Source organism: Prunus avium, chromosome 8 (assembly GCF_965620075.1).
Source record: "Prunus avium chromosome 8, drPruAviu1.hap1.1, whole genome shotgun sequence".
NCBI lineage: Eukaryota > Viridiplantae > Streptophyta > Magnoliopsida > Rosales > Rosaceae > Prunus > Prunus avium.
The window spans coordinates 6,690,159-6,762,247 of NC_142291.1; the positions used below are offsets into that span (position 1 = coordinate 6,690,159).

Sequence of the window (72,089 nt, forward strand, 5' to 3'; positions counted from 1 at the left end):
GAGATGCCTGGGTTGCCGAGAAGTTTGGTCGAACACGAATTAAGAATCAAGGACGGGTTCAAGCCATTCCAGCAGCCGCCAAGGCGTTTCTCCACCGAGGTACAGCTCAGGGTCAAGGAGGAAATTGAACGGCTCCTTAAGGCCGGCTTCATCCGAACAGCACGGTACGTTGAGTGGCTAGCCAACATTGTACCAGTTTTGAAAAGGACTGGGGCTTTGAGGGTTTGCACCGATTACCGAAATCTGAACCTCGCAACCCCCAAGGATGAATACCCCATGCTAGTGTCAGATCTCCTGGTGGATGGGGCCGCCAAGCACGAATTCTTGTCTTTCACGGACGGCCATGCGGGTTACAACCAGATTTTCGTAGCCGAGGAGGATGTCCACAAAACGGCGTTTAGGTGTCCAGGAGCAATCGGGACCTATGAGTGGGTAGTCATGCCTTTCGGCCTAAAGAATGCCGGCTCAACATATCAGCGAGCTATGAACCTAATTTTCCACGACCTCATAGGCCGGACCGTTGAAGTCTACATCGATGACGTGGTTGTAAAGTCCCCATCCAAAGCCGACCACGTAGAACATCTCCGGCAAGCTTTTGACCGAATGCGGGCGCATGGCCTAAAGATGAACACAAAGAAATGTGCTTTCGGCGTCACCGCCGGGAATTTCCTCGGTTTCTTGGTTCACCAACGAGGAATCGAGGTAGATAAAAATAAAGCTACGGCCATTATGGCGGCTCCTCCGCCAAGAACCAAGAAGGAGCTCCAGTCCTTCCTCGGTAAGGTGAACTTTTTACGGCGTTTCATATCCAATCTGGCAGGGAAAATCCGGCCGTTGTCTCCCTTGCTCAAACTGAAAGACACTGAACGGTTCGTATGGGGGACAGAGCATCAGGCGGCCCTCGACGACATCAAGAAATATTTATCCCAACCGCCGGTCCTTATGCCGCCAAAAAGAGGGAAACCATTGAGGCTTTACATTTCGGTTTCGGAGGGCTCTATCGGCTGTCTGCTGGCTCAGAACAACGAGTCTGGGCGCGAACAAGCGGTGCACTAGATAAGTCGCACCCTCAACACGGCCGAATTAAACTATTCGCCGATCGAGAAATTATGCCTAGCGCTTCATTTCGCGGCCACCAAGTTGCGACATTACATGCTTCCTTCAGTCGTTCAAATCATCTCCAGGACCGATCTCATCAAATATATGCTTACTCGGCCGATCATACGCGGCCGAATTGGGAAGTGGACGATGGCATTGTCCGAATTTACCTTTCAATACGTAGCTCAGAAATCGGTCAAGGGTCAGGCATTGGCCGATTTCCTAGCTCATCACCCCTCCCAAGGACAAGAAGAGGAGTTGGAGGTCGAGATCGGTCTCGGCATGGGTAGGGGCCGAATGGATTCCAAGGGATGGACCCTTTGCATTCCTTTCTGAAGTGACTGACAACTGGGGCATTAAATGCGCAGGCCAGACGGGGCATTAAATGCGCAGGCCAGACGGCGCATTCCGCGCATTTAATGCCTCAAGCACGTCGCGCAGGCCATCATTGCCCAGGGCGTCGCTGCGCCTGTTGAGCGTGCTGACAGAATCGTTACGTCTCTTGAGGGAAACACGCCCTTTCGTTTTGAAATCTAGCGCCAATATAAAAACCCAGACTTCCTTGCTTTCTCTTTACGCTTTCAAAATCTTCAGACGCCCAAGCTTTGTCAAAGACCTACTTCTCCAAACTTCAAAAACCCATCAAACCTTCGCACCTCCAAATTTACCAGAGAACCCCTCGTGAGCTCGCGATTTTCCCAGAAACTATCGACCTTTTTCCCCCTTTTTCAAAACACTCACTTTAAACCCTCTCTAATGGCCTCCAATACCTCCACCTCTACTGAAGTTAGGTCCCAAGCCTTCCAAACTGAATTTGAGGCTATTTGCCGAGATATTCAGGGTTTGATCCTTCCTGACATCATCGCGCCCTGGACCGACGATGATGGCGTCTCCACTGACTCCTCCGTTCTCGGCCCCTCCATTAATGGCGGAATGCCAGAGAGACTCGTAGCCCATATGAAGAACAACCTGGTGGATCACTCGGCCTTTGATGGGGGAGACTTCCAGGACTGGAACGTCCTCAGGCCGCAGCAACAGTGGCCAACTGCGACCCCAGACTGGGAGAAATGGCTGCCGAGGATGGAGCATTTCTTCGGTCAACAATGGAAGGATCAAGGCATCTACCACTTGATCAAGCTATTTGATCGGCCGCTCATCATGGATCGGTCACTCTTGGCCGCGGCCCTGTGCTTCTGGTCGTCGGCCACCAACACCATGAACTTTCGGTTCGGCATGATGACGCCGACCGTTCTAGATATGGCCGCCCTGTTCGGCCTGTCCCCCCTCGGCGTGGAAGTGAACGCCGCCCTCTTTGCTCCCGAGGTGGAAGGGAGTTTTAAGGCTACGTGGCCTACTCTTGCGAGAGTCGCTGGGAGCAAGGCGAAGAACATGCTCAACTACTCCAGCTTCTACAGCAACTTCGGCGTGGAAGATAGTGATGGAGACAACGCCGTTGCCCCTCTCGGCGAGGTTGAACACGCCGCGTTCTTGCTATACTGGTTGTGCAAGTTCGTGTTTTGCACCCAGGCGAACAAGGTCACCCTGGAGTTCGCCCACCTGGCCGATTACCTAGCGCAGGGCGGTAGGTTAGCGCTCGGCCCGTTCCTACTCGGCCATATATACCGCACGCTTCATGACATCGTCACCGACGGGATGAAGCCGAAGCACGGTGGTCCACTGTGGGCCTTCCAGTTCTGGGTGCAAGCCTACTTCCCAGAACTGAGGGGGGTGGCCACCCCTCAAGACAATGAGCCGCTGGCCAATGCATTCGCTCGCGCCCCTAAGAAGCATAACGCCACGGCCTTCTGCTACAAATTCTTCTACAGCCTGGCCGAGAGAACTGGTACGAAGTTCCGAGTCTGCCTTGCTCGGCCGTTCCCTCGGTTCTTGACCCACGACCTCTCCGTCGTTCCTGATGTTGAGACGGAGAAGGATCTGAAGGAGATCTGGGGCTCCTTCTTGGTCACACGCGACCTCCACTGCGGCCTGTCCAAAGCCGGGGCCGAGGTGTATCTACCGAACCTCGTGGCTCGACAGTTTGGCCTAATCCAGACGGCCCCACTCCTTCCTCTGTCAATGAACCGGCTATCGTCCTGAAGGGCCGACGTCTCCCAGCAGCACGGCGTGGCTGCGATCACCTTCCAGCTTCAAAAGGGAATGACCTTCCTGACTCTGACGCGGCCAGATTTCTGGTATGAAGAGTGCATCTCGGCCAGATTTCTTCGGCCTGTTGAAGAAGCCGTGAGGGCGGCCTTGACGAATGCAGATTGGGACCCTCTCACCCCCAAAGGCAGCAAAATGAAGAAGGTATCAGCTGGGCCGCCTCGGCCGAGTGCCCCCAGGGTACCGGCCCCTCCCTTGGCCAGATCAACGGCCGTGGCCTCTACCGCGGCCCCATCATTGACCGTGGCCCCAGCTCCCAGGGCGACGCCTGTGGTGGGGGGTCGCAAGACGCTGGCGCATAGGACCGTGCCGGGCTCCCCAACATCTCGACCATCCATTGCTGTTGGTAGGCCTTGCTTCTTTTTATTATTTATTTTTCATTGGCCTCTCTAAACCACTTCTGTCTCTGGTCACCTCATTCTTGTCCCTTTCCTTTGTATACGCAGTCTCGGGTCGCAAAAGGAGCCGAGAGGCGTCGGGTGCTGAGGTCGCACCGGCCCAGAGTGCCGCAGCCGTGCAACGGCCGAGGAAGAGGACCCTCTTTACCGCCTTGGAGGGCAGAAGTGAAAAGGAGGCTCCCTCTGCGACCGTGAGTGAGGTCCCCCCTGCGATCGTAAGTACCACTCCCTGGCACCCCCTTTTTCATTATTTTTCTTATTTTTATGCACTCTGGTAATCTGGTTCCTTCCTCAGGACGTGGTAATAGTCGAGGAGGAGGCCACGGTCGAGGTACCGTCCATGACGGAAACGGCTGCTGCCCACACGGTCGAAGAAATGGGAGGGGCAACGGTTGAGGAGGCGGCCGCTGCCGACGAAGGGGCTGAGGCGCAAGATGCTGAGATGGCGCCCGCAGAGGTGCCGTCCGCCGAGGAGGCTGCAGAGGGGGCGACCGAAGAGATCGCCGAGGAAGTCGCCGACGAGGCCGCTAAGGAAGCTGCCGAAGAGGCTGCCGTCGGGGGCGGCGAGGAGGCCAATGAAGAGGCCGCTGAGGAAGTAACCGGCGAGGCCGCCGAAGAACCTGCTGTGGACGTGCCAAGTGGGTCACTGGTGCCCACCCCTCGTCGTCCAAGCGGCATCTCCTTTCGCTCGGTAAGAATCCACTTTCAACATACTTGGCTTTATTGTCTTCTTTTGATATGTTCCACACTTCTGACCGAACCGTTTGTCTTTAGCCTACCCAATCGTCGCCGCCGCTGGCAATGGTTGCCGCGACCATGCCGCCTGTGCCGTCGTTCCAGGACTCGACGGTCGTGGCCGAGCCGGTGGTGACTGAAGCCGCGGTCGTGAGTGTGCCGAGCCTCCTGCAAACCACTTCGGCGTTGATGACCGACCTTTCACTCCCCGTGAGTATTCGACCTCCTTTTCATTTATTCCTTTACATCCTAGTTAACCATACCGTACCCTCGCTCCCTCCTATGTTCAGGAAGCCACCTCCTCTGATGATCTCGAGGAGCTATACGCCAGCCTCTATGAGGAAGGGGGAAGCTCGGCCTCGGCTCCGTTGGACGAGGATTCCAAGACCGTTATTGAACGGCTCCGGGAGTTTCTTCTCCTTGATGTTCGGCAGATGACCAACACCGGGGCGATCACGGAGTTTAGGTCCTGCCTGGATACGGCCATGGCGCTTGGTCTGCTTGACTCGGCACAACTGGACGAACTGCAAGCTCGTCTGACCGAAGGCGAAGAGATGCTCGGCCGGTATACCGAAGCTGTCATGCGAATGGCCGAGGGGAGCTCGCTCAAACAGGATCTGGAGGTGATAAAAGAAAAAGTTCACCCTGCAATGGCCCGGCTGAAAGAAAACGACCTCGTCGTCCAACGAGAAAATGAAGAGCTTGCGCAGGTTGAGGCCCAGATTACCGAGCTCCAGGCTCGCCGAGATCTTATCCTCCAACGCCGAGATGGCGCGGTCGCGGCCGGGAGCGAGCTGAAATCCTCGGCCAAGCGAATCCTCAAAGCAGCTACTGAGACGAAGAAGGCCCTGGCCGAACGAAAACTGATTCGAGCGAGATGGCAGGCGGACATCAATGGTGGGGACATCGCTTGGAGAAGGATCACCTGCCTGATCTGGGGGATGTTCAGCGAAGGGGTCTAAGTGGGCGAAAAAGCGGCCTCCTCAACTATTTTTCTTTTTTCTGGGATGTAAATAAATAACTACATACAATTTTAAATTATTTACACATAGTTTTATCTTTTGTTTTATTTCGGCCGTGGCTGGCCGTTTTCTGTTTTGTAAGTAATGCCCCCTTTTTTTTTTTTTTTTTTTTTTAAATACAAGGGCCTTCTTTTCTGAAAAGCTAGATGTATGCTGTCGTTTTATTTTGACCTCCTACCTTCCTCTTTTCTTCTTTTTGACTTTTTTGTCATAGGTCCTCGGCGCCATCTTCTTTTGAATTTGCGTCGAGTTGTAGGTGTCGAGTTCCGACTGTTCTGAATTCTCTGAACTCCTGGGCCTCATCTGCGAGTGGCCCTTCTTTTCTTGGCCACGCTGCCCGATACTTTGAGGAAATAGAAACCTCTGCTTTGGTATTTTACCAGGGTCATGGCCGTCGACCAAGACATAAGGGGTTATACCCCTGGCCAAAATTTTTGAGATACGGCGTGCCCAAAAAACCTTAGGAAATAAATCGTGCGCATTGCTAAGTTTTTTGGACAAATGCGGCCTTGGGTAATCTGGTGCCCCCAGCTCTCCCTTTATTAAATCGTCTTTCACAATAGGCCAGATGTCCTTAAACCGAAACCCTTGACACGGCCTGCTTCGCTGCGCATTGCTTCGCGACCAATCTTGCCGGGCTGTCTGAGCAACGGTCTCGGCCATTATGGCCGAACCGGATAGTTTTAGTGGAACGTCGTGGGTTTGGCCGAGAAAATCTCGGTCGGTTAGCCATCGAGGTATGGTCACCTGATCCTGCTGATCTGCATCATAAAGGGGACCTAGGCGCGTTTGCATTGTCGTCTGAATGACTGGATCGGGTATTTGTACTGGTAGTGGAACGACCGAGCCTTTCTGGTCACACTGTTGTGGCGATGCTTCGGTTACGTTGCTCTGGCCGATCTGTACCTGGTCGGCCAACGCGTGAGCTGGGCCGGGATGCTGGACCGCAGATACCGCAGGGCTGCTCTGCCCTAATGCTTTGGCTAACGCGCGTTGTTTTGGCGGGATGGGTTGGTCTAGAATCCGTCCTCGTGGGCTGGCTCTGCCCCCAGCTATCGGCCGGCCGTAGAGAGTGCTGGACGTAACCTAATGCCTCGGCATGGTCAGAGACGCCGAGACTGCTGTTTTCGTCGCAAGGTTCGGCCCTTTCATGCTCTCGGCCTCTTTGTCTAGCTCCAGGAGACAACGCGGGCGAGGCCGTCGGCATCTCCTCTTGGAAAAGTGTCCGCAACTCGGAGGAGAATCTGTCCATCGCGGCCGTGAAGGATGTTTCTATCCTGTAGGCCTGCTTGGACATCAGTTCTTCCATCACTGCTGGTCTCTGTATGGACCTGGCCATGCGGTCCGTCATGATTGGAATGCTGGCTTCCATCATAAGTTTTTGACAAGGATCCCACCGGGCGTGCCAAAAGTGTCTGCCGCGCAAATCTCACGGCCTGGAGTTCGGGGCCGAGGGGATGTGCGTTAACACGGGGTTTCCTGCTTTTGGGTGCGGTGCGGTTGTGCGCGAGCGTGCCAGCACGGTTTACCGTGCGTTGATGTTTCGATGAGTTTTGGATGGATGAATGGTGCGCCTGTTTGATCTGTCTTCCTAGTCAAACGATTGTAGCCGAGAGAGGAACTGGTCTCGGCTGTTAGGTTCACGGCCTGAACTACAAGGCCGTCGAGTGATGGTGTTGCATCAAATCTTTCAAGCTTTTTCTCCATTTTTTCAATTTGTGCCGACATATATGGAGAACCATTAGATATCTCAAAAACAGACCTTGATTGTGGCTGCTCAACTGCCCATTGCTGTGTATCTGCTGCCATTTTTTCAAATAATAAACAAGCCTCTTGTGCATTTTTATCCTTGTACGAACCTCCGCATGAAGCGTTGACAAGAGTTTTTGTTGTCATATTTAACCCTCTGAAAAATATATGCACTTGATCCGTACTGCTAATACCAGAATGTGGGCATTTTCTATTCAACTCTTTAAACCGTTCCCACGCCTCATGAAACTCTTCATTTGGTTTTTGGGCAAAAGATAAAATTTGAGTTCTCATGTCGAGAGTCTTAGAAGCTGGATAATACTTGTTTAAAAATTTCTCACTGAGTTGGTTCCAAGTGCTAATGCTTCCAGATGGAAGTGTGAGGAGCCATCTCCTTGCTTGATCTTTCAATGTGTATGGAAATAAACGAAGCTTAATAGATTCAGCTGAAAATCCTTTCACCAAAATATTCTTGCATCCCATTAAAAATTCTGCAATGTGCATGTTAGGATCATCGGTTGATAACCCATGAAATGTAGGTAGAATACTCAACATGTGATGCTTGATTTCGAATGTAGACCCTTCTTCCACTGCTGGATATGTAATGCAACCTGGTATGTTAGTTGCATGAGCTGTTAAAGAATTACCCAAAGGATCACCAGCCTCTGGAATAACAAAAGCCATTGTTTCTTTACTGTGCAGGTCCTCAGAATATAAAGACTGCAGAAAAGTCCCTTGGAGTGAAGGAACCCACAGAAAATTTTGCTCCCTGCGTCTCCTCCTTAAAGATTGCTCAGGTTCTGGATCAAACGGAAACAATTGCTGAACTGCTGAACGTGTGCTGACCATGCACTGATTGTAATCTGCACTGCCCTGCTGTGATCTGTAGAAATAAAATTAAAACGAAAATTAGTTTTTTTTTTTTTTTTTTTTTATGTATGTACAGCAATAATTAATGCAGAATCTGATTAGAACGAATTATTTTAAATAATCCCCGGCAACGGCGCCAAATTCTTGATAGGCTTTTCAGTACCTGCGCAAACAGGGTTAAAACTCCTACAAAACTTGCAAGAATGACAAGGTTATTGTAGTATAAATGATTCTCGCAAGGTCGTTCTCCGCAGGGATTATTAAATAACTCGTAGCAACCAAATTCTAATTAATTATTGTAAAAGAGAAAGTTGAGATGTTTGATTTTAAGACCTTAACTTAAAACGAATTTAACTAATAAAAATAAGGCAATATGCAAACTTAAAGCTAAGGGCAAGAGAAACAGTTGTGTTTTTAGAAATTAAATTAAGAAAGCACTAGGGATCCGCCGTCACCTTAACAATTCTATATAGTTCTCCCAATTACTTATGACCTATACATGCATATTTCGAAGGTTAGGTATTCCTAATATATGCCTACTTGGACCCCCAACATAGAGCGTATATCACACATGCAATCCGTCTGTGGTATTCAGATCAAATCTAAACATACATGACTCATTAAGTTCTGTGAAACCTTTTGAAAAACCATGCAACCCTTAAGACGTGGTATTCATCCTAAGTGAACTTGCACATATTAATCACAAGAAGCCTTCGTCAATTTCAGGGACCGACCTCCGACCGAAACTGCATCAAATTACTTTTCTAAACATCCTAATGGTGATCAAGCATTAAGACACTTAGATAGTTTAACCCAGTGATGAATAATTCGAAAACCTGCATGCATATAATCATAAGCAAATTGGACAGAAACTACATATTCTTGCTAAGGCTCGTGGCCTCACCCTAGCAAAAGAGAGTTAGTTACGCATGTTCATAATAAAAATAATCAAGTTCTTCATTAAAATAATAAAGATCGAAAACACCTTGAAGTAGAAGTTCTTCTAAAAATCCTAGCAAAGTCGCGTTCAAACGCCAAAAGAGAAGTCCCAAAATTCTGTGAAATAGAACTTAAATACTCCCTAAAACCTAGCTGCCAAGAACCTGCTTTTCTATCCCCACAAGGAAACTAAATAAAATAAAATAATGACATGACATAAAATCCAAATTGGACTAGGAGAATCTGCCCCCAATCTGCCCAGCCACGTTTTGGCCTCAAATCTGATCCAAATCCGGCCCAATACAGCTCATTTTAAAGATAAAAACGTTCTGAACACTTCTCCAGAAGGCCACGAATCCATCAGAGGTCATCTCGGGCTCCAAAAACGCCATAAAAGCCCAACACGTCACTTTCCAGCACTGCACACTGCTCCTTTATTTTATCGCCAGAAAATAACCGCTTGGTAGAAAAGTCTGAAATTTTGATACGATCAAGCCAAGTGACTCACGAACATCCTCCAACTGGAATTACTCCAAAATTCGTCCATTTGATTATGTTTTGCTCCAGAGAAAGTCGAAAGTCCTATATTGAGAATACAATTCAAAGTATCAAAATTCTTCCAAAATATTAACCAAAATATATTAAGAATGGGGCTAAATATATAATATAAAATATGCCCATCAGTGGTGGATTTTGGGCGGTGCTCCGGCGCGCTGCTCAGGGAGCGACGGTCGTGTGATATATGGGGTGAGTGAACGAACAACAAGGATGGTGCTCTGGCGCCTTGAAAATCAACATCTCAAGCTGTCAGAATCCTTGTGAGAATGTCCACGTCTAATCACTCTGATCTTCATCACCAAATCCTGACTTCAGTCACTTCCCACCTTCCCTCGTGCATTAAATGCTACTTTGTGGCCAATGCGTTTTGCTGCATTAAACATGCACTACTTCATTAAATGCAGCCTGGGACCCTGCTGTCACGTGATGATTTGCCTTTAAACCCTTTGGCCGTGACCTTGCTCTACCTCGGCCTCGGCCTATGCTTGAGGCCGAGATGATCATGCCTTAGCATTTCTTCTTTTACTCTTTAAGGAAGGAGAAAATGCCCTGGCGAAACGCTGCGTTCCAGCCTCTGCAAACAAGTGCCAGGGCCGAAAGAAAGGGCTCCTTCGGCCAGCTCGTGGCCGTGATTTATCGGGCACAAACACTGTTATGCAATCCCGGTAGTTGAAGGTGGCTGTAAAGTGCTAGGAGGCGGCCGCAAGGTCTTACTCTTCGTCCGTCTTGTATCGACCATGGTTGATTGGAAAAAAGTGTGGAAAATGGATTTGGAGCACGCTTTGAGTATTAGTTCGCACTCTCAATGAAAGCACCAATTTGTGGGAGCGATTTTCGTCCCACAAGAATATTCGCCTAAGGATTCCTTCGTCTTCTTCGCTTCTCTTTCTCCCTGCAAAACATATCAGAGTAAAAGGACCACACCCGGGAGGTGTTAGCCAAAGGCCCTCCGATGCCTAAGTTAGGTTGAGTGTTTGTAGGAAAATCGGGTGACCGGAGCCGTCTGTGGTGGACGGAGCCTTGTGTGAGGGAGAAAGGGTTTTGGTGGCTAGGGTTTGTGAGAGAGAATTTCTGCAGAGTTTCAGTAGGAACTTAGACGTCCCTCAACCCTTATGCGTAGTCATCTATTTATAGGAGCCTCGGAGGCTAGGGTTTCAGAAGAATAATTTCATAGATAGAAAGGAATTATTCTTCCCTGATTTGGTGAGGTTGGTATAATTAGGGATTTAAATCAAATCCCTAATTAAGGCAAGAATCAAATAAATCCCCAAATAAATCAGGTAACTCCCAATTAAATCAAGTTGTTTGTGCCTGATAAGATCACGGCCATGAGCTGGCCGATGGAGCCCTTTCTCTCGGCCCTGGCACTTGTTCGCAGAGGCTGAAACGCAGCGTTTCGCCAGGGCATTTCGCCTTCCTTAAAAATAAAAGAAGAAATGCTAAGGCATGATCATCTCGGCCTCAAGCGTAGGCCGAGGCCGAGGCCGAACAAAATTGCGGCCAAGGCATTAAAAGCAAATCATCACGTGACAGCAGGGTCCCAGGCTTCATTTAATGAAGTAGTGCCTGTTTAATGCAGCGAACCCATTGGCCACAAAGTAGCATTTAATGCATGAGGAAAGGTGGGAAGTGACTGAAGTCAGGATTTGGTGATGAAGATCAGAGTGATTAGACGTGGACATTCTCACAAGAATTCTGACAGCTTGAGATGTTGGTTCACCAGCTATCCAGGCCATAAATGCGTCTCCATGGCCAGAGGTTCAGAACCCACGATCGAGAACGGCGGCCGAGATTCACCGGGATTTCTGGAGTCTCACCACCATACTTCACGATCCCAAATGTCGATTGGACTGCCCACTTGCGCTAATCAGACTCCACTATGCGTAAATTCAGCCTCGATTACTCATCCAGGGACTCTTCCTATAAATACAAGACTCGAGCTACATTCAAAAGGTTCAACACCAAAACAAGCCTCCCACGGAGCAACTTATTTTTTCCTGTAATGCACTTTCAATATCTTTACTTGCTTTCCTAGGAGTAGTGTTAGATTGTAAGCAGAATCCATTCATCAATATATCATACGACCCTTGATTTTCAAGGCGCCGGAGCACCATCCTTGTTGTTCGTTCACTCACCCCATATATCACACGACCGTCGCTCCCTGAGCAGCGCGCCGGAGCACCGCCCAAAATCCACCACCAACACCATCACTCGACGGCCTTGTAGTTCAGGCCGTGAACCTAACAGCCGAGACCAGTTCCTCTCTCGGCTACAATCGTTTGACTAGGAAGACGGATCAAACAGGCGCACCATTCATCCATCCAACACTCATCGAAACATCAACGCACGGTAAACCGTGCTGGCACGCCCGCGCACAGACACTTTTGGCACGCCCAGTGGGACTTCTATCAAAAACTTATGGTGGAAACTAGGGCACAGGCAAAGCTTAAAAACAAAGCAGTCGAAATCACTTCTGAGACTCCTGAGTCGACCTCACCAATCACAAGTATCGAGACCGAACATACGGTCGGGATCTCGGCCGGCGCTCCAGTAACGACGGATCGCACGGCCGAATCCATGCAGGAACAAGCAGTGGTGGAGGAACTGATGTCCAAGCAGGCCTACATGATAGAAACATCCTTCATGGCCGCGATGGACAGGTTCTCCTCAGAACTGCAAACGCTCTTTCAAGAGAGGATGCCGGTGGCCTCGCCCGCCACACCTCCCAGAGCCGGACCGAGGAGCCAAGAACGCGACAGAATCGAGCCTTACGGTGAAAGCAGCAGCCTCGGCGTCTCGGCCCATACCCAAGCATCAGGCTACGGCCAGCATTCTCTGCCACCAACAAACAGCTGGGGGCAATCCCAGCCCGTTTGGACGAATTCTGGACCAACCTACTCGGCGGAGACAGCGCGCGGACCGCTCCATGCTTTGGCCGTATCACTAGGGCACGGCAGCTTCACGCATCCCGCGATCCACCCGCTCGGCTCAGTTCATACTGCCGCCGTCCACACCCATCCTGGCCCAAGCAACGCGTCTGCCGTATCGTCACAACAGTAAGGTCAGGGCAACCTGACCGTCTCACCACCTTTGCAGGCGTCGTCGTGTTCGTTGGGCTCTCACCTTCACTATGGGTCGGCCGTTCCAGCAACAACGCATATGCACCTTGGCCAAACCCACGGTGCTCATCTGGAATCAACCAGCTCGGTTATCCCGGCCGAGCCCTTTGTTCAAATGGCCCAGCAGGCAAGGCCTCAGAACGAGGTACTACAGGCCACGTGGCCATATGCAGCCCAACAGGAGGCACCACCTCAAGGGATCCGGCTCGAAGATGTCCGGCGGATGATCGAAGACGGCCTAGCTCAGAGGCGGCCGGACATGCCAAGATATACGAGGCCGTACCCGACAGAAATTGACCGGATCCCCCTTCCCCGGAACTATCGATTGCCAGAGTTCATGCTTTTTTCTGGGGATGGGCAGACCTCGTCCATTGAACACATCGGCCGTTTCACGGCCCAGTGTGGAGAGGCCGATTCGGACGCTCAGAGACTCCGACTTTTTGTTCATTCGTTGACCGGCGCGGCGTTCTCATGGTTTATAAACCTTCCGCCGAACTCAATAAGGGATTGGTCTGATATGGAAAGGGTGTTCCACGAGCATTTCTACCAGACCAACCGAGAAATAACGGTCGCCGAGTTGGCGAGAATGAGCCAAGCATCGGACGAATCACCTCGCGATTACCTACAGCGGTTCAAGACATGTAGGAATTGGTGCCGCACGAACCTACCTGAGAGGGAGTTCGTCAAGATGGCCGAGGAAGGATTGGAATTCGAATACCGGAAGAAATTCCAGGGGATCGAATTTCGAGACATGCATGACTTGACCAACAAGGTGGACAGATATGCGTCCTTGTTGAAAGAGGAGATGCAGAAGAAGACGGCCTCAAAGGGAACCTACTATAGGAATCCCATCGTCAGCTACGCCGAAGCAGACGGCTCCGCAGAGGCTGAGGGCGATGAGGTCGAGATGAGCTCGGCCGAAGTCAGCATAGACAAACCCTTCGTTTGCAGAGGGCTTGTTAAAACTGACAATAGCCGCACAAAGATCCCCGACGCCAAGTTCGCGACCCGGGAAACGAAGGCATACACTTTTGATTTAACAAGGGCCGAAGCTATCTTCGACCTGCTGGTGGCCGAGAAGAAGGTAAAATTGTCCTTCGGCCATAAGACTCCGAAGCCCGAAGAGCTCAAAGGGAAAACGTTTTGCAAGTACCACAGTTCTTGGTCTCATAACACCAACAACTGCGTTGTCTTGCGAGACGTTATCCAGAAATTGATAGACGAGAAGAAGCTCCAGTTTCCGGAGAAGGCGGCCATGCAGGTCGACTCCAAGCCGTTCCCTCCACCTGTCGTGAACATGGTCGACGCCCAACTCCCGGCCGAGGATAGAGGAGTTCGCAGTTCGGCAAAAGGAAAGGAGCCTTTGGCCGAATTTGAGCCGGCCCTTTGCGAACGATGCAAGTGTAAGATCGGCCAGCCCGGGCCGTAGGAGAACAAGAGGAAGGCCGCCGAGCCTAGAACGACCGCGAGAAGATTCGGTGGTCAGTACGGTCGACAGCCGACCAACAGAGGTGTTTTCAGTCGACTAGGGCCACAAAACCCCAGCGCCTCGGCCAGTCACGAAGAAGAGGCCGCCCCAAAATCGATAAAAACGTTCAAACCACCAGTCATAAAGGATGACCGTTGGTACCATGCACGCCCTGGAGGCAGGGCCGAACCACTGACGAAAACCCAGCTGAGGAGAATGCAGAGGCAGGTTCAGCAGGCCAGGATGCAGACAAACGAGGTCGAGGGCTTCAAACGCCAAAAGAAAGTGGCAACTGCTGACGGGTTGTCATCCAAACCGGTTGTCTCCCCGGCCGTGAGAGCAGCCAGCACCAAGCCTTTGAGGGCGTGGCGCCCTAGGCAAGACGGAAGTCCCCGTGGTTCGTCGACCAATTCAGCCCTGCCAAAGGCCGTGGTCACGGAAGGGACGGACGAGGGTGTCGTTGACATCTACCACGGGAGGGATCCCCCTTTTTCGGCCAACGGTCTATCCTTCCTCAGAGAATTCCATAAAGATCATTCGGCCTTGGATCTGTACGGTATGACCCCTGAGAGCCGAGAAATCGTAGAGTTGGCCCTCAAGAACACAAAGGCAGAAGCGCTCCTCATCACCAGCGGTTCTGACTCGGCCATTAAGGCCGTATACCAGGCGAACAGGGAGTCCAGGGCAAGAGGCCTGCAGAGTTACCAGCCCAACCTCGGCGGATTAGAGGCTAAAATCCCCTTCAGCAGGGGCGATTTGGATTATCTCCGCCGGTACTTTGCTGTGACGCCGACGGACACGTTCTTTGGTTTGACGACTGAGGAAAAGGGCCGAGTGAGCCGCCTAGACGATTACCTAGCAGCGAGGGACGTGTTGGCAGAGGCCAGACGGACCCTCAAAATGGAGGTCGAAACCTCAGAACCGCCTGAGGTCAAAACATCCACAACCGATAGCCCGGGGGCCGTGAGGCTTATGGACGAGGGTTTCGGAGATCCTCTCTTCGGACACGAGGCCGAGGACGACCCTACAATAGGAATCTCCGATGAAGAATATGAGGGAATCCTCGGGATGGTCGAGGAAACGGCTCTCACCAAAGACGGCTCTAAGACCGAAGAGGAAGCCGGTAGGGGAAACCCGCAGGAGCCGGAGGAAGTCGGCATCAACATGGTCCTGGTGCTGCCATTCGAATTTTCAGCCCCAGGGGGGCAGACTAGCGGCTTAGAGGATGACATGCCCGAGGAGCAATTTGATCAGAGGCCAAAGACTAAGGAGGAATTGCTGGCCGTAGCATTTAACGAAGTAATACCAAGAGACGAGCCGAACAAATACCGGCACTTGAAGCCGTTGTATATCTCGGCTCACATAGTGGGTGTGCCCATATCCAAGGTCTTCGTTGACTGTGGGGCGACGGTCAACATCCTTCCCTATTCCTTAATGAGAAAGCTGGACAAGTCGAAGGAGGACCTCATCCCCAGCGACGTGGTCATGAGTAGTTTTGTCAGCGATAAGTCAAAAACCATTGGCGTATTGCCCCTAAAGATTACCGTGGCTGATCAGACGAGGGTCGCGGCCTTCTACGTGGTCGAATCAAGCGTCGACTACAACGTGTTACTCGGCCGTGATTGGATCCATCAATCTGGGTGTATACCGTCTTCCCTTTTCCAATTGTTATTCTTCTGGGACGGCCAAAAGGTGTCCATACACCCGGCCGACGAAAAACCATTCGAGGCCAACGCCGTGCAAGCTCGGATTTACGACGACGATGTTGGATGGGTTGTCCTCACCGGCCACGATGCAAACGGCCGACCAACCAGAACGACGGCCCAGAAAGTGCTGGAGTTAGGCGCCGAGAATATCCGACAGGATTCGGCGCGCGAAGTGTTGATCGACCTCACCAGTCTTTAAATGATAGATAAGGCCACTAAAGAAGAGGGGGCAGCGGCTGTGAGGGATTTGGTAGAGCGTCTGCTGGAACACTGGGCGGCGGAATCCTTACGGCCAAATTCACCAATCAACCTGATCGAATTCCTCCATGAAGCGGACGAAACGGACGCATTGACGTTGGACGACCTAGAAATGGCGCCCGCTGAAATGGAGGACGACTACCCTGAAGTCCAGGACCCTTTGTTAGAAATTAATGTAGGGACCGAGGCCGAACCACGGCCTCTTTTTGTAGGCCATCTTTTGGATCCTGAGTTAGTGGCCGAGGTTATCGGCTTGCTCCATGAATATAAGGACTGTTTTGCTTGGGATTATCATGAGATGCCTGGTTTGCCAAGAAGTTTGGTCGAGCATGAATTAAGAATCAAGGAGGGGTTCAAGCCTTTCCAACAGCCGCCAAGGCGTTTCTCGACCGAGGTACAGCTTAGGGTCAAGGAGGAGATTGAACGGCTCCTTAAAGCCGGCTTCATACGAACGGCCCGGTACGTTGAATGGCTGGCCAACATTGTACCAGTTTTGAAGAGGTCTGGGGCTTTGAGGGTTTGCACCGATTACCGAAATCTGAACCTCGCGACCCCCAAAGACGAATATCCCATGCCTATGTCAGATCTCCTGGTGGACGGAGCCGCAAAGCACGAACTCCTGTCTTTCATGGACGGCCATGCGGGTTACAACCAGATTTTTGTGGCCGAGGAAGATGTTCATAAAACGGCGTTCAGGTGTCCAGGAGCAATCGGAACCTATGAGTGGGTGGTCATGCCATTCGGCCTGAAAAATGTCGGCGCAACATATCAGAGAGCCATGAACCTTATTTTTCACGACCTTATAGGCCGAACCATTGAAGTCTATATCGACGATGTGGTCGTGAAGTCCCCGTCCAGAGCCGACCACGTAGGACATCTTCGACAGGCTTTTGACCGGATGCGAGCTCACGGCCTAAAAATGAACCCGAAGAAATGTGCTTTTGGTGTCACCGCCGGGAATTTCCTCGGTTTCTTGGTCCACCAACGAGGAATCGAGGTAGATAAAAATAAGGCTACGGCCATTATGGCGGCCCCTCCGCCGAGGACTAAGAAGGAGCTGCAGTCCTTCCTCGGTAAGGTGAACTTTTTACGGCGTTTCATATCCAATCTGGCGGGAAAAATTCGGCCGTTGTCTCCCTTGCTCAAACTCAAAGACACCGAGCGGTTCGTATGGGGAGCAGAGCATCAGGCGGCCCTCGACGACATCAAAAATATTTGTCCCAACCGCCGGTCCTGATGCCGCTGAAAAGGGGGAAACCATTGAGGCTTTACATTTCGGCTTCAGAGGGTTCTATCGGCTGTCTGCTGGCTCAGAACAACGAGTCTGGGCGCGAACAAGCAGTGCACTATCTGAGCCGCACCCTCAACACGGCCGAATTGAACTATTCGCAGATCGAAAAACTATGCCTAGCCCTCTATTTCGCGGCCACCAAGTTGCGGCATTATATGCTTCCTTCGGTTGTTCAGATCATTTCTAAGACCGATCTCATCAAATATATGCTTACCCGGCCGATCATCCGCGGCCGAATTGGGAAATGGACGATGGCATTGTCCGAATTTACCTTTCAATACGTGGCTCAAAAATTGGTCAAGGGTCAGGCTTTGGCTGATTTTCTGGCTCATCACCCGGCCCAGGGACAAGAAGAGGAGTTGGAGGTCGAGATCGGTATGGCCCGCATGGAAAAGAATTTTGGACTATGTTCTTTGACAGTTCCAGCACCGAGGCCAGGTCAGGAGCCGGAGTTGTGATTGAATCTCCTCAAAGCGGTTGGCCACGGGCACATCTCCTTACGCCTTAACCTACGGTCACGACGCCATCGTCCCGATGGAGTTAAAGGTTCGGTCTCTTCGCGTGGCCGAGCAGCCTGGGCATGAAGAGGAGCGTTATGCACAAGCCATGGCTCAGGGTTTGGAAGATTTGGAGCAGTCTAGACTCGACGCCTATAACCTGATGCAGGCACAAAAGCAAATCGCGGCGAGGGCTTACAACAAAAGGGTTAAGCAAAAGGCTTTCGCCGAAGGCGACCTAGTATGGCGAGCCGTACTTCCTATTGGGACAAAGGACCCTCGGTTCGGCAAATTTTCGCCCAACTGGGAAGGACCGTTCATCATCGAACGAATTCTTGGCCAAGGTGCATTTCAGTTAAAAGATAGAGATGGGGAACGGCACAACTTGCCGATCAACGCCCAATATTTGAAGAAATATATCCCGTCATTGTGGGAGACGGCCGCGGAAAGGTTATGAGATTTACAAATGACAAAGTGGAGTATACAATATAACAAAGACAAATTAAAAGAAATCATACTTCATTTTATTCATTTAGGATGAAAAGGAGGGGTGCGTTTACAAGAAGACGGCCAGGTCCTGGCCGAGTACAAACACACATAAGAAAAATCACACCCTAAATCTACGCGCTTCGGCTCCTCGGTCCTTTTGCAAGACAATCAGACGCTTTCCCCCGAGGCAGGACTTTCGCCACCTATGTCGTCATCAGCCACGGCCAGCCTACACCCAGGGCCTCACTCCAGGCCGTGGAAAGTGTTGTGTAAATACAGCTGCACCAAAATGGATTCAGTTGCATCCTTAATGTGTTCTTTATGTCGTTGGATTCAGCATGAAAAAATGAAGAACACATCGCGGACCAATCTTTCAAAACAGTAGCAGAAAAAAAGAATTGTAGCAATGAAGAAGCCTACGTTTCCAGACACAAACACAAAAACTAAAAAAAACTTTCCAGCACTAAAAAAAAACTTTCCAGCACCCCCAAACTTAAATGATGCATTGTCCTCAATGTTTGAATCCATGTAAAGCATACAATGCACATGAAATCCAGGGTAAAGGAATGAAATGAGAAAATAAATAAAATAAAAGAAAGAGAGTTTAGAACTTCCCCTTGAAGCGATTAGGTCGAGTGTGATGCACTTGGAGGTCGCGACTTCTCCCATTGCTCCACACTTCCCATTCTTATGATTGAGGTTCCCATCTCTCTCTATTTTTATTAAGCTATCATAAATTGCTCAAACAAATACACAAACTTGAAATGGAATTAAAAGGATTAGGAAATAAAAACTAAAATGAAAAGGAAAATTAACACACATCCAATTCCATGCTTCAAAGCAACAAGCACCAATGGGTTGTGTAAGCTGGGACTTAAACCCAGTTCTCTTGCTTGTTGGGCAATTGTCCTTTTCTGTTGGACTACAAACACAACTGGTCCATTAACGTCATTAACTTTAAAACAAGAAATTGTCTAGAAAAACATGAAAATGAAAAATAAAAATAAAACAAGTAGGGAAAAGAAATAGAACCAAACTATGTTGCCAATCCCCGGCAACGGCGCCAAAAACTTGTTGTGTAAATACAGCTGCACCAAAATGGATTCAGTTGCATCCTCAACTTGTGATACTCGCAAGTGCACGAGCCGTTTGGTAGTATAGCATATGTAAGTGCGAGGTCGATCCCACGAGGATTGGTGATTGAATGATCCAATTCATTTTCCCTACACAAAACAGAAACGAAAAAAGAAAGGAAATAAATAAAACAAGAAAGAAAGAAAATAACTAACTCAAGTAGATAAGTTCCCAAGTTCAATTAGATTAACGGATTGATTCTAGCTAAAGTATGATTAAGCCATGGTGTTTGGTCAGAACCTTGTGTTCCTAATTCCCTAATTTGATCATTTGTTGTCTAACCTAAAATTAAGCATTAGGAACCCATTAAGCATAGAAGAACAATTTAAACAACCAAGCATGTATCTAATCCCTGTTGTCGAATGTCCGTACATACTCTTCCTATTCATAGTTCAATTCGAATTAAAGCATGGTGTATACTCTTAATTCAAACCAAGATAGCTAACATGCAAGCCTAAATGGTGATCAATCATTCAAACTAGCATATTAACTTATAAGCATAATGAATAAGAACATGAACCATAATTGAAACTTGGAAACTAATCAAACTTGAAACTAAAGAAAAGAATTTACATAATGAAAAGTTAAGTGGAACTAAGAAAACTTAAGAAGAATTTCAGCACAAATATTTCATTACAACAATTGAAAACTAGAAAATGAAACTAAGAGAATTTGAGGGAGAGAAGGGAAGGGAGCTCTAGAGAAGTGTTTGAGAGCTCCCCCCCTTGGGGTGTGTTTACAAGCTTAGAGAACTTCCCTATTTATAGGCCTAGGGGAAGTGAAAATCTGAATTCAATATGGCTAATGCATACAACACTTGTTTTATAAAATCTGAAATGGTTGATGCACTTGTATTAGAAAATCTAAATTGGGTGATGCACTTGTATTAGAAAATCTTGAATTGGTTGATGCACTTCACCAATAGATCCCACCAGCAGCCCTAGCTCATCTTCATGTCACCATGACCAAGCTTCCAACCAGAAATGATAGCTCATACCTAGCTCACCATGACCAAGCATCCAACCAGCACATGCTGAGGTCAGCATGACCAGAAACTTCAAGGGCTTACAACTTGGGCTTCTCTTAATCAAATTAGGACTTTAAGCACTTGAAATTGAAGTTCAGAATGTCTTCTTTCCAGCCATATGTTATTTGGGCCAATCCAAGGTCGGAGGAAGAAGTTAAGGCCGAAACAAATTGCTAACTCATTTTCCGCGCTGATAAGATCCATCCTGAGCATGGTTCTGTGTTTGCTAGGTAACGGACTCCAGCTTTATCCAATGGGGCTGAAATTTGGATATGTTATAGTACACACCAATTGGAACAACTTTCATGAAGAATGTGGCCTCATTCGAGCTATGTAGGTTGTTGGAACAAAGCTTGCAATATGACCTACGGAACTGGACTGGCAGGGGGCTGTAGCCAAAATGAGTTTGTCTTTAAGCTCTTCATCCATTCATCCAAATTAGGCCTTAACATGTTTGAATTGCATGAATTATGCTCTCTAAAGCCATCATTATTACCTAAAGCTCAATGAACTGAAAGATAAACACAAAAAGGATTAAAAGCACAAGTTTAACTCAAAAACATAACCAAATCATAAGCTAGAAGGGTACAAAATGATATACAATTATGAACCGATCAGAAAGCGCATGGGCCGTCACTCCGGACACGGATGGCCACTGCCATTCTAGCCGTGGTAAGCAGTCGCCATTCCTGCAGTGGCAGCGGCCGTCGTTCAGACCGTGATAGCGGCCATCACTCTGGACACGGTGTCGTCATTCCGGTTATGGTAGAAACCATCACTTCAGCCTTGGTGAAGGCCGTCGCTCCGGCCATGGGTGTGACCCGAGTATTCGGCCGCATAAATTCGGCCACGTCGAGGTCATCATCCCAGATCTTCTCGCCCTCATCAAACTGCCAAGTCATCTGGACCATGCCAAATTGCCAAGTCATGCGACTCAGCAGGTTTGGCTCCCTGGTTTTGAGGAAGCTGCAATAAGGATCATTAGGACAGTTGGTAATAAGGGAGGGCGAAGCCCAGGCCGAGGCCCAGGAGTCGAAAAAGGGTTCCAGAGCGATTGAAGCAAGAAGGAGGCTCGCTAGATAATAATTTTAAGTTTGGGGAACGAGGGTGAAGAAACTGGGGAAGAACAGTATGAACCTTCGAAGAAAAATGAACTCAGAAAGCCTGGGAGTGTGAAGGAAAATGCGAAGGAGTTTGGGTTTTATACTGGCACTGGAGTTCAAAATGGAGGTTTGGTCTCGAAAGATGAAACGGCCTGACAGCGCACTCAGAGCACGCGAAGTTATGACAGTGACCGTCGTTTCATTTGACGAGGCGACGCGACGCCCTGGGCAATGATGGCCTACATGACGTGCTCGAGGCATTAAATGCGCCGATTCACCTGCGCATTTAATGCCCCAGTTGTCAATCACTTCAGAAAGGAATGCAAAGGGTCCATCCCTTGGAATCCATTCGGCCCCTACCCATGCCGAGGCCGAAGAATCCAGGGATGTGGGGGCAATGTTTGTGCCTGATAATTTCATAGATAGAAAGGAATTATTCTTCCCTGATTTGGTGAGGTTGGTATAATTAGGGATTTAATCAAATCCCTAATTAAGGCAAGAATCAAATAAATCCCCAAATAAATCAGGTAACTCCCAATTAAATCAAGTTGTTTGTGCCTGATAAGATCACGGCCATGAGCTGGCCGATGGAGCCCTTTCTCTCAGCCCTGGCACTTGTTCGCAGAGGCTGAAACGCAGCGTTTCACCAGGGAATTTCGCCTTCCTTAAAAATAAAAGAAGAAATGCTAAGGCATGATCATCTCGGCCTCAAGCGTAGGCCGAGGCCGAGGCCGAACAAAATTGCGGCCAAGGCATTAAAAGCAAATCATCACGTGACAGCAGGGTCCCAGGCTTCATTTAATGAAGTAGTGCCTGTTTAATGCAGCGAACCCATTGGCCACAAAGTAGCATTTAATGCATGAGGAAAGGTGGGAAGTGACTGAAGTCAGGATTTGGTGATGAAGATTAGAGTGATTAGACGTGGACATTCTCACAAGAATTCTGACAGCTTGAGATGTTGGTTCACCAGCTATCCAGGCCATAAATGCGTCTCCACGGCCAGAGGTTCAGAACCCACGATCGAGAGCGGCGGCCGAGATTCACCGGGATTTCTGGAGTCTCACCACCATACTTCACGATCCCAAATGTCGATTGGACTGCCCACTTGCGCTAATCAGACTCCACTATGCGTAAATTCAGCCTCGATTACTCATCCAGGGACTCTTCCTATAAATACAAGACTCGAGCTACATTCAAAAGGTTCAACACCAAAACAAGCCTCCCACGGAGCAACTTATTTTTTCCTGTAATGCACTTTCAATATCTTTACTTGCTTTCCTAGGAGTAGTGTTAGATTGTAAGCAGAATCCATTCATCAATATATTATACGACCCTTGATTTTCAAGGCGCCGGAGCACCATCCTTGTTGTTCGTTCACTCACCCCATATATCACACGACCGTCGCTCCCTGAGCAGCGCGCCGGAGCACCGCCCAAAATCCACCACCAACACCATCACTCGACGGCCTTGTAGTTCAGGCCGTGAACCTAACAGCCGAGACCAGTTCCTCTCTCGGCTACAATCATTTGACTAGGAAGACGGATCAAACAGGCGCACCATTCATCCATCCAACACTTATCGAAACATCAACGCACGGTAAACCGTGCTGGCACGCCCGCGCACAACCGCACCGCTCCCAAAAGCAGGAAACCCCGTGTTAACGCACATCCCCTCGGCCCGGAACTCCAGGCCGTGAGATGCTAAGGAGATTTCATATGGAACAGTCTAAGAAAAGTTTACTTCCAGTACGACATGGACTTCACTTTTCTAAGAGCATGTGTCCAAAAACTCATTATGAGATACAACAGATGAGTAAAATCTCTTATGCATATGCAATAGGGATTCTCATATATGTCATAGCATGTACAAGACATGATATTGGTTATACGAGTATAACTAGAAGATATAAATCAAGCCCATGATTAGATCAATTGGGAGCAGTCAAGTATGTTCTTAAATACTTAAGAAGGACTAAGGACATGTTCCTCATCTGGGAGGAACATCAGAGTAGCAAGTGGAAGCATTTACTGATTCGGATAATATATCTATTATCAATAATTGCAAATCCACCTAAGGGTACTTTTTCATTTTGAATGGACACGTAGTTGTTGGAGAACAACTAAAGTTGATTACATTGTCGCTTTAGAAGCTACAATAAAATCTGTTTGGATAAAAGGTTCATTACCGAACTAAATGTGGTTCTAACCATAATGTCATAAGTACCTTTACTGTGTAATGACAATGGGGCGATAGCTCAAGCCAAGGAACCTAGGTCTCATCAGAGATCCAAACACATAGAAAAATGTTACCATTAGATGGGGCATCTGCAAACAATGTAGCAGATCCACGCACTAAGCCTATGTCACAGTCACAACTGGATAGACATACAGAGATAATGGGTATGAGATACATGGCTATATGGCTCTAGTGCAAGTGGGAGATTGTTAGAAATGTGCCCTAAGAGCCAATACATTTGATGTGATCTCCTTAGAATACATTTCATATATGATATATAAAGGGCAAACTTAATTTGTTATCTTTTACATCGTCTAAAGAAACAAATGTCCAGGGTATGCTAAATAAGAGATAAAGTAATCTAAAGAAGATTAGATTCATGAGACCTTTAATCTCTAATTGTAGTATCCCAAAATGTTCCTAATCATAGGTTATCAAATGGGCATTGATAAACCGTCAAGATTAGCACATATTATGTATGCTCAATTGGGAGGATGGTTAGTCTCAAACCATTTGTGTAGTTGACACTAATACAAGTATGTGGGTGCTCATTAGTAAATGAGTACACTGAACGCGATCAACCGTAGTTCTCATATGGAGTATTTATCTACATGTCAAATGAGAACTCATAGTTGCAATAATGCAAATTAGTCCTTAGACCTGAGGCATCATGGTTGTCTTGTGATGCGTTATTGATCTTTGATAGCTCTTAAAGGCAAGCCGTAAAAGATTTGTCTTAAGTGTTGTTGGGATCTCTTAATTCATCATAGGGGCATGTGAATGTACACTAAGGAATCTCTACTTTCGATAAAGAAGGAGAATGTTTCAAGATGTGATTCAGTAAATCTTTGGCCAAAGTATTTTGAGCTTGATTTAGAAAGTTGTTCTTAATCATGTTCTTTTGAATCACATGAGGTTATAAATCATATTAGGGGTTTGACATAAACAATCTGTACCCTAATAATATGATTTGAAACATTGTATAAGAGAAGGACCGTATTGCATTGCAATTCCAACTGAATAGGTTCTTCATCTATTCTGGTTAGCTTGGGTAGCCTTGATATATTGCTAGATGTCACTCTTGGCTTGTGGAAGTCCTGGGATTGATTGTGATCGATCCAAATAAAGGAATAATTAAAAAGGGGTTTTAATTCCAGTTGGTTAGAAAGAGTTCTAATATTTTCCCACTGCCTTGCTAATTAGAACCTAATGGATCGCACACCTTAAATGGTTAACTTTGAGTAATACAAATGAGAATGAGGAAATCAATTTGATTGATTTGATGTGGATGATTTACTACGTGTAAAAATGTATTTGGGCCTCTTTAATAGTTAACGGGAAGCCCAAATGGTTGTGTATCAAGCCCAAGGGCTTAAGACAACTAAATATTATGTTTAAGTGTCATAAGGCCCAATTTTGGAAGCCCAATGGGGTTTGGCCGAAAATGCTTAAGTGAATGTGTATGGAAATTGTTTCCATAAGCTCATTAACACAAAAACACAATCCAACATCAACCAAAATGGGTTTGGAAGATCAAAGAGAGATAAAAGAGAGTTTTCAAGAGTGAAACACTTTCATCTTTCAAAGTGGTTTAGATTGAAACCAATCTTGAGAATCTTGCACTAGCATCCATGTATTCTCAAGATACTTATTCTCATCTCAAGGTTCCATTGGTGTGGAGACTTAGAGGCCATATACTTTTGTGGCTCACATGGAGGAGAAAGATCAAGGAGCAAAGATCAAAGATCAAGGAGGAGATCAACAAAGAGGAAATCATCAAGAGAAGACCAAACACAAATTGGTTCATATAATTGCTTCAAGGGTAATTAGATCTTATCCTTTCTCTTGAATTTTCATTTATGAAAAACATATCAATGTTCATGGCTTAAGATACTTGGAAGAAGTTTTGTTTTTGGATTTAAACAACCACCTTAGACTTCCGCTGCGATTAATTTGATTAAATGCATGTTTAATATTCAAATGAACTTCGGAAAAATGTTTTGAGAATCCTACAGATACTTGGTTTAAAATGAAAAAGGTTTAGCTCAACTTGTATACAAAATGAATCCGCCATTTAGAATGTTTTTGTTGTATAGGTTTTGGCTAAAGTTCAGTTCCTAACCATTAGATGCATGTTTCCTTCAGAACTAGCAACACAGTCCCTTTCCATTTTTGACAATATCTAAAAACCAATTAATTTCCCTAGGATCTCTCTATTTATCTTAAGAGCCGGTGCTCAAATACCAATTATAACTGGTACTTTGGTAAAGAGGGTAAACTAAAACCCTCAATGAATAGAAACACACACACAGGAGACAAACAACAAACATTCTTAACCAATATGAGACTTAGATAATCCTTAGTGACAAAGCTATGAATGCAAACTAACCAAACCAAGCACATTCAAACGCAATACTCATACCCTTGCAAATCTAAAAGAAAGCTACGTGACAACGTATGCAGTCAGAAGGACCCGTCAATCTAGGCATCCCCTGTGCTAGCAACAACTAGAGTGATAGGTGTGTGGACATTCATCAACATTTCATATATAATGCATACAATATGACTAGACATATAAACCAGAGAGTCACACAAAAAATGTTTACCCAGAAACCCACCACTAGGAAAAACTGAGGGTCATCGATTTGACCAGGCAATCCACTAACAAGAAGAAATAGTTACAGAGATCAATAGATACAGCTCAAGATTCCTAGTTCTATAAAGAAGTAGATATACCTCTTTAAGCTATCTTCTTCTTCTCACCAACGTTGCATGCAGCTAGTCTATCATGACAATGGCAGCTTCAGCCTTCAACTTAATCATCAAATGGTACCAGCAACATAGCACTATCCAATCAAATGCAATGATGATAATATAGATTTAAGAAAGGATCAAGAGCTATAGATGTCAACAATGTAATGGCTATCAGATAAGACAATGAATATTTTTTGGACAGAGGTGTAAAGGCTGGCAGAAAACGGTAAAAATTGTACCATCCTCATGACAGGTCATTCAAGTGGACCAGCAGCACAGAATGAAATGCAATGCATGATTTTACCTTTATTGAGTAATGCCAAAATCACTTTGTTGAGGAGAAGACAATGCCTTTGTTGTGGAGTAGACAATCGCTTTATGTGAGGACCATTTTAGACCAACAACTTAAGACTAATCCTAATCCTCTTTGAGCAGTTTATTACAAGACGTTAATGGTGTCAAGGAAAGCTAAAAACTAATTAATATTAAAACCTTACAAACTTTCCCTTTTTGGCTTTCCTTGACCAAAAACCATTTTAACACAACCTATGAGCAACTAACCCAACCATTAAGGTAAACACCACAAAAACCTGTAAGACAAACACAATCTTGATAAACATCAAGTGTAGATAGTTCATAGGGTGGGTTAAAAAAAAATCTCCCCCATTTTTTGACAAGAGGTAGCCAAAAAGAGAAAGCAAACGAAAAGAGAATACATAAAACAAGGATAAGCACAATACAAGAAAGAGGGGTTTAAGTATAGACCCAACAAAATAACTAAACATCTCCATACAAAAGAAGGTACTCCCCCATAACCAAGCATAAATGAAGTCCCCATTTTAAAACACAAAATATTCCCTACGAGTTACATTATAATGACTAGAGAAATTATGAGAGCTCTGTAGAGCCAGTAGAATCTTCGAAGCAGAGGGGAGAGGCCATTGGAAGATCATTATGAAGCAAACCCTTTAAGTATTGAATCTTACGCTCACAATGCAGAATTTTCTTTTGTATGATAGAAGACAAGGAGGAGGAATAACCCTGAATCTGAACTAATGAGTGAGAGGATAGTTTGTCACTTAAAGAAATAAAGAAGCGAGAGTAGCGAACAGGGGCATCATTCCAGATATCAGTACCAAGAACAGGAACATAGTTGAGTGCACACAGTGAGGTGATGAGAGAAGGAAATATCAGAGAGCCCATGTGAGCCTTGCCATGACTACGAGATTTGGAGCAGATGGCATGGAATATGATTTCACTAAGAGGAACATGATCCTTATTGATGAGAGACAACATTAACTGATAGCCAAACAAGGTGGGATTGGAATTGTTTGCAGTAGGCAGTATGTTATGGTGAACAAAATCCCAGAGAAACTTATACATTGGCTTTAAGTAGGACTTAAGGGGAAGACCTTTAGCAGTTAACGACAGAAATGGATCCACATAGGCGATAGACCTAAACTAAGTTGGTGTATTTAGAGGCAGCCAAGACAAAATCATCAAAGCTAACGTTAGGATAGGGCAAAAACTCTAGGAACCTATCAAGGACAGAAGGGTTAACCAACACCATGACATGACGAACAGAGACACGATATTTCATGTCTGCAGGAATGCAAGGGAAATTTGAGTAAAACCCATGCACCACAGAAGCATTAAAACGACAAGAGATGGAATTGAGTTTGTGCAACTTGTAATGTGTGAACAGAGTATCAGCACATGACTTGTCACTTAAATAGAGACCATCCATAATGTACCTGCGTTCTGGAACAAATTGGCACTTGGACACTAAGGAGTAAAACTCAGAAGCCTTGGGAGAGGTGAACTTAGACAAGCCTTTAATGGTGACCGAAGGATCAGAAGCCATTTGGGAGGAAGATGTCTTTTTGGTAGAGGAGCGAAGCCTAGACGACACAGACATGGTGGGAAGCTCAGATCTTAAGATTTGAGATGAAACGGCGCTCTGAAACAAAACCTAGATTCCCAGCAGAAATGACAAAATGGGCAGATGGAAACTTAAATACCCGCTTTGACAGAGAAGACGTGAGGGGAAGGGACACGTGTGCGACACAAGTATCGTGAACAAAAAGAAAATGAAAAATAAAAAAATGACTTGACTTGTCAACAAATACATAACAAGAAAAGCAAATGTTAAACACTTGTAGAGTAGGCAATTTCAAAATTAAAGCAATCCAATGTTTACAAAAAAAAAAAAAAGAAGAAGAAGATTCGACTGAGTCATTATTCAATTTATTGAATCATGTATTAAACAAGAGCAACTCAACAAATCATAATAATCCGAAAACATGGATGGACCAAAGTAATTCAATCAATTGAGCAAAGTGCAATAGACTTTCACAAGTCAACAAATTTTTGAAAGTCCAGGGCCTTTGTGAGTATGTCTGCAAACTATTTTTCAGAGGAAACAAATTGCAAAATCAAAATGTTGTCTTCTACAAGATTTCGAATAAAGTGGTGCCTTATATCTATGTACTTAGTTCTTGAGTGTTGGGTAGGATTTTTTGAGATATCAATGGCACTCATGTTGTCACAATAGACAAGAAAGGTAGACAGACAAAAACCATAGTCAAACAGCATTTGTTTCATCCAAAGAAGTTGCATGCAGCAGCAACCAGCTACAACATATTATGCCTATGTAGTAGATAGAGACACTGAATTTTGTTTCTTGCTGTGCCAAGCAACAAGATTGTTCCTGATATAGAAAACTCCCCCAGATGTACTCTTCCTATCATCACTACATCCAGCCCAATTGGCATCACTAAAACCAAATAGTTCAGAATTTGTAACATAAGTATACCACATACCAAAGTCAATGGTACCACTTACATACTTGATGATTCCCTTTATAGCAAAGAGATGAGATTCTTTTGGATCACTTTGGAACCGGCGCAAACCCCCACACTAAAAGCAATATCAGATCTATTAGCAATCAGATAAAGAAGACTGCCAATCATACTTCTATAAAGAGTTTGATCTACTGACATCCCACTTAAATCTTTATGCAATTTAGCAAAAGTGCTCATTGGTGTCTGTGCAGTTTTTGCCGAATCCATACCAAATTTCTTGACTAAATTTTTGGCATATTTGGACTGGGAAATTGAGATCCCATTTTGGCCTTGTTTGATTTGTAACCCCAGAAAGTTATTAAATACACCAACTAGACTCATTTCAAATTCAGTAGTCATGACATGGATAACATAAGACTTAGAGGTAGACCCAACTATGATACCATCCACGTAGACTTGAGCAATCACAACATTTGTTTGAACCTTTTTAACAAATAATGTTTTATCTACAGAGCCTCTAACATAGCCATTTTCTAGCAAGTGAGATGATAATCTCTCATACCAAGCTCCTAACCATAAAGAGCCTTTTGAAGCCTAAACACATCATTAGGATGATGAGGGTCCTCAAAACCCTTAGGTTGTTCAACATATACCTCTTCATTTAGAATTCCATTCAAAAAGGTAGTCTTGACATTCATTTGAAACAGTTTGAAATTTAGATGGCAATCAATGGCAAGAAGCAATTGAACAAACTCCAACCTTGCAACCGGGGCAAAGATTTCATCAAAACCAACACCCTCCATCTGAATGTATCCCTGAGCAACTAGTCGAGCCTTATTCCTAACAACAGTACCTAGTTCATCAGTTTTGTTTTTAAAGATCCACTTGGTTTCAATGACATTTGTATTTGTAGGCCTAGGAACAAGATACCAGAAATCATTTCGAATGAACTGATTGAGTTCTTCTTGCATAGCCAGAAACCACACCTTAAGATTTAAGGCCTCTTTCACACTGTTTGGTTTTTCCTTTGAAACATAGCACACATAACTGATTTCTCTAGCAATTTGCTATCTAGTTCTAACACCTTGGTTAAGAGGACCAATAATCACACTCTCAGATTGAGTGGATTGAGTACTAAGGGCTTGCTGATGTTCCATAGAAATTGGTGATGTGGAAGGATAGTCATCAGACGTGATGGGTTTGCATATGTTGACAAGTCAACCACTAGATCTAGACCTTGGGGACAGATGACTTGCTTAGCAGGAAGTAAGTCATCTTTATCCTCAGCTATTTCCATTTGGGCAGTAACATCATCAATGGTGACATTTTGGACTCCATCACAGATTTGGTTCGATAGTTGTACACTCTATAAGCCTATTGGTAAGAGAATATCCGAGAAATATTCCCTTGTCACACTTGGGATCAAATTTGGCCAAATGTTCTCGGTCTCTCAAGATGTAGCAAGTACTGCCAAAAACCTTGAAGTTCAACACATTTGGTTTTCTACCTTTCCAAAGTTCATGAGTATTTCTAGTTCCAGGTCTCAAGAAAACACAGTTAGAAATGTAGCAACCTGTGCTGACAGCTTCACCCAAAAAAGTTTGGCTAAATTCATACTATCTAACATGACTCTGGCCATTTCTACGAGAACCCTATTTTTCCTCTCAACAACACCATTTTGTTGAGGAGTAATGGGGGCTGAAAACTCATGCTTAATCCCCAATTCATCACAAAAATTTTCAAATTGAGAGTTTTCAAACCTAGTTCCTTGATCAATTCTAATTCTGACAATGGGGAGATGATTGGTCATTTTTTTTCTTTCTGAACAAGATGACACATGTTTTTGAATTTTTGAAAGGTTTCAGATTTGTCATGCAAGAACAAACCCATGTGAACCTGGAAAAATCATCAATAATGACAAGAATGTATTTCTTGCTTTCTAAGGACATAGTTTGAACTAGTCCGACAAGGTCAAGTGAACAAGTTCTAAGATGACTTTAGTATGAATGTCCTTAGACTTCTTATGAGGCACCCTAGTTTGTTTTCCCATTTGACAACCTTCACAAACATGTTGCAAAGGTTTCTCAAGCTTTGGAATACCATTCACAAGCTCCCTTTTTGACAATTTATGCATAGCCTGAAAATTCATGTGCCCAAGTCTTTGATGCCATAGGACACTTGTCTCATTTACAACTTTGTTGCACATAGCTTGTCTAGTATAAGCTATTCCATCAACACAGTAGCAATTATCCCTTGACCTTGCTACACTTATAATCTCGTTCCCCTCTTTTTCAAGGACCTTATCTTAGAGAACCTAACTTCCATTGCACCATCATCACACAGTTGACTTATACTAATTAGATTATATGTAAGTCCTTTGACATACCTTACATTCTTGAGTTGAGGCAAACCATGGATGTCCACAGTGCCTTTTCCTATAACCTGAGACTGATGTCCTCCTCCAAATGTAACAGTACCACCATCAAAAGGAGTAAGAGGAGGAGAACACAATTAAGTCTCCATACAAATGTTTGGAGCAACCACTATCAAAGTACCAAGCATTGGTATCAGTGGCAGCAAGAGCAGTGAGAACAACAAGAGCTTTTGACTGAGGTTTCGGGACCCAAGTAGATCTAGGTTGAGAAGGATGTGGATGAGGAAGGGAGATTATTTGAGCAATCTTGGCTACTTCTCTTAATAAGTGCTCAACTTGTTTATGTAAAGACCATGATTTGTTCTTTGAGGAGAAATCATGTTTCCTTTTTAGACCATTCTTAAACAAGTGACAAACTGGTCTGATATGACCCACAAACCCACACTTATGACAAGTAGGAACAAATTTATTTTTCATTATTTTGGTTTGATCCTCAATTGAATGACTAGTAGTGGGTCTGACAATAGATGTAGAAGGAATGATAGGTTTGACAAACTTAGGTGATTTTTCTGATTCACTCTGATTCACTTTGTTTTTTGACTCAATCAACTCACTCAAGAGTTTTTTGCTTGAGTTTGGAAAAACAATATTACTTTCTTTAAGTACTCTCACTTGATTTTCAAGATTAGACTTGAGAGACACAAACTCATCTAATTGACCTTCAAGGGACATAATTCTGTCACCAAGTTCCTTTTTTGTCTCTTTGAGAATCAAGGTTTCTCTTTGAAGGTCACAATAATTACTCTCAATTTTGAGTCTCTCTTCCTTCAAGGAAAAAGTTCCTTGAACAACTGATCATATTTTCTGCATAAATCATATGACAGATCATCTTGATCAAACTATGCTTCATCAACTTCTTCATGAACTGAAGCAACAAATGCAATCTGACTTTCATCATCATTATACAAGGGTATATCCTGTTCAGATTGATCACCATCACTCTCACTCTAGGTCACTTTCGTGGCCTTATCCTTGCTTTTGGAGTATCTCCTTTGATTATTTGCACAGTCAGCAGCATAGTGACCAATGCCACCACAAGTATAGCATTTTACTGAATTGCTGGACTTCTTGGGAAAAAATTTACCCTCTCTTTCCTCTCATTACACCCTTCACCAAATTGTCTAGTGATTTGTAGTAAATTTTCCTTTATTTTTGAGAATTCTTCTAAATTTTTTGTCAAATAGGGCCATTTCATCCTCAAACGAAGAGGAAATTTCAGAAGGTTTCTTGAAGAGACTTGGACTCCTTGGAGAGCAACACTTTTCAGTTTCTTTGAATCATTTTCTTCTAAGTTAAGCTCCATTCATAGGTTTTCAGTTTTCCTATGAGTTTCCCAATTTTGATTGGACTCAAATTCTGAACTTCCATGATGGCAGTTTTCTGTGGTCTAAATCTAGGAGGTAAGACTCTAAGGACTTTCTGAACTACAAGTAGATCATCAATAGCCTAACCCAGACCCCTTGCTTCACTAGTGATGCGTTCAACCTTCTCATAGAATTCAGAAATAGATTCAGTGTTTGACATCCTGAGTTCTTCAAACTCAGATATAACCATTTGTAGCTTAAGTGATCTAACCTGTTCATCACCTTCATGAACTACCCTCAACTTGTCCTAAGCATGTTTTGTAGTGGGAATTTGTTGAATGTGTGAGAATTGTGAACTTTATAATGCAGTGACAAGTGCATTCTTAGCTTTCTTGTTGCAATTTGCATAAAAAGCCTCGACTTCGGTCCATTCAACATGGACAGGCTCACCATCAATCGTCTTGACAGGAAGTTTCCACTCGTTAGTGAGATAAGCAAATGCATGCTTATCTAGTGCATCTAGGATGATTTCAAACTTCTCTTTCCAGGCAACATAGTTTGTGCCATCAAAATAAGGAGGAGAGTGACAATAACCAGCAACACGATCCCTTTCCATTTTTGAAAATATCTAAAAACCAATTAATTTCCCTAGGATCTCTCTATTTATCTTAAGAGCCGGTGCTCTGATACTAATTATAATTGGTACTTAGGTAAAGAGGGTAAACTAAAACCCTCAATGAATAGACCAGGGAATCCACTAACAAGAAGAAATAGTTACAAAGATCATAAGATACAGCTCAAGATTTCTAGTTCTTCAAAGGAGCAACTATACCTCTCCAAGCTATCTTCTTCTTCTCAGCAACATTGCTTGCAGCTAGCCTATCATGACAATGGCAGCTTCATCCTTCAGCTCAATCATCTCATGGCACCAACAACACAGCACTACCCAATCGAATGGAGTGATGATAATATAGATTTAAGAAAGGATCAATTTTCTCAACAAATCATTCTTGGAGAAAATCAATCATAAAATCTGAACTCTAGATCTAAATGATATGTATGATTTAGAACGTCTAGATGCAAATTTAGCGAGCAAGAGCAAATTTTATGAAAAACTGGTTTTTCCTAAAACCTCATAAATGCAACCTCACAGCCCTCACAAAGAAAAAGATTATACATGCAAACTTTCCAAAAAAAAAGGCCAATCTATATTCTCTAAGAGGTGACGGCTCCTTGACATAAATGCCTCCTTTATAGTAAAGAAGAAAGAAATGTTGCCCTAGGACAAGAGCTACAGATGTCAACAGTGTAATGGCTATCAGATAAGACAATGAGTATTTTCTGGACAAAGGTGTAAAGGCTAGCAAAAAATGGTAAAAATTGTACCATCCTCATGACAGGTCATTCAAGTGGACCAGCATCACAGAATGAAATGCAATGTATGATTTTACCTTTATTGAGTAATGCCAAAATCGCTTTGTTGAGGAGTAGACAATCGCTTTGTTGTGAAGCAGAATCGCTTTATGTGAGGACCATTTTAGACCAACAACTTAAGACTAATCCTAATCCTCTTTGAGCAGCTTATTACAAGATGTTAATGGTGTCAAGGAAAGCTAAAAACTAATTATTATTAAAACCTTACACTCTTGCTTGAGCTTAAATATTATTTTTGTCCCTTATAATGTTATTTGTGTAGATAGTTGTAGTACATGACTATTTGATCATGCAAGAATTGTCTGGATGGTTTTTATTTTATTTTATTATTTTATAATAAACAAGAAAGAACTATTTGGATGTAAATGAGGATTGTACTAGAACATAAAGAGGTTTCCATGTTCCACTTATGTTTCTTAAAATTTTCTCCTTTAATTGATGAATCTAATTTTCATAAGTGACTTCAACTTATCCTATTTACTATAAGTGTATGAAATCATTAGTCTAGGCATGAATATCTCTCTTCATTTTCTGTTTGGCTACTTTTTCTTCTGTAATTGCTAGCTGCCATGAAACATCCACTTTCTTGTAATTAGGAAATTTTGGTACTACTATATATGTTTGTTTTTGTAATTGGTGGTCTTAATGACTATTTATTTCCACTTACAAGTGATGACAATAATGAAACTATATAAGGATTTATAGAAGCGTTGAGGCAGATCGTGATGGAAATAAACTTGGTCATGTTAACTCCCGTAAGTGCTTAAGCATGATGGATGTATAATATGTTTAAGTAAGCATGAGACGCTCATAAAATGCCAAGGAAAGTCAAGCTTCTAAGTGAAAATTAGTTCCATGTAATTTGAGATCTACTACATACTATTTACTAGATAACTTTGTTCATTTCATTATGTTTTGTTTGCAGTGTGTAATTTTTAATGTGTTTTCAATATTATTTGTTTTTAATGTGTAACATTTATTGTATATTAAATTAGTCTTAACTAATTATATTATAGTGGATGTATAATTTCCCCCCTTTTTTTTAATATTACCCTTTGGTTTCTTGACAACTAAAACCCGTCAACAAAAGAGCTGGTAAGTGTCAACAAAAAGTTATGTTGATAGTTTAAAAGTGTCAAGGTTAATTATAAGTTGACGGTTTTAACTGAAACATGACGCTTATAAGCTGTCAAAACAATTCTTTCCTTGACGGATAAAAAGTGTCAAGGATGTGGGTACCCCTTTCCTGATGGTGGCATTCTTGACGCTTCTTCAACCGTCAGCTAATGGCTATAGTGACACTTTTTTGCTATCAGCAAAGGTTTTTTCTTGTAGTATCGTCATCGTCACCTTTGTCTCCTTCAAGTCTTCCTTCACTGCTCGGAAGCATTGTTCCATATCAAACAAGAAATTCTAGAGTTCTTTGGCATTACGTGCCCCTCCATAGGCTTGCGGCTAAGGAACTTTCACCTTCCTATATAGTCCGTAGCTTGCTTTGGAGGTTGATTACCCACGACTTTGATTGTAACATTGCGCTTGTTGTTCATCTCTGGATGGAATTTCATTGCTTCAATAGTAGCTTGAAAATCCTGTGCAGCTCATTCACTTTCACCAACAGAGCTTGAATGGCATTGTCCAAAACCCCTATTTGCTTGTCATTAGCAGTTGAGGTGCATGTGGTCACTACTATATTTTACTATTTGCGCGACGAAGAGAACTTCGTCGCTCAAGAGACACTTGCGCGACGGAAACAAATATGCGTAGCGCAAACTCGCACGACGAAACACTTTCGTTGCGCAAAATTACTTAGCATGACAATAAGTACTATAGTTGCATAAAGCTAGGAAAAAAAAAACATGGAGCTAGCTTATTTGGCGGTAAATCTTAAGCGACGACGACTTTGGTCGCAATAAGTTCTCTTGCGCAACGACAAAACACTTTCGTCACGCAAAAAAAAAAAACACGGGAAGAAAAACACGGGGTTATTCTATTTGGCACCAATTACTAGCGCGATGAACCGTTTGATTTTGTCACACTCAGACTCTTGCGACGACCCACCCTGTCGTCACGTAAGAAAAATGCGCCAAATACTTGCGTGACGAAAGTTTGAGAGACAAACAAAATTTTATTGGTCGCGCAAAGTTGGATGTCGGCACATCCATGCACGCTGAAAAATTAACTTTTGCGCGACGACAAAGAGGTTTGCGCGACAAAAGTTTTGTGCGACGACACGTATGTTGTTTGTCACGCAAAGTTCGAGCTTTTTGCACGACGACACAGACACTTAGCGCGACGAATACTTATTTGTCGTGCAAAAGCCTTCGTCCAATACATTATCAGGTTCAGCCATGGCAGAGGCAAACTGCAAAAAAAATTGCAACTTGCCTCTCCCTCTCTCTCCCTCTCTCTTGAATGTTTTCAGCCAACCAAACTCGTCAATTTCATTTCCTTTATGAGTTGAACTTCCTCTACCTCTGCTACGTTCGTTGGGTATGTATTTTTTGTCGTTAGTGTAAAAGTATTAATGTAAATTTATACTAACACCATTAATTTCATTGTCTATAGGGATATTATATGTGATTAGCGATTGGTGGAGAAGGATTGAGAAGGTATTTTCGTCGTTTTATAATTTAAAAAGAGTGGTGATTTCCCCACTCCAATTTTATCCACTTACACTCCATTTTATAACTAAAAAAGGACTGTAAGTAGATAAAATTGGAGTGGGGAAATCATTACCCTTTAAAAATATAAAATTAATTACATTATATTTAAATTGTTTTGTGAAATTATATTTATATTATGTTGTTAAATTATGCACGTTGATGTACGAAGTTGATTGAAAATTAACTTCGTACAATTTTTTTTATAGTAAAACTTAGTTTCCCATTCGAGGTTAGTTGGATTTCGCGCATGGATGCGAAAGCGTGACTGCGGTCCAATTAATTCTTGAATTGTCCCATTATTTGGACAATTTGGGAATGCATAGTCATGTCACGTAATTTACGGCTACAAGATTAGGTTTCGATTGTGGAGATTTCAGTGTCATCTCGGTATGTTTTTCCGGTGATACATTATAATTATTTTATACCTACGGTACACCTCTAGAACCATATCAAGATGCTGCCGAAATTCATCTACGTCGAAATCTAATCTCATGTAGCCGTAAATTACGTGACATGATTATGCAATCCCGAATGGGATAGGGCCCTTACCGGAGGCATAAGGTGACATTATGATTTTGTACAAATACAACATGATTGTAGTATTGTGATTGTGGTTCCAGGAATTATGAGTAGGAGTTGGATACAGAACCCGAATAGGTGCGTAGACGAATACTTGGATGGAATCGAAGATTTTATTGACTTTGCACAGACACATAACCCGGGTGCAACTAGAATCCGGTGTCCTTGTAGGAGGTGTAACAACACGTTGTGGGAGACAATTGAAAATGTTCGATTTCATTTAGTAAGGAATGGAATGATTGAGACATATAGTACTTAGAACCATCACAGGGAACAATTAGACATTGCTTTGTCTTTAAGGGCCACAAGAGTGGAGAATGTTGAACCTATTGTGGATCCTAATGAATAAGTCATGAATATTATAAATGACACTTTTCCATTTGCATCGACCAGCGGCAATCAGGAAAGGGAAGATGACGTGCCCACACCAATGGACAGTGCAGAGTTCGAACAGCATGAAAAGCTGTTAAAAAATGCCAACCAAGAGTTATACCCGGGGTGCAAGAGCTTTTCCGTTCTGACAGCCATTGGGGAGCTAATGCACGGAAAAATAAAGTATCGTATGTCGAACTTGTGTTTCGATTACTTTTTGGGGGTTTTCAAGAGAATGCTTCTGACGGACAATTGTTTGCCAAAAGACCACCGACAGGCGCAGAAGGTGTTGAATGGTCTTGGATTGGGTTATGAAAAAATTCATTCTTGCAAAAACAAATGCATGTTATTCTACAAAGAGTATGAAACATTGGATACATGCCCCAATGAGTCGAGGTTCAAAATGACATCTCATAATAGAATGACTAAGATCTCACAAAAAGTCATGCGTTATCTGCCCCTGAAACGAGATGGCATACTTCCATAGACATGAGATGCCATAAGAAAAAACGGGTAGACAACGATGTGATGCGGCATCCTGCAGATGGGGAGGCATGGAAAGAGTTCGATTGAACATTCCCCGAGTTTGCTGCTGATTCCCGAAATGTTAGATTGGGACTTGCCACTGACAGATTCAATCTGTACGGGGTTTTAAACCAACACCACAGCACTTGGCCGATTTTCATATTCCCATATATTTGCTGCCTTGGAAATGCATGAAAAAAGAATACATGATGATGACTGTTGTTGATAACTAAGGATCCTGGAAGGTCAATCGATGTTTACTTATGGCTGTTGGTTGATGAGCTCAAGGATTTATGGACAAACGGTGTGCGCACGTATGATAAATCCACTGGGAAGATGTTCACTTTTCCGGCAGCAGTTATGTGGACTGTGATTGATTTTCCCGCATATGCAATGGTTTCTGGGTGGAGCACAAAGGGTTATATGGCATGCCCTGTATGCAAGGAAGATATAACTTCTAGTTGGCACGCTGGAAAAGTTTGTTACCTTGGTCATCGGAGATGGTTGCCATGGGACCACGAGTGGTGGGAAAAGGATAAAGAGTTCGACGGGAACACAGAGCGTCGCCTCGGACCTAGAGATTGGTCCGGTGATGAGATCTTGGAACAGCTTAACCGTTTGAATTTTGCTCTGTTCGGGAAAACAATTAGTCGGACCAGACCTGCTACACATATGAACTGGACGCACAAGCCTATGTTTTTCGAGCTCCCATATTGGTCAAAACTAAAATTGAGGCACAATCTCGACATTATGCATGTTGAGAAAAATGCCTTTGACACATTGATGGGCCCGATTCTAGATATCGAGGGCAAGACATAGGACACGATCAAAGCTCGTCTTGATTTGGAAAGAATGGGCATACGAAGGGGTTTATGGATGAAAAGGGACAGCGATAAAGCTAGAAGGGATCTTGCATTTTTTTCCATTAAACCAAATGACAAAAAAGAATTTCTAAAGTTTGTATCGTCTGTAAAGTTTCCTGACGGGTAAGCTTCTAATATCGCACGTTGCATGAATGTTGACTGGGGTAAATTTACTGGACTAAAGAGCCATGGCAGCCATGTGTTTGTGCAACGCCTACTTCCTGTGGGGATTCGACACCTATTGCCGGAAGATGTAGTCAAGCCAATCATATTGTTGTCCAGATTTTTTTCCCAACTGATGGCAAAAACTTTGCGAAAGATAGACATTAATCAGTTGCTCCATGACATTGTCCAAGTCCTATGCAAGTTTGAGATTATATTCCCTCCATCTTTCTTCACAAATATGATTCACGTGATGGTTCACTTGCCAGAAGAGGCATTGCTTGCTGGTCCAGTCAACTATCGTTGGATGTATCCAATAGAAAGGTATATAATCCTCATCATTTGTGTATGCATCATTATCCCATGCTTGCTACTTGCTAATTTGTATCGTATCGTTTTATTTTGGCAGGCTTCTCGGAGAGCTGAAAAAAAGCGTACGCAACAGAGCGAAGCCCGAAGGATCAATTATAGAGGCTTGGGTTCAATATGAGGCGCTTACTTTCTGTGGAATGTATTTAAAAGATATGGACACTGCTTTCAATCGTCCTCAGCGCAATAATGACAGAGGTGTGAGAAATGAGAAACTTTCTGTTTTTGCCCAAAGCGCACGACCCTTTGGAGATCATGTACGAGGAGAGTCGTTTTCTAGAAATGACATGGAGGTAGCCCATTGGTTCATACTGAACAATTATGATGAGATAATGGCATACTTAGATGAGCATGAAGAGATGATGAAGCGAGAACATCCATCACATTTGTATTCCAAGAAACACCATGAATTGTTTCCACAATGGTTTTTGGAATATGTAAGTTATAAGTGTTTTGTATTTGACATATATATTGTAGTATTTAATTTTTTCAAACTAACATGCGAATTTTGTATAATATTAGGTGAATAAATTGAAATCAGAGAATTCTCCCACTTATAGTGAAGAGTTATATAACTTGGCATTCGGCCCAATTCGCGCTGAATTGTTCTCGGGTTGCCATGTTAACGGCTTCAAGTTTTTGGGGACTGCACGAGATGACAAATTGTGTACGCAATACAGCAGTGTCCATGTCCTAGGTGGAGGCGAAAGTACGGACATTGATTTCTATGGCAAACTCACAACTGTCGTGCAATTGCTTTACAAAGACTGATACCAAGTGATCATGTTTAAGTGTCGATGGTTTGATTTGAACCCAAATAGGAAGGGAAGTGTTAAAATCAACCATGGCTTACTATTTTTGAACGTTACCAGAACTTGGTATGATGAAGACCCTTACATTTTGGCAAACATGGCAAAACAGATTGTGTATCTAGATGACCCTAAAGCTGGGAGCGGTTGAAAAGTTGTTCATCAGATGGATCAGAGGAACGTGTTTGCTATACCAGAACTAGACTCATCTGACAACGATGTCGACGTCGCTGACCAACGTTTAGAATCTTCCATGGAAAATGATGCACAAACACTTCTAGATGTAAATGTTGTACAAGAACCGTTTCAGCTTGAAGGAGTGTCATCAAGAGAAATACCGATTCAGTCAATTACAATTGACCTCGGTGATATTCCGCGATAGTAAATGAAATTTTTTGTAATTTAATAATGTTAATGTAAAGATTTTGGCAAGTATGCTTGTTTGAATATATGTACTTGTTATATCCAAACCTTATATATGTGGAGAAATGAAATATTGTTAAATAAATTGAGCTATATATGCTGATAAGTTCAATGTAGTCCTTAAGAAAGCAATAAAAAATAAAGTCAACTAATTTCAAGTAAGAAGCCTATAACCGTCAAACTTGTATGTATATACTGCGAGATCATATACCCCAAAAATCGCAAAAAACAAACATTCAGAGATCTAGTAACAGGACAAAACTTTTCAACGGTTATAAATGAAAAATCACGATTTAACGGTTATTTTAACTCCGATTTTGATGATTTTTTACAGCTACACTCCTTGACCCTATATGAATACAATGACTGAATTTGATCTTCAATTTAAAAGATTTACACTAGTGGATACCACAAAATCTTATGTTATGTTCAACGAAAGTATAAATAAACTCTTAATTGTTAGTTAATATATTATTTTGATGGCATACGCATTCTATGAAACTAGTTTCAACAATCCAACCGTCAAACTTGTTTGTATATACTACGAGATCGTATACCCCAAAAATCGCAAAAAACAAACATTCAGAGATCTAGTAACGGGACAAAACTTTTCAATAGTTATAAACAAAAAGTCTTGCGAGACACATTGTTTTGTCGTGCAACATGACTTTGCGCGACGCCAAGTTATGATATGTCGCACAAAATATTGGCAGACGCATTATTTTGTCGCGCAACCTGACTTTGTGCAGTGGAAACTAATCCTACGTCGCGCAATGTTATAATTTTCAGGGTTTAGGGTTCAGGATTCAGGGTTTAGGGTTTAGGGTTTAGTGTTCATGGTTTTGGGTTTGCGCGATGCCTGGGCGCTGTTATGTCGCGCAAGTTCACGAAATTTTGGCAGTCCACTTCCCGCTTATTAAAAAGTCTTTGCGCGACGTCTTATTATCTATACGTCGTGCAAGGTGAAAATATCGAACCTGCGCGATGCCATTGTTTCTCGTCGCACAAGGTCCCGAATATTTTTTTTGACTAACCCCTCTCTTTCTCTCTCACTCTGTCTTCCCCCACGAACAACCCTCCTTCTTCCTCCAGCCGTGCCCTCCCAAACCTCCATACCACCACCGTCGGCAACGGCCAGCCCCAAGACCAGACCCAGCCGTGCCTTCGCCGCCACAGTAGCCGACCCCTAACCAAACCAGAAACCCTCTCTCCCTTTCCCCCTCTTTGACCCCAAATTCTCTCCCTCTCTCTCCAACCCAAACCCCCCATCGTTGAAATCCGAAGGTCTCCTCCCTCTGCGTGTCTCTCTCACCATCTACGTCTCCCTCTCGCCAGTCACCACCACCGCCTCCCTCTCACATCCGCTGTCTGTAGGAAGGTTTCATCTCCCTATTTCCTTTTTGTTTCAATTTTATTAATGCTTTTGTGATTTTGTTTTACTGTTTCAATTTCTATATTTATTTTGTGAGTGTTGAAATTGCTTAGTCTGATGGTTGGTTAGGATTTTATGTTTCAATTTCCTTTTTGTATTGGCTTTTGATTTCACATTTGATTGGTGGTGTCAAAATCCCGTAGGTTGCTAATTCTGTAAATCTGAAATTTTTTGGGGTTGATGCTCTCTCGGTTGGGTCATGACTTATCATTTTGGTATCTATATGGAAGTACAATTTGGGTGAGTTTTTACAAAGATGATTTTTCAATGAAAGACCGAAAAAAATAAGTTCGAGTTGATTGTAGAGTGGGTCGAAATGGTGATTTTTGCGTCATATTAACTTACTAATTGACTAGTAATTAGACACATTATAATGTTGTAGGCAGACTGTAATTCTAAATCATGCATATATGTTGTTGGAAAAAATTTAGCATATCTGTTGTTGGAATTGAGATAAACAGACTATATATATATTGTTCTTAGCATATCTGTTCTTGGCAAATTTTTAGCTTTCCCCTTGCTTACTGCCAACTGAGTTTGGGTTTTATGGATAAATTCCTATTACACATGACTTGAATTTTTTAATACAGTTATGATCTATTGGATATTAATCTAATAGTTCAAAAAAGTTTCTTAAAAGGAGTGCAAGAGGGAGGGAATCGTTGAATTTACATCCAACGGTTAGTGACCACAAATCTCTTGGACCCCTGTGGTACAAGAGATCGGGACTGTTTTTGAATATACATCTATCTGTTCCTTGTTTTGACTCTTCACAGAATTGAATGATGCAAAACACCTGTTTTTCTTTTTTATTTAGGTAGAAATTATTCTAGTGTATTTTGCAATTAAGTTTTCTTGATTGATTTTTTTATTTATTGCTACTTGATACTGGAGCATTTTAATCCATGAGTTTCTGCATTTGAGTTGTTGGTATTTTGGTGAATGAATATGTTTAATATTGAATTTGTTCTTGATTAGTTGTTGAGGTTTTTTTTTTTTTTTTTTTTTTTTAAATTTTTGGCCAAGGAGGTTTTAACTTTGAATGCTTGTTCAGTTGTGCAGATGTCCGACCTTATCAGAAGTTGTAAGGGGGTGATGACTGCATAGAGTTTGCCTCCCCCAGCTACGACGTTAGCTGCCACTGCTCCAGCACAGGTGCACGACATGCCGGTTTGTCTCGGGTTCTCCCATGCGCCGGGGTCATCAGAGTCATCAGTGGCACAACCTGTTAGCGCTAGGCGGCGTCACCGCCCCCCCAGCACTACCGCCACCACTTTGTCCTCCGCTGCTGGTGCGTCGGAGTCACAACCAGGTAAAGATTTCCTTCACCTCCAGCTGTTTTGGACCAAGATTTTAGTAGGATTTGTTATTTAACGTTAATTTTATATTTCTTTGTAGCCAAGAAGAACACTTGGGGACCTTGTCGCCAATTGAAGACGGCAAAGGTCACCCGGGTGACCAACAGTCGTATCAACATCGGATATGACAAGTGGCATCGGGCTGCACCAATGGCGGACCAGCATAACTCATTGGCCCACGACATTGGTCACGTCGTATGGACCCATTGCCCGATGAAATGGAAGTCTTGGAAGGTCATGCCTGACGAGATGAGGATAGCGGTGCGCGGACAGCTGTCGGTATGTATCCTACCTTTTAATTATTTTTCCTTCAAATTTTATATATTTTTAATACTTAATGTATTTAATGAATTTATTGCAGACGAACTACAATTTAGAGAACCTCGACGACGAGTTGTTGGCGTACATCAACAGACTCTTTGCTGAGAGGTACAAGCAGTGGAAGAGCGACCTGCACCACCATTTTCAGGCATATGATGATCCGCAGGTCGCTCTTCAGGAGGGTTGCACGAAGGAGCTTGAGGGGCGGGAGGATAGTTGGGAGTGGGCTCTGCGGTCATTTTCAGGAGGCCGATTATGTGGTATTTTTTTATATTAAGCTGAAAATTATTACACGTTTCTTACTAATGTTTATTTAATTTTTTATATTTCATTTGAATTTCAACTAATACTTTTAATTTTTTGTATAACAGAAGAAGGCCAAAGAAAATAAGGGCAATAGGGAGAAGAAGGGCAATAGGGAGCAAATAAGGGCATTCCACCATTCACGTTCCAGGCCCTTTTCCTATAGGATGGAGGCGCGGCGACGGGTAATAATAAAGTCGTTTTCATTTAATTTTTAATATGTCATTAATATTAATTTGTTTTTTTCGAACTAACATTTTTCTTCTCTTGTTCAATTTAGGGGGGGTCCAAATTCCCTGAGATTGACGTCTTTGGCGACATTTATATTCGATCGGGGAATGAGTTGGCCGAGTCCCTTCATGTAAGTAATCTTTAATTTTAATTATTATCTTACACATTCAAGTTTCATGGTTATTATATGAATGTTTTAATTAATATTTTATGTTATGTTAAATAGACGATGATGATGGAGAAGAGCCAGTTGGTTCTTCAGGAGTTGGCCTCTCAGCTTCCTCTCGATACGCCGCTCGAGTCCGTGACTCCTCCACAGGATGCGGGATTTCAAATTCTGACGGAAACCTTGGATCAGACTCTCGGGAGGCGGCCAGGGACATATTGTCAAGGTATGGGGAATGCCCGACGGCGGGAACCTAGACCCCGTTCATCGTCGCAGTCAAACAATCAGGTGACTGCTTTGACAGCAAAGGTGGCGTTACTTGAAACCCAACTCGCCTCATATGATACTCGGATGTCAGAGATGTCACAGCTTCTAGCATCGATCGTTCGATTCGGCAATCTAGTCCTGAATGTTGGTCCCCCGTCCACCTCCGGGAACCTCTAACCCGAGCATGGCCACCACACCTCTGCCCCTGTCGACAATGTCCACACCTCTGAGCCGCATTTGGTAAACGACCAAGTAGATTTTGAAACATTGTTTGATTAGTTTTTATTTTCTTAATTACATTTGAAACATTTCTCTTGTACTATACATTTATATTATTTTATTTAAAAAAAATTCTCTTTATTACATTTTTTTATTGCAATTTCATTTTATTACCAAAAAAAAACCAAATTTCTATTTTTTTACAAATTAAAAAAAGCGTAAAATAAAATTTAATTAAAATATATTTTATTTTTGCACGTTTTTACAAAATACAAAACCGTAAAACTAAATTTTAAAACAATATATTTTATGTCTGCACGACGGAAGTGTCCATCTCGCCAAAAAATCCAAAGCGACGAAGACATTTTCGTCGCGCAACATTGTCGTCACGCAAATATTTGAGACACGAATAGTTCTTTTGTCCCTACAGATCTGCGAGACGAATAAAACCGTCGCGCGTTGTCGTCGCGAAAATATTTGCACAACGAATAATTGTGCCGTCCCTAAACTTTTGGTGCAACGAAGGTTAACCATCGCTCTATTTTGCGCGACCAATGAAGAAACTTGGTCGCGCAAAGTCTTTCTTCACGATCTTTGAGCGACGGATTTTGCATGACGAATTTTCTGTTGCGCTGATATTTGTGCGACCAAAGTTTCTTCGTTGCACAAACTATAAAATGTAGTAGTGGCTTTTGGTTTTCTTTCGTTTCTCAAAGGCTCCAACCTGCTCGGCTAGACCTCCAATGCCTCCACCTTCGCTGAGAGGTCATGTGTAATGCCTGTCAAGCCTACTGGTTCTCCCAATTGTTCGTGTATCCAATAAAAATGTTATTGGTATCTCATATTGGGCACCATCCTCCGAATTTGAGCTTAGTTGGCTTAAATTCCACAATCACGGGCTGAATATTTTCCTAATTGTATCTCGTAGGCAACAAACTCACACAATAATTAATAGAGTGCTGCTAAACGAACCCTAAAATTAACTGAGTACACCATATGATCTAAGTACACCTTAATATGTAAATCAAAATGTAAAATTAACTAAGTACACCCTATCTAACAATCAAAAATACCCCTTGTACACACTAATACACTCTTTCACACAACACCAAACACACAAAGAAATTCGAATGCAGATAAAATTTCATTCACTTGGTGATGGTCTTAGCATCCTGGGTAATGCTCAACCTGGCATAAAGATCCAAAATTGCACTTCCCACAAAGACAGTCGAATGCAAATCTATCTTTGTTGCACACGCATGAAGTTGTTGCTTGCCTATGTTTAGGTCTCCAAGTGCAATTGACGAGTGAATGCCAGTGCCAAATGTGAATTCGTTGGGTCTGATATTCGAAACAAGCATTCTTGAAAAGAGATAAATAGCTTCTTCATGATGGTGCTGTAAGATTTCTCTAATAAATAATCTAGATCTTTCACACAAACATGTAATACGTATAAAGACATGGAAGACATACCTGGAGCCATCTTCCTTGAGTACACAGCTTCTGAACTCATCCTATCTGTTGCACAGCAATCCTGTCAATCCTAGCAATTTATCAGCAATCCTACCACTTGAATTGGTTCACGCAAAAAGAAAACAAAATAGGACTCCTTAATTAGGCTCCAAAAACCCTTCCTTATTTCACAAGGTTTTGGGCCTCAAGGCATAACTTAATTAAACTCTTATTAAACCTTATATGACTTAGTATCTAGTGCACCGATCTAATTAGGAAAACATAACATTCTCCCACTAGATCAAGCACTAGAACACTAAGTTTCTGTATTCCGAAAGGTTTGATAATCTTTATTGGCCATGAGTTTAAAACAGTTAAGTCCTTCCCCTCAAGCTACCGTGAAGAGTGATTAGACAAAACGAACTATAGACAAACACTGCTCTCTTTATTAAAAATAGCCCATCTATAATCATATAATGCAATCTCAAAACACATAAAGCACCTACAACGTGAACCTTAATTGTTTGTGCCTGATAAATCACGGCCATAAGCTGGCCGAAGGAGCCCCTTCTCTCGGCCCTGGCACTTGTTCGTAAAAACTGAAACGCAGTGTTTCGCCAGGGTACTTCGCCTACCTAAAGATAAAAGAAGAAATGCTAAGGCATGACCATCTCGGCCTCAAGCGCAGGCCGAGGCCGAGGCCGAACAAAATCACGGTCAAGGCATTAAAGGCAAATCATCACGTGACAGCAGGGTCCCAGGCTTCATTTAATGAAGTAGTGCCTGTTTAATGCAGCAAACCCATTGGCCACAAAGAAGCATTTAATGCATGAGGGAAGGTGGGAAGTGACTGAAGTCAGGATTTGGTGATGAGGATCAGAGTGATTAGACGTGGACACTCTCACAAAAATTCTGACAGCCTGAGATATTGGTTCAACAGCTATCCAGGCCATAAATGCGTCTCCACGGCCAGAAGCTCAGAACCCACGATCAAGAGCGGCGGCCGAGATTCACCGGGATTTCTGGGGTCACACCACCATACTTCACGATCCCAAATGTCGATTGGACACCCACTTGCGCTAATCAGACTCCACTATGCGTAAATTCAGCCTCGATTACTCATCCAGGGGCTCTTCCTATAAATACAAAGACTAGGGCTACATTCAAAGGGTTCAACACCAAAACAAAGCCTCCCACGGAGCAACTTATTTTTTCCTGTAATGCACTTTCAATATCTTTACTTGCTTTCCTAGGAGTAGTGTTAGATTGTAAGGAAAATCCATTCATCAATATATCATACGACCCTTGATTTTCAAGGCGCCGGAGCACCATCCTTGTTGTTCGTTCACTCACCCCATATATCACACGACCGTCGCTCCCTGAGCAGCGCGCCGGAGCACCGCCCAAAACCCACCACCAACACCATCACTCAACGGCCTTGTAGTTCAGGCCGTGAACCTAACAGCCGAGACCAGTTCCTCTCTCGGCTACAATCGTTTGATTAGGAAGACGAGTTCAAACAGGCGCACCACTTATTCATCCAACACTCATCAACACATCGACGCTCGGTAGACCGTGCTGGTACGCCCGCGCACAACCGCACCGCACCCAAAAGCAGGAAACTGCGTGTTAACGCACATCCCCTCGGCCCGGAACTCCAGGCCGTGAGATTTGCGCGGCAGACACTTTTGGCACGCCCAGTGGGACAACTGTCAAAAGCTTATGGTGGAAACTAGGGCACAGGCAAAGCTCAAAAACAAAGCAGTTGAAATGACTTCTGAGACTCCTGAGTCCACCTCACCAATCACAAGTACCGTGACCGAACATACGGTCGGGATCTCGGCCAGCGTTCCAGTAATGAAGGATCGTACGGCCGAGTCCATACAGGAACAAGCAGGAATGGAGGATTTGATGTCCAGGCAGGCTTGCAGGATGGAAACATCCTTCATGGCCACGATGGACATATTCTCTTTAGAGCTACGAACGCTTTTCCAGGAGAGAATGCCGGTGACTTCGCCCGCAACACCCCCTGGAGCCGGACATAGAAGCCAGGAACGTGAAAGGATTGAGCCTTACGGCGAAAGCAGCAACCTTGGCGTCTTTTCCCGTACCCAAGCGTTAGGCTACGACCAGCATTCTTTGCCACCGACCAATAGCTGGGGGCAGTCCCAGCCCTCAAGGGAGAGTCCCGGACCAAACCGACCGGCAAAGAAAGCATGTGGCCCACTCCGTGCTCTGGCCAAAGCATTCAGGAGGAGTCCTACGGTATCTACGGCCGAGCAATTCGGCCCAACCCATACTTTGGCCGATCAAGCACAGTCCGGCCAAAGCAGTATGACCGAAGCGTTACCACAACAGTGCGAGCAAAAAGGCATGACTGTTGCACTATCATTGCAAATACACGATTCGGCCATTCAGATGACAATGCAAACGCACCTAGGTTCCCTTTATGATACAGATCAGCAGGACCAGGTGACCATACCTCGATGGCTAGCCGACTGAGATTATCTCGGCCAAACCCACGGCGTTCCACTGAAACTACCCGGCTCGGTCATAACGGCCGAGCCCGTTGCTCAGACGGCCCGGTAGGATTGGCCGCGAAACAATGCGCAGCGAAGCAGAAATTTCGGCCATGGGTATAGCCCCTTATGTCTTGACCAACGCCCATGACCCTGGTAAAATATCAAAGCAGAGGGTTCGATTTCTTCAAAGTATCGGGCAGCATGGCCAAGAGAAGAAGGGCCACTCGCAGATGAGGCCCAGGAGTTCAGAGAATTCCGAACAGTCGGAACTCGACGCCTACAACTCGGCGCAAGTTCAAAAGAAGATGGCGCCGAAGACCTACGACAAAAAAGTCAAGAAGAAGAAAAGAGGAAGGTAGGCGAACGAATTAAACAAACGGTGCAATCTACACAAGGCAAGAGGCATACGTTTGATTATTTTTGGGAAAAAGACTAGCCTTATTAATTAGTTTAAAGGAGTTTCTTTACAATAAGGATGAACGACCAGTCGTGGCCGATCGAAAAATACAGAAACTATACAAAAAAATATATGTGTAAATAAAATAATATATGTGAATTTTTATTACATCCCAGAAAAGAGAAAAAGAAAAATAGTTGAAATGGCCGCTCTTCGCCCGCTTAGACCCCTTCGCTGAACATCCCCCAGATCAGGCAGGTGATCCTTCTCCAAGCAATGTCCCCACCGTCGATGTCCGCCTGCCATCTCGCTCGAATCAGCTTCCGCTCGGCCAGGGCCTTCTTCGTCTCAGTCGCTGCTTTGAGGATTCGCTTGGCCGAGGATTTCAGCTCGCTCCCGGCTGCGACCGCGCCATCTCGGCGTTGGAGGATGAGAGCTCGGCGAGCCTAGAGCTCGGTAATCTGGGCCTCAACCTGCGCAAGCTCTTCATTCTCTCGTTGGACGATGAGGTCATTTTCTCTCAGTCGGGCCATTGCAGGTTGAACTTGTTCTTTAATCACCTCCAGATCCTGCTCAAGCGAGCTCCCCTCGGCCATCCGCATGGCAGCCTCAGCATACCGGCCGATCATCTCCTCGCCTTCGGCCAGACGGGCTTGCAGTTCATCTAGTTGAGCCGAGTCGAGCAGACCGAGCGCCATGGCCGTATCCAAGCAGGACCTAAACTCCGTAATCGCCCCAGCGGCGGTCATTTGCCGAACATCAAGGAGAAGGAACTCCCGGAGCCGTTCAATAACGGTCTTGGAGTCCTCGTCCAAGGGAGCTGATGGGTTCTGAACCTCTGGCCGTGGAGACGCATTTATGGCCTAGATAGCTGGTGAACCAACATCTCAAGCTGTCAGAATCCTTGTGAGAATGTCCACGTCTAATCACTCTGATCTTTATCACCAAATCCTGACTTCAGTCACTTCCCACCTTCCCTCATGCATTAAATGCTACTTTATGGCCAATGGGTTCGCTGCATTAAACAGGCACTACTTCATTAAATGAAGCCTGGGACCCTGCTGTCACGTGATGATTTGCTTTTAATGCCTTGGCCGCAATTTTGCTCGGCCTCGGCCTCGGCCTACGCTTGAGGCCGAGATGATCATGCCTTAGCATTTCTTCTTTTATTTTTAAGGAAGGTGAAATGCCCTGGCGAAACGCTGCGTTTCAGCCTCTGCAAACAAGTGCCAGGGCCGAGAGAAAGGGCTCCATCGGCCAGCTCATGGCCGTGATCTATCAGGCACAAACACGGCGGCGACGATTGGCGATGCTAGAGACAAAAATTCGGTCAGAAGTGTAGAACAGATCAAAAGAGAACGATAAAGCCAAGTGTATTGAAGGCGGATTCCTACCGAGCGAAAGGAGATGCCACTTGGGCGACGAGGAGTGGACGGCAAAGGCCCACTTGGCACGTCCGCAGCAGGCTCTTCGGCGGCCTCGTCGGTTGCTTCCTCAGCGGCCTCTTCGTTGGTTTCCTCGCCGCCCTCGTCGGCGGCCTCTTCGGCAGCTCCCTCAGCGGCCTCTTCGGCGACTTCCTCGGCAGTCCTTGCGGTCGCCTCTTCCGCAGTCTCCTCGGCAGGCGGCATGTCTGCGGGCGCAATCTCAGCATCCGGCGCCTCAGCCACTTCTTCGGCAGCGGCCGCCCCCTCAACCGTCGCCTCTGCGGCTCCCACCTCCTCGACCACCATGTGGGCAGCTTCCGCTTCCTTTACGGACCGCACCTCGACCATAGCCTCCTCCTCGACTCTTGCCACGTCCTGAGGAAAGAACCAGATTACCAGAATGCAGAAAGAGGGAAAAAGGATGCCAAGGAGTGGTACTTACGATCGCAGGGGGGGCCTCACTCACGATCACAGGAGGAGCTTCCTCCTCACCTCTGCCGCTGCGGGCGCTGCGGGCCCGCCATTTCGGCCGCGGCACTCTGGGCCGGTGCGGCCTCGGTACCCGATGCCTCTCGACTCCTCTTGCGACCCGAGGCTGCGTACACAAGGAAAAGAGACAAGAGTGAGATGACCAGAGATAGAACTGGTTTAAAAAGGCCAGTGAAGAATAAATGATAAATGGAAAAATTAGGCGAGGCTTACCCGCAGCAGTGGTCGGTCGAGCTGGCAGAGAGGACGGCACGGTCCTGTGCGCCAGCGTCTTTCGGGCCCCCACCACAGGCGTCGCCCTGGGAGCTGGGGCCGCGGTGGAGGCCACGGCCGCTGATCTAGCCAGGGGAGGGACCGTCACCCTGGGGGCGGCCACGGCCGGGGCACTTGGTCGAGGCGGCCCAGCTGATAACTTCTTCACTTTGCTGCCCTTGGGGGTGAGAGGGTCCCAATCTGCATTCGTCAGGGCCGCCCTCGCGGCCTCTTCAACAGGCCGAATAAATATGGCCGAGATACACTCCTCATACCAGACCCTTCCATCGTCGTCATACGCATTCCAGGCGTCAGAGTCAGGAAGGTCATTCCCTTTTGGAGCTGGAAGGTGATCTCAGCCACACCGTGCTGCTGGGAGACGTCGGCCCTCCAGGACGATAGCCGGTTGGTTGACAGGGGGGGAGTGGGGCCGTTTGGATTAGGCCGAACTGCCGTGCCACAAAGTTCGACAGATACACCTCGTCCCCAGCTTTGGACAGGCCGCAATGGAGGTCGCGCGAAACCAAGAAGGAGCCCCAGATCTCCTTCAGATCGTTCTCCGTCTCAACATCAGGAACGACAGAGAGGTCGTGAGTCAGGAACAGAGGGAACGGCCGAGCAAGGCAGACTCGGAATTGCGTATCAGTTCTCTCGGCCAAGCCGTAGAAGAATTTGTAGCAGAAGGCCGTGGCGTTATGCTTCTTGGGGGCTCGAGCAAAAGCGTTGGCCAGCGGCTCGTTGTCTTGGGGGGCGGCCACCCCCCTCAGCTCTGGGAAGTAGGCCTGCAGCCAGAACTGGAAGGCCCACAGTGGACCACCGTGCTTCGGCTTCATCCCATCGGTGACGTTGTCATGAAGCGTGCGGTATATATGGCCGAGTAGGAACGCGCCGAGCGCTAACCTACCGCCCTGCGCTAGGTAATCGACCAGGTGGGCGAACTCCAGGGTGACCTTGTTCGCCTGGGTGCAAAACACGAACTTGCACAACCAGTATAGCAAGAACGCTGCATGTTCAACCTCGCCGAGAGGGGCGACGGCGTCGTCTTCATCACTATCTTCCACGCCGAAGTTGCTGTAGAAGCTGGAGTAGTTGAGCATGTTCTTCGCCTTGCTCCCAGCGACTCTCGGAAGAGTAGGCCACGTATCCTTAAAGCTCCCTTCCACCTCGGGAGCAACGAGGGCGGCATTCACTTCCACGCCGAGGGGGGACAAGCCGAATAGGGCAGCCATGTCTAGAACGGTCGGCGTCATCATGCCGAACCGAAAGTTCATGGTGTTGGTGGCCGACGACCAGAAGCACAGGGCCGCGGCCAAGAGCGACCGATCCATGACAAGCGGCCGATCAAATAGCTTGATCAAGTGGTAGATGCCTTGAACCTTCCATTGTTGACCGAAGAAATGCTCCATCCTCGGCAGCCATTTTTCCCAGTCTGGGGTCACGGTTGGCCACTGTTGCTGCGGCCTGAGGACGTTCCAGTCCTGGAAGTCTCCCCCGTCAAAGGCCGAGTGATCCACCAGGTTGTTCTTCAGATGGGCCACGAGCCTCTCTGGCATTCCACCATTAATGGAGGGGCCGAGAACGCAGGAATCAGTAGGGGCGCCATCGTCGTCGGCCCAGGGCGCGATGATGTCAGGAAGGATCGAACCCTAAATATCTCGGCAAATAGCCTCGAATTCAGTTTGGAGGTGGGGGTATTGGAGGCCATTGGAGTAGGTTTAAAGTGAGTGTTTTGAAAGGGGGAATAAGGTCTGTAGTTTCTGGGAAAATCGAGAGCTCACGAGGGGTTCTCTGGTAAACTTGAAGGTGCGAAGGTTTGATGGGTTTTTGAAGTTTGGAGAGATGGGTCTTTGACAAAGCTTGGGCGTCTGAAGATTTTGAAAGCGTAAAGAGAAAGCAAGGAAGTCTGGGTTTTAATATTGGCGCTAGAATTCGAAACGAAAGGGCGTGTCTCTCTTGAGAAACGTAACGTTCTGTCAGCACGCTCAACAGGCGCAACGACGTGTGAAAAGCCCAGAGGCCGTCGCTTCCTCTGACAAAGCGAAGCGACGCCCTGGGCAATGATGGCCTGCGCGACGTACTTGAGGCATTAAATGCGCGGAATGCGCCGACTGGCCTGCTCATTTAATGCCCCAGTTGTCAATCACTTCAGAAAGGAATGCAAAGGGTCCATCCCTTGGAATCCATTCGGCCTCTACCCATGCCGAGGCCGAAGAATCCAGGGATGTGGGGGCAATGTTTGTGCCTGATAGATCACGGCCATGAGCTGGCCGAAGGAGCCCTTTCTCTCGGCCCTGGCACTTGTTTGCAGAGGCTGAAACGCAGCGTTTCGCCAGGGCATTTCGCCTTCCTTAAAAATAAAAGAGGAAATGCTAAGGCATGATAATCTCGGCCTCAAGCGTAGGCCGAGGCCGAGGCCGAACAAATTGCGGCCAAGACATTAAAGGCAAATCATCACGTGACAGCAGGGTCCTAGGCTTCATTTAATGAAGTAGTGCCTGTTTAATGCAGCAGACCCATTGGCCACAAGGTAGCATTTAATGCATGAGGGAAGGTGGGAAGTGACTGAAGTCAGGATTTGGTGATGAAGATCAGAGTGATTAGACGTGGACATTCTCATAAGGATTCTGACAGCTTGAGATGTTGGTTCACCAGCTATCCAGGCCATAAATGCGTCTCCACGGCCAGAGGTTCAGTACCCACGATCGAGAGCGGCGGCCGAGATTCACCGGGATTTCTGGAGTCTCACCACCATTCTTCACGATCCCAAATGTCGATTGGACTGCCCACTTGCGCTAATCAGACTCCACTATGCGTAAATTTAGCCTCGATTACTCATCCAGGGACTTTTCCTATAAATACAAGACTCGAGCTACTATCAAAGGGTTCAACACCAAAACAAGCCTCCCACGGAGCAACTTATTTTTTCCTGTCATGCACTTTCAATATCTTTACTTGCTTTCTTAGGAGTAGTGTTAGATTGTAAGCAGAATCCATTCATCAATATATCATACGACCCTTGATTTTCAAGGCGCCGGAGCACCATCCTTGTTGTTCGTTCACTCACCCCATATATCACACGACCGTCGCTCCCTAAGCAGCGCGCCGGAGCACCGCCCAAAATCCACCAGCAACACCATCACTCGACGGCCTTGTAGTTCAGGCCGTGAACCTAACAGCCGAGACCAGTTCCTCTCTCGTCTACAATCGTTTGACTAGGAAGACAGATCAAACAGGCGCACCATTCATCCATCCAAAACTCATCGAAACATCAACGCACGGTAAACCGTGCTGGCACGCCCGTGCACAACCGCACCGCACCCAAAAGCAGGAAACCCCGTGTTAACGCACATCCCCTCGGCCCGGAACTCCAGGCCGTGAGATTTGCGCGGCAGACACAATGATGGCCTACACGACGTTCTTAAGGCATTGAATGCGCCGACTGGCCTGCGCATTTAGTGCTCCAGTTGTCAATCACTTCAGGAAGGAATGCAAAGGGTCCATCCCTTGGAATCCATTCGGCCCCTACCCATGTCGAGGCCGAAGAATCCAGGGATGTGGGGGCAATGTTTGTGCCTGATAAATCACGGCCATAAGCTGGCCGAAGGAGCCCCTTCTCTCGGCCCTGGCACTTGTTCGTAAAAACTGAAACGCAGTGTTTCGCCAGGGTACTTCGCCTTCCTAAAGATAAAAGAAGAACCCACGATCGAGAGCGGCGGCCGAGATTCACCGGGATTTCTGGGGTCACACCACCTTACTTCACGATCTCAAATGTCGATTGGACACCCACTTGCGCTAATCAGACTCCACTATGCGTAAATTCAGTCTCGATTACTCATCCAGGGGCTCTTCCTATAAATACAAAGACTCGGGCTACATTCAAAGGGTTCAACACCAATATGTACTGATCTTTAATGTGAATCTTTATGCAATTTTAGTACAAGTACCCCTTTACGACTTAGCAAGAGTCAATCCGCAATGTTAATTAAAACAACAGTATCTCAAAAGAGACCATAAACTCACATGCATAAACAAAATTGCATAATAAGTTTAAACAGCTAAGTAGTCAAAATGGTAGAATTTAATAAAACTCTCAACCAAATTAACAACCATAAATGCAAATCCCTCAATCCAGAAAACAGTAAAATAAACAAACTAGTAAATATCATAATGAGAACAAGACTCCCACTAGATTGCAGCACCAAAACTAGGAAATAATCCCATGCTCTCAACATGTCTCAGAAAAGCTTCTGAAGGCAAAAACTTTGTGAATGGATCTGCAATCATGTCTTGAGTTCTAATATGATCAAAACTAGTTTGTCCGCCACCTTCTCCCTCACTATTAAATATTTCCTGTCAATATGCTGAAGTCCAGACGACATCCTTTTGTTCATGCAATGAAAAACAGTCGTAGTGTTGTCATTATATATCTATATTGGTCTAGAGATCGAGTCCACCACCTTAATGTCTTTAATAAAATTCCTTAGCCATACTGCATGAGAAGTGGCTTCATAGCAAGCTATGTATTCTGAAAACTGGGTTGAACTCGAAACACCAGCTTGTTTAGCACTCTTCCAAGCAACAGCTGCTCCTGCCATCATGAAAAGAAAACCTGAAGTAGAGATGTAATCATCCTCTCTTTTCCAAGATTTGTATCAGCATAACCAACAAGCTCTAAATTTTCTGTGCGTCTGTAAATCAACATATAAGCCTTTGTTCTCTGTAGGTACCTTAGAACCTTCTTTCCAGCTATCCAATGTTGCATTCCCGGATTTGACTGAAATCTCCCCATCTTGCTAATTGTCTGCCGCGCAAATCTCACGGCCTGGAGTTCCGGGCCAAAGGGATGTGCGTTAACACGGGGTTTCCTGCTTTTGGGTGCGGTGCGGTTGTGCGCGGGCGTGCCAGCACAGTTTACCGTGCGTTGATGTGTTGATGAGTGTTGGATGGATAAGTGGTGCGCCTGTTTGATCTGTCTTCCTAGTCAAACGATTGTAGCCGAGAGAGGAACTGGTCTCGGCTGTTAAGTTCACGGCCTGAACTACAAGGCCGTTGAATGATGGTGTTGGTGGTGGGTTTTGGGCGGTGCTCCGGCGCGCTGCTCAGGGAGCGACGGTCGTATGATATATGGGGTGAGTGAACGAATAACAAGGATGGTGCTCCGGCGCCTTGAAAATCAAGGGTCGTATGATATATTGATGAATGGATTTTCCTTACAATCTACCACTACTCCTAGGAAAGCAAGTAAAGATATTGAAAGTGCATTACAGGAAAAAATAAGTTGCTCCGTGGGAGGCTTTGTTTTGGTGTTGAACCCTTTGAATGTAGTTCGAGTCTTGTATTTATAGGAAGAGTCCCTGGATGAGTAATCGAGGCTGAATTTACGCATAGTCGAGTCTGATTAGCGCAAGTGGGCAGTCCAATCGACATTTGGGATCGTGAAGTATGGTGGTGAGACCCCAGAAATCCCGGTGAATCTCGGCCGCCGCTCTTGATCGTGGGTTCTGAGCCTCTGGCCGTGGAGACGCATTTATGGCCTGGATAGCTGGTGAACCAACATCTCAGGCTGTCAGAATTCTTGTGAGAATGTCCACGTCTAATCACTCTGATCCTCATCACCAAATCCTGACTTCAGTCACTTCCCACCTTTCCTCAAGCATTAAATGCTTCTTTGTGGCCAATGGGTTTGCTGCATTAAACAGGCACTACTTCATTAAATGAAGCCTGGGACCCTGCTGTCACGTGATGATTTGCCTTTAATGTCTTGGCCGCAATTTTGTTCGGCCTCGGCCTCGGCCTACGCTTGAGGCCGAGATGATCATGCCTTAGCATTTCTTCTTTTATTTTTAGGAAGGCGAAATGCCCTGGCGAAACGCTGCGTTTCAGCTTCTGCGAACAAGTGCCAGGGCCGAGAGAAAGGGCTCCTTCGGCCAGCTTATGGCCGTGATTCATCAGGCACAAACACTAATGCACAAGGCTAGGTTTGGCCTTGTACACACTTGTGCATACATAATGCTTCCAACTAGAGAAGCGTATGGCTTGTTCCTCATCTCATTTTCTTCTTCTTTATTCTTAGGGCAATGCTCTTTCTTTAAATCTCCTTTAGCTAACGGAACTTTCTGTCCAGAGCACATACTCATGTCAAAACGCTTGAGTACCCTCTCAATGTATGTTTTCTGTGATAGTCCCAGAAGGCCTCGAGCTCGGTCTCTCTGAATCTCAATGCCCAACAAAAAAGCAGCTTCTCCCAAATCCTTCATCTCAAAATTATTTGAAAGTAGCTCCTTGGTGTCCTTTAGTAAATTGTGGTCATTTGTAGCCAAGAGTATGTTGTCGACATACAACACTAGATAAATCGGCTCCCACACTTCTTCAAATAAATGCACTGGTCAGCTATGTTCTCTTCAAAACCATAAGATGAAACAGTTTGGTGAATTTTGAAATACCACCTCCTGCTTGCTTGCTTTAGTCCATAAATTGCCTTACCGAGTTTGCAAACCATATGCTCTTTTCCCTCCTTTGCAAACCCTTCAGGTTGCCTCATATAATTTTCTTCTTCAAGCTCACCATTCAGGAAGGCAGTTTTGACATCCATTTGATGCAAAAGTAGGTCATAATGCGCAAAGAATCTTTTTGTGGAAACTGGAGAAAACGTCTCAGTGTAGTCAATTCCCTCCCTTTGGGTAAATCCTTTGGCAACCAATCTAGCCTTAAATCTTTTGATTCTTTCATCTTTATCCTTCTTTGTCTTAAATACCCATTTCGAGCCTACCAATTTCTGGCTCTTATGAGGTTCAACTAACTCCCATACTTGATTATTCTTCATGCTTTCAAGTTCATTCTACATCGCTTCCCTCCATTTGTCTGCGTTCTGACTCTCTATTGCCTTTTAAAACTTGTACAATCACTCTCAACAATTCGAGTGCCATGATTTGGATAATAAAATCTAAAACCCTTTGACCTTGCGGGATAACCTATAAAATGACAGCTAATCGTTTTAGGATCAAGCTTCTTCTCCTGAGGGTTATAGATTCTAGTTTCAGTCTTGCAACCCTATATATGAAGATGTCTTAGGCTAGGCTTTCTGGTAGTCCAAATTTCGAAAAAGTGTCTTAGGTACGGAGTTACTAGGCACTCTATAGTTTGTTGTTTTGATCGCCTCTCTCAAAAAAACGTAGGCAAATCAGATTTAGAAATCTCGCTAAGAACCATGTCCTTCAAAGTTCGATTTCTTCTCTTAGCCACGCCATTCTGTTGCGGAATCCTTGGCGTTGTGTACTGAGCAACTATTCCATTTTCTTGTAAATACCTTGCAAAAGGTCCAGCAAGTCGTCATCCTTCATCAAAACGTCCATAATATTCACCCACTATGTTCGACCTCACAATCTTAATCTTTTTCTAAAGCTGCCTTTCTACTTCAGTTTGGAAAACCTTAAACATTTCAAAAGCTTGAGACTTTTCTGCTATGAGATACAGATAACCAAAACGAGAATGATCATCTATAAAGGTGATGAAATAACGATTTCCATCAATTGTTTGATGAGGGAACGGTCCACAAAAAACTGTGTGGATGATTTCTAAGAGATCTTTACTACGAGTTGCACATTTCTTCTTAGTCTTAGTGAGCTTTCCTTTAACACATTCAATACAAATTTCGTCATCACCAAAAGTCAGTGATGGCAAGATTTGTTCCTTAACTAAAATTTTCATTCTTTCTTTTGAAATGTGCCCTAAACGTCTATGCCATAACCTAGTGGATGTTCCTTTACTTCTAATCTTTTCTCAATCGATTTAGCTATTTAAAACTTCACCATCTTTATTTTTAATTGAAACAATATAATCCTCCTTTATTGTCCTTGAATTCTGGGATACAAAACATTTTAATTGAATCCAAAATAAAACCAAGTCTTAATAATCTTGAAAATAGAAATTGAATTTCTCTTTATTTAGGGTACTAGGAGATTCTTGTATCGAAGTAGCTTATTGATATTTCTTCCTATCCCATAAGCGCATACACCAAGCTTCATAGCGATCCTAAGACTTTTGAGACTGTCCTTTGTAGCCGTGTATATTCTTATGGGTCCTCCATATGGTCGACGATTTCGCTGCACCTTAACCCTTTTCCGCTCCAGCTCATCTTCGTGCTGCTTCTTAATTAGCTCTACTAAATTCTTTACTAGAATACCATTCGTGACAAGTTGACACGAGTGACACCTATCAAAAGCCAAATGTTTCTCCTTTTTCCCAAACTTTTGGAGTTGTTCTACAAGATATATAAACAAACAAAACATGAGTGAAATCATAATTGATCTCATTCATTCCGAGAATATCCTTAAAATCAAAACTTCCATCTTTTGAAGGTTTGACTAATGAGTGTTTCAATTTCGCAAGAAATTGATCGAGGGAGTGTTCATAACTATAAGGATTTGCAAACGAAAGCATATTACATATTACTTTCCTAGAAACCGATTCTCAATTTGTTAAGAGAAAGCAGTTTAACTTCATTCACAAAACTAACAAATAATACATGCAAGCGTCTTTAGTTAAGTATCACACCTTTGTGGCAAGAGATTACTTATAGCTTACATAAATTACATGTTATCTTGTGCCATCACAAATAAATTACATGACAGATTCTATTTGTTAAAGAAACTTATCAAGCAATTTAGGTATGATGCAATTTTTGGTTATTTTCTTTAGGGTTTGAGTTTTTAGGTTTGGTTTTGTTATGAAAAGTTTGTTGATTCTCAGAACAAAAGCAAACATATATCTGGCTCAGAAAAATAACCAAACAAAACATAGTTCAACAAGGCAAAACCATAAAATTGCAGTGAATAGTGTTTCTGCGTGAACAGTATTTCTTCCGTGAACAGTACTTTAGGGGTTCTTAGTGTCCGTTTTTGACGCAAAATACCTTTCTGAATAGGGAAAGACCTAATTAACACAACTTACAGCATTGCTGTAACATATAGGAATTTTTAGGGTTTTAAGGTGATCTGCTAGGTCAAAAACGTGTTTAAAGTTTTGAAAATATGAAACCCGAATCAAAACATGCTTTTTCCAGATTCTTTAATATTCTCAATATTTCAGAAAACATGTTCAATCAATTTCCAAAAATTAAACATAACCAAAATTCATATAGCATAACCAAATATGTAAACAGATATGTAAACAGATTAGGCATGCTTGAACAATGATTACAGATATGTGTGAACAACCTAAAGCTCTGATACCAACTGTTAGATTTCTCTAATAAATAATCTAGATCTTTCACACAAACATGTAATACGTATAAAGACATGGAAGACATACCTGGAGCCATCTTCCTTGAGTACACAGCTTCTGAACTCATCCTATCTGTTGCACAGCAATCCTAGCAATTTATCAGGGACGGCTCAAGAACTTCTACTCTCTCTCAGAATCTGTTTCAGCTCTCTCTTTATGATGAGAATAGGTTTAGAGAACGTGTCTGATGAGAGCAGGGCCTTTAGCTTATATACGGCTAGGTCAAGTCGTCTCTACTCATCACCGAGGCCGACTTGACTTATCTTTCAAGCCCACTTGAATTGGTTCACGCAAAAAGGAAACAAAATAGGACTCCTTAATTAGGCTCCAAAAACCCTTCCTTATTTCACAAGGTTTTGGGCCTCAAGGCATAACTTAATTAAACTCTTATTAAACCTTATATGACTTAGTATCTAGTGCACCGATCTAATTAGGAAAACATAACAGGTGCTGCTAAGCAAGCTGCCTATTATTGTTGTGGTGGATACCATGCTCAAGTCAAGCGTTTCGTCAAACAACTGGCGTGCATGGAAGAATGCATCTGGTTGAAGGGTATGCACATGAGCTTTCTGGGTTTCACGATCTGATAAATTAAAATTAAAATTTTTTTTCAACCTAAACCAAAAAAGCCAAAATTAATACCTCTTTTGATGACTCCCTCAACATGTCTGAAGCATCCATGAGACTTGTTTGCATCAATGAATTAATAAATAACAATGAAACAAATTGTTGGAGTTCATATTAAGGTTTTTGGAAGCATGATTTTTTGCTTATGTTTGATTAGGGTTGAATATGGTGAGTAGGGTGTACTTATTAAAATTACATTTGTTTCATAATTCAATATATCCTTTTTGGTCATTTTATATTAGGATAAATTAGTAATTTAATAAATAGTTTGATAGTAGGGTGTACTCAGTTAATTTTAGGGTTCGTTTAGAAGCACTCTAATTAATATTGTGCAAGCACCAAGCATATGCAACAAAATGATAAATGGTAGCACAATAGTAAAGCAATTGTAACTAGAACAATCTCACAAGCCAACACACGAGGCAACAAATAGTTTAATAAAGCTTCTTTGTAATTATTTGCAAGAGAGTACAGGGGCTCAAGTCTATGCTCTTACCTATACAAGTAATCTAGCCCAACATTTTGCCGCCTAGTCACCCCATGTATATAGTTTGGTGTGCTGCGTTACAGGTGCAGCCCCTAACAAAATGCATGTCTGATCAACATGAGAGTAAAAACTGCAAAGATTAAAATCAATGCAATGCACATGAATGTTTTACCTTGAAGAATCTGAGCTTCCTCTTGATCCAGCCATCCATTTCATTGTGCCCAAGTTGACTAAGCCAAGAGTGCGATTTCAATTAATAAGTGAGCTTGAATGGGATTTGAAGAAATAAAGCACAAATGTACAAATTGGCAAGGGAAACCAATTCTAACAATCTTGAACCTAACAGCCTCAGCAAAGTGATTGGTTGGAGTAGCTAACTGACCGGTCAGGATTTGTATCATTGTTAGTGACTCCAGTCGGTCGAGCCAACCAACTGTTAGAATTTGGTATTTAACTTTTCAGGTTTTATTGATTGATGTACAGAACAAATAAAACCTTTTGTAAATAACGTATGCAGAGGAGAGAAAAACTCAGGGAGAATGAGAATGTTTCAGTCTATTTTCTTGTGTATGCATCAGAGCCAAAAAACGCAGACTATAAGCATGACACAAGCTGCCAAAAACAGATCCTAAAAAACTAGGACACAAGGACTCATCTCCACCCATTCAAGGTCATTGGAGGCTACGATTCTTACACCTAGGCTAGAAATCGTTACAGCAGAAAGGACTAAGACAGCTAAGAATGACAGCTGTAGAGTTTCCCAAAATAGAAAGAAAACTAGCCGTTGGACATAACCTATAACGGCTATTACTATAAAAGAAAAGTTCTTCAACTCCTTCGATTTCTTCATCCTCTTCACTGTCAATCTGCAGGATTAACATCTGCAGCTTGATTCGAGGCTAGTATGCAGCTTAACTCTCAACATCCTCTCCTAAGCTACTTACTGGCTTAACTCCAAGCTTCAACCTCAAGTAATTGAATCGATCTTTGGGCAGAGCTTTTGTAAATATATCTGCCAACTGTTCTTCACTTCTGCAGAATCTCATGTCAATCACCCCTTCTTGTAAAGCTTCCCTTATGAAATGATACCTTCGGTTTATGTGTCTTGTTTTCTGATGGAAAACTGGATTTTTGACCATTGATATTGCTGACATGTTGTCACAAAACAATGGTGTTGCATCAGGTTGCATTTCACCAAAATCATCCAAAACAAACCTTAGCCATATAGCTTGAGTTGTTGCCTCAGCTGCTAAGACGTATTTAGCTTCTGCAGTTGACAATGCAACTGTGTTTTGCTTGATTGAAGCCCATGAAAAAGCTCCACTACCAAAACTGAATGCATATCCAGATGTGCTTCTACTGTCATCTTCACTGCCAGCCCAATTAGAGTCACAAAAACCTATCAGAACAGCATTCTTGTCCCTTGTAAATTCAATGCCATAGCTGAGAGTGCCTTGAATGTATCTAAGAACCCTTTTTGCAATTCCCATGTGCTTCTTTGTGGGGCTATGCATGAATCTTGATAACAAACTGGCTGCAAACATTATATCAGGGCTGGTTGTAGTTAGATACAACAGACTGCCAACAATTTTTCTAAACAGACCTTCATCAGCCAACTCACTTCCATCAACTTTCTTTAGTTTCTCACCAGTGGGTAGAGGAATTGTTACTGACTTAAAATCCTCGAGGCCAAACTTCACAAGCAAGGACTTTGCATACTTGCTTTGATGAATAAACACCCCTTTATCAGTTTGTAGAACTCCCATTCCCAAGAAATGATGTAAGAGTCCTAAATCAGTCATTTCATACTTTTGCATCATGTCCCTTTTAAACTCACTGAGCAATGCATTACTGCTCCCAGTATAAACTATATCATCAACATATATAGAGACAATGATGAATTTTCCTTCTTTATCAGTTCTGGTATATAAGGTGGCCTCACTGGTGCTTCTTTTAAAGTTGCAGCTAGTTAGATAAGTGTCAATTTCACTGTACCAGGCTCTGGGAGCCTGCTTCAAACCATAGAGAGCCTTCTTCAACTTATAGACCTTATGACTTGCTTTTTCCACTTCAAACCCCTCTGGTTGCTCAGTATAAACCTCCTCCTCAAGTACTCCATTCAAGAAGGCTGACTTAACATCTAATTGGAACAACTTCCAACCCTTTTGTGCTGCAAGTGCATATTTGTGCCTGACAAATCACGGTCATGAGCTGGCCGAAGGAGCCCTTTCTCTCGGCCCCGGCACTTGTTCGCAGAAGCTGAAACGCAGCGTTCCGACCAGGGTATTCCGCCTTCCTAAAACTAAAAGAGGAAATGCTAAGGCACGATCATCTCGACCTCAAGCATAGGCCGAGGCCGAACAAAATTGCGGCCAAGGCATTAAAGGCAAAATCATCACGTGACAGCAGGGTCCCAGGCTTCATTTAATGAAGTAGTGCCTGTTTAATGCAGCAAACCCATTGGCCACAAGGCATCATTTAATGCACGAGGGAAGGTGGGAAGTGACTGAAGTCAGGATTTGGTGATGGAGATCAGAGTGATTAGACGTGGACATTCTCACAAGAATTCTGATAGCCTCAGATATTGGTTCACCAACTATCCATGCCATAAATGCGTCTCCACGGCCAGAGGTTCAGAACCCACGATCGAGAGCGGCGGCCGAGATTCACCGGGATTTCTGAAGTCTCACCACCATTCTTCACGATCCCAAATGTCGATTGGACTGCCCACTTGCGCTAATCAGACTCCACTATGCGTAAATTCAGCCTCGATTACTCATCCAGGGACTCTTCCTATAAATACAAGACTCGAGCTACATTCAAAGGGTTCAACACCAAAACAAGCCTCCCACGGAGCAACTTATTTTTTCCTGTAATGCACTTTCAATATCTTTACTTGCTTTCCTAGGAGTAGTGGTAGATTGTAAACCAAATCCATTCATCAATATATCACACGACCCTTGATTTTCAAGGCGCCGGAGCACCATCCTTGTTGTTCGTTCACTCACCCCATATATCACACGACCGTCGCTCCCTGAGCAGCCGAGACCCACCACCAACACCATCACTCAACGGCCTTGTAGTTCAGGCCGTGAACCTAACAGCCGAGACCAGTTCCTCTCTTGGCTACAATCGTTTGACTAGGAAGACAGATCAAACAGGCGCACCATTCATCCATCCAACACTCATCGAAACATCAACGCACGGTAAATCGTGCTGGCACGCCCGCGCACAACCGCACCGCACCCAAAAGCAGGAAACCCCGTGTTAACGCACATCCCTTCGGCCCGGAACTCCAGGCCGTGAGATTTGCGCGGCAGACACTTTTGGCACGCCCGGTGGGATAACTGTCAAAAACTTATGGTGGAAACTAGGGCACAGGCAAAGCTCAAAAACAAAGCAGTCGAAATGACTTCTGAGACTCCTGAGTCCACCTCACCAATCACAAGTATCGAGACCGAACATACGGTCGGGATCTCGGCCGGCGCTCCAGTAACGACGAATCGCACGGCCGAATCCATGCAGGAACAGGCAGTGGTGGAGGAACTGATGTCCAAGCAGGCCTACAGGATAGAAACATCCCTCATGGCCGCGATGGACAGGTTCTCCTCAGAACTGCGAACGCTCTTTCAAGAGGGGATGCTGGTGGCTTCGCCCGCCACACCTCCCAGAGCCGGACCGAGAAGCCAAGAGTGCGACAGAATCGAGCCTTACGGCGAAAGCAGCAGCCTCGGCGTCTCGCCCATACCCAAGCATCAGGCTACGGCCAGCATTCTTTGCCACCAACAAACAGATGGGGTTAATCCCAGCCCGTGTGGACGAATTCTGGACCAATCTACTCGGCGGAGACAGCGCGCGGACCGCTCCATGCTTTGGCCGTATCACTAGGGCATGACAGCTTCACGCATCCCGCGATCCACCCGCTCGGCTCAGTTCATACTGCCGCCGTCCACACCCATCCTGGCCCAAGCAACGCGTCTGCCGTATCGTCACAACAATACGGTCAGGGCAACCTGACCGTCTCACCACCTTTGCAGGCGTCGTCGTGTCCTTTGGGCTCTCACCTTCACTATGGGTCGGCCGTTCCAGCAACAACGCATATGCACTTTGGGCAAACCCACGGTGCTCATCTGGCATCAACCAGCTCGGTTATCCCGGCCGAGCCCTTGGTTCAAATGGCCCAGTAGGCAAGGCCTCAGAACGAGGTGCTACAGGCCACGCGGCCATATGCAGCCGAACAGGAGGCACCACCTCAAGGGATCCGGCTCGAAGACGTCCGGCGGATGATCGAAGACGGCCTAGCTCAGAGGCGGCCGGACATGCCAAGATATACGAGGCCGTACCCGCCAGAAATTGACCGGATCCCCCTTCCCCGGAACTATCGATTGCCAGAGTTCATGCTTTTTTCTGGGGATGGGCAGACCTCGTCCATTGAACACATCTGTCGTTTCACGGCCCAGTGTGGAGAGGCCGATTCGGACGCTCAGAGACTCCGACTATTTGTTCATTCGTTGACCGGCGCGGCGTTCATTCGTTGACCGGCGCGGCGTTCATTCGTTGACCGGCGCGGCGTTCATTCGTTGACTGGCGCGGCGTTCTCATGGAAAGGGTGTTCCACGAACATTTCTACCAGACCAACCGAGAAATAACGGTCGCCGAGTTGGCAAGAATGAGCCAAGCATCGGACGAATCACCTCGCGATTACCTACAGCGGTTCAAGACATGTAGGAATTGGTGCCGCACGAACCTACCAGAGAGGGAGTTCGTCAAGATGGCCGAGGAAGGATTGGAATTCGAATACCGGAAGAAATTCCAGGGGATCGAATTTCGGGACATGCATGACTTGACCAACAAGGTGGACAGATATGCGTCCTTGTTGAAAGAGGAGATGCAGAAGAAGACGGCCTCAAAAGGAACCTACTATAGGAATCCCATCGTCAGCTATGCCGGAGCAGACGGCTCCGCAGAGGTCGAGGGCGATGAGGTCGAGATGAGCTCGGCCGAAGTCAGCATAGACAAACCCTTCGTTTGCAGAGGGCTTGTTAAAACTGACAATAGCCGCACAAAGATCCCCGACGCCAAATTTGCGACCCGGGAAACAAAGGCATACACTTTTGATTTAACAAGGGCCGAAGCTATCTTCGACCTGCTGGTGGCCGAGAAGAAGGTAAAATTGTCCTTCGGCCATAAGACTTCGAAGCCCGAAGAGCTTAAAGGGAAAACGTTTTGCAAATACCACAGTTCTTGATAGACGAGAAGAAGCTCCAGTTTCCGGAAAAGGCGGCCATGCAGGTCGACTCCAAGCCGTTCCCTCCACCTGTCGTGAACATGGTCGACGCCCAACTCCCGGCCGAGGATAGAGGAGTTCGCAGTTCGGCAAAAGGAAAGGAGCTTTTGGCCGAACTTGAGCCGGCCCTTTGCGAACGAAGCAAGTGTAAGATCGGCCAGCCCGGGCCGCAGGAGAACAAGAGGAAGGCCGCCGAGCCATCTCGAACGACCGGGAGAAGATTCGGTGGTCAGTACGGTCGACAACCGACCAACAGAGCTATTTTCAGCCGACTAGGGCCACAAAACCCCAGTGCCTCGGCCAGTCACGAAGAAGAGGCCGCCCCAACATCGATAAAAACATTCAAACCACCAGTCATAAAGGATGACCGTTGGTACCATGCGCGGCCTGGGGGCAGGGCCGAACCACTGACGAAAACCCAGCTGAGGAGAATGCAGAGGCAGGTTCAGCAGGCCAGGATGCAGACAAACGAGGTCGAGGGCTTCAAACGCCAAAAGAAAGTGGCAACTGCTGACGGGTTGTCATCCAAACCGGTTGTCTCCCCGGCCGTGAGAGCAGCCAGCACCAAGCCTTTGAGGGCGTGGCGCCCTAGGCAAGACGGAAGTCTCCGTGGTCCGTCGACCAATTCAGCCCAGCCAAAGGCCGCGGTCACGGAAGGAACGGACGAGGGTGTCGTTGACATCTACCACGGGAGGGATCCCCCTTTTTCGGCCAACGGTCTATCCTTTCTCAGAGAATTCCATAAAGATCATTCGGTCGTGGATCTGTACGGTATGACCCCTGAGAGCCGAGAAATCGTAGAGTTGGCCCTCAAGAACACAAAGGCAGAAGCGCTCCTCATCACCAGCGGTTCTGACTCGGCCATTAAGGCCGTATACCAGGCTAACTGGGAGTCCAGGGCAAGAGGCCTGCAAAGTTACCAGTCCAACCTCGGCGATTTAGAGGCTAAAATCCCCTTCAGCAGGGGCGATTTGGAATATCTCCGCCGGTACTTTGCTGTGACGCCAACGGACACGTTCTTTGGTTTGACGACTGAGGAAAAGGGCCGAGTAAGCCGCCTAGACGATTACCTAGCAGCCAGGGACGCGTTGGCAGAGGCTAGACGGACCCTCGAAATGGAGGTCGAAACCTCATAACCCCCTGAGGTCAAAGCGTCTACAACCGATAGTCCGAGAGCCGTGAGGCTTACGGACGAGGGTTTCGGAGATCCCCTTTTTGGAATCTCCGATGAAGAATATGAAGGAATCCTCGGGATGGTCGAGGAAACGGCTCTCACCAAAGACGGCTCTGAGACCGAAGAGGAAGCCGGTAGGGGAAACCCGCATGAGCCAGAGGAAGTCGGCATCAACATGGTCCTGGTGCTGCCATTCGAGTTTTCGGCCCCGGGAGGGCAGACCAGCGGTTTAAAGGATGACGTGCCCGGGGAGCAATTTGATCAGAGGCCAAAAACTAAGGAGGAATTGCTGGCCGTAGCATTTAACGAAGTAATACCAAGAGACGAGCCGAACAAATACCGGCACTTGAAGCCGTTGTATATCTCGGCTCACATAGAGGGTGTGCCCATATCCAAGGTCTTCGTTGACTGTGGGGCGACGGTCAACATCCTTCCCTATTCCTTAATGAGAAAGCTGGACAAGTCGAAGGAGGACCTCATCCCCAGCGACGTGGTCATGAGTAGTTTTGTCGGTGATAAGTCGAAAACCATTGGCGTATTGCCCCTAAAGATTACCGTGGCCGATCAGACGAGGGTCGCGGCCTTCTACGTGGTCGAATTAAGCGTCGACTACAACGTATTACTCGGCCGTGATTGGATCCATCAATCTGGGTGTATACCGTCTTCCCTTTTCCAACTGTTATTCTTCTGGGACGGCCAAAAGGTGTCTATACACCCGGCCGACGAAAAACCCTTCGAAGCCAACGCTGTGCAAGCGCGGATTTACGACGACGATGTTGGATGGGTTGTCCTCACCGGCCACGATGCAAACAGCCGTCCAACCAGAACGACAGGATTTGGCGCGCGAAGTGTTGATCGACCTCACCAGTCTTTAAATGTCAGACAAGGCCACTAAAGAAGAGGGAGCCGCGGCCGTGAGGGATTTAGTAGAGCGTCTGCTGGAACACTGGGCGGCGGAGTCATTACGCCCAAATTCACCAATCAACCTGATCGAATTCCTCCACGAAACGGACGAAACGGACGCATTGACGTTGGACGACCTAGAAACGGCGCCCGCCGAAATGGAGGACGACTACCCTGAAGTCCAAGACCCTTTGTTAGAAATTAATGTAGGGACCGAGGCCGAACCATGGCCTCTTTTTGTAAGCCATCTTTTGGATCCCGAGTTAGCGACCGAGGTTATCGGCTTGCTCCATGAATATAAGGACTGTTTTGCTTGGGATTATCATGAGATGCCTGGTTTGCCAAGAAGTTTGGTTGAGCATGAATTAAGAATCAAGGAGGGGTTCAAGCCTTTCCAACAGCCGCCAAGGCGTTTCTCGACCGAGGTACAGCTTAGGGTCAAGGAGGAGATTGAACGGCTCCTTAAAGCCGGCTTCATACGAACGGCCCGGTACGTTGAATGGCTGGCCAACATTGTACCAATTTTGAAGAGGTCTAGGGCTTTGAGGGTTTGCACCGATTACCGAAATCTGAACCTCGCGACCCCCAAAGACGAATATCCCATGCCCATGTTAGATCTCCTGGTGGACGAAGCCGCAAAGCACGAACTCCTATCTTTCATGGACGGCCATGCGGGTTACAACCAGATTTTTGTGGCCGAGGAAGATGTTCATAAAACGGCGTTCAGGTGTCCAGGAGCAATCGGAACCTATGAGTGGGTGGTCATGCCGTTCGGCCTGAAAAATGCCGGCGCAACATACCAGAGAGCCATGAACCTTATTTTTCACGACCTTATAGGCCGAACCGTTGAAGTCTACATCGACGATGTGGTCGTGAAGTCCCCGTCCAGAGCCGACCACGTAGGACATTTTCGACAGGCTTTTGACCAGATGCGAGCGCACGGCCTAAAAATGAACCTTCGAAAAAATTGAACTCAGAAATCTTGGGAGTGTGAAGGAAAATGTGAAGGAGTTTGGGTTTTATACTGGCGCTGGAGTTCGAAATGGAGGTATGGTCTCGAAAGGTGAAACGGCCTGACAGCGCACTCAGAGCACGCGGAGTTATGACAGTGACCGTCGTTTCATTTGACGAGGCGACGCGACGCCCTGGGCAATGATGGCCAGCGCGACGTGCTTGAGGCATTAAATGCGCGGAATGCGCCGACTGGCCTGCGCATTTAATGCCCCAGTTGTCAATCACTTCAGAAAGGAATGCAAAGGGTCCATCCCTTGGAATCCATTCGGCCCCTACCCATGCCGAGGCCGAAGAATCCAGGGATGTGGGGGCAATGTTTGTGCCTGACAAATCACGGTCATGAGCTGGCCAAATGAGCCCTTTCTCTCGGCCCCGGCACTTGTTCGCAGAAGCTGAAACGCAGCGTTTCGACTAGGGTATTCCGCCTTCCTAAAAATAAAAGAGGAAATGCTAAGGCACAATCATCTCGACCTCAAGCATAGGCCGAGGCCGAGGCCGAACAAAATTGCGGCCAAGGCATTAAAGGCAAAATCATCACGTGACAGCAGGGTCCCAGGCTTCATTTAATGAAGTAGTGCCTGTTTAATGCAGCAAACCCATTGGCCACAAGGCAGCATTTAATGCATGAGGGAAGGTGGGAAGTGACTGAAGTCAGGATTTGGTGATGGAGATCAGAGTGATTAGACGTGGACATTCTCACAAGAATTCTGACAGCCTGAGATATTGGTTCACCAGCTATCCAGGCCATAAATGCGTCTCCACGGCCAGAGGTTCAGAACCCACGATCGAGAGCGGCGGCCGAGATTCACCGGGATTTCTGGGGTCTCACCACCATACTTCACGATCCCAAATGTCGATTGGACTGCCCACTTGCACTAATCAGACTCCACTATGCATAAATTCAGCCTCGATTACTCATCCAGGGACTCTTCCTATAAATACAAGACTCGAGCTACATTCAAAGGGTTCAACACCAAAACAAGCCTCCCACGGAGCAACTTATTTTTTCCTGTAATGCACTTTCAATATCTTTACTTGCTTTCCTAGGAGTAGTGGTAGATTGTAAACCAAATCCATTCATCAATATATCATACGATCCTTGATTTTCAAGGCGCCGGAGCACCATCC

At 45.1% G+C, this 72,089-nt stretch overlaps 1 non-coding gene across 1 annotated transcript; it reads left to right on the top strand.

The window, feature by feature from the left end:
* The first annotated feature begins 7,357 nt into the window (after positions 1-7,357).
* LOC148291243 (small nucleolar RNA R71) lies at positions 7,358-7,462 on the top strand. Its single transcript, XR_015827217.1, has one exon. It is a non-coding gene; the product is annotated as a small nucleolar RNA R71 (small nucleolar RNA).
* The last annotated feature ends 64,627 nt before the right edge of the window (positions 7,463-72,089 follow it).